Genomic DNA, 71,744 nt, shown 5'->3' with positions numbered 1-71,744 from the left:
AACCTTTTAAGGATGTTAAAAGTGAGACTAAAGTCTTAGACCTTATTCATAGTGATTTGTGTGATTTGCATGCTACTCCATCATTAGGTCATAAAAAATATCTTGTTACTTTTATTGATGATGCATCAAGGTATTGTTATGTATATTTATTAAATACAAAAGATGAAGCTCTTGATAAATTTAAAATTTATAAGAAAGAGGTAGAACTTCATCAAAATGGGCTAATCAAAACTCTTCGTACGGATAGGGGAGGTGAGTATTATGATCCGGTTTATTTTCAATCTACTGGAATAATACATCAAACTACAGCTCCCTATACACCACAACAGAATGGTGTAGCCGAAAGGAAGAATAGAACCTTGAAAGAAATGGTGAATTCCATGTTATCCTATTCGGGTTTAAGTGAAGGATTTTGGGGTGAGGCTATGTTGACAGCCTGTTACTTGTTGAACCGAATTCCTAACAAAAGGAATAAGGTTACCCCATATGAACTTTGGCACAAAAAGACACCAAATTTGAGTTATCTCAAAATTTGGGGATGTAGGGCTGTAGTCAGGCTTACAGAACCTAAAAGGAAAACCATAGGTGAAAGAGGTATAGATTGCATATTTATTGGATATGCTGAACATTCTAAAGTATATAGATTCTATGTGCTAGAATCTAATGATTCTGTTGCTGTGAACTCGGTTATAGAGTCACGAGATGCTATCTTTGATGAACAAAGGTTTACATCTATACCTAGGCCAAAGGACATGAATTCCATGTCGAAAGTCTCAGTTAATATTGAGGATATACCTTTAACTAGTACTGAAACTAGAAAGAGTACGAGAGTAAGAAAAGCTAAGTCATTTGGTGATGACTTTCAACTCTATTTGGTTGAAGGGTCAAGGAGTGATATTGAATTTCAATATCAATATTGCCTTAATGTTGAGGAAGACCCAAAGACTTTTAGTGAAGCAATGGCTTCAAGGGATGCTGTATTCTGGAAAGAAGCAATCCAAAGTGAGATGGATTCCATCATGCAAAATAATACATGGAAATTGGTTGACTTACCTCCTGGATGTAAGCCATTAGGATGTAAGATGATCTTTAGGAGAAAGATGAAAGTGGATGGTACTGTTGACAAGTACAAAGCCAGATTGGTTATCCAAGGCTTTAGGCAAAAGGAGGGTATTGATTTTTTCGATACAAATGGATGTGAAAACTGCATTCTTAAATGGTGAATTGGATGAAGAGATATACATGAAACAACCTGAAGGGTTTGTTATGCCAGGAAATGAAAATAAGGTGTGTAAACTGATGAAATCTCTTTATGGCTTGAAACAAGCGCCTAAGCAATGGCATCAAAAATTTGATGAGGTTGTGTTGTCTAGTGGTTTTGTTATAAACCAAGCAGATAAATGTCTATACAGCAAGTTTGATACTCATGGCAAAGGAGTTATCATTTGTCTGTATGTAGACGACATGTTGATCTTTGGTACCGACCAAGATCAAGTTGATGAAACTAAGGCATTTTTGTCTTCTAAGTTTGATATGAAAGATATGGGGGAGGCGGATGTGATCTTAGGAATAAAGATCAAATGTGGAAACAATGGTATTTCCATCTCTCAATCACATTATATTGAGAAGATATTGGAGAAATTTAATTTTAAAGATTGTTCTCCGGTAAGTACTCCCATTGATCCTAACCTGAAGCTATTACCTAATAAAGGTGTAGCAGTGTCTCAACTTGAATACTCAAGGGCGATAGGATCACTCATGTATGCAATGATTAGTACTAGGCCTGATATAGCTTATGCTGTTGCTAAACTCAGTAGGTTTACAAGTAATCCTAGTTCTCATCATTGGCAAGCTATGAATAGAGTATTCAAGTACTTAAAGGGAACCATTGACTATGGTTTGACATATACTGGATTTCCTTCGGTTATTGAAGGTTACTCTGATGCAAGTTGGATAACCAATATGGAGGATTATTCATCCACAAGTGGTTGGGTATTCCTCCTTGGAGGAGGTGCTATCTCTTGGGCATCCAAGAAACAGACCTGCATTACAAATTCAAAAATGGAATCTGAATTTGTAGCTTTAGCAGCAGCTAGTAAAAAAGCTGAGTGGCTAAGAAATCTAATCTATGAGATTCCATTGTGGCCCAAACCTATACCTCCCATGTCTATCAGGTGTGATAGTCAGGCAACTTTGGCTAAGGCATATAGTCAAGTGTATAATGGGAAGTCTAGACACTTGGGTGTTAGACACAACATGGTTCGGGAGTTAATCATGCATGGTGTGATATCAGTGGAGTTTGTGAGAACTCAGCATAATTTGGCCGATCATTTAACCAAAGGGTTAAGTAGAGATCTCGTAAAAAGGTCGGCTGTGGGATTAGGATTAAAGTCCATCTGAAATCTCTTATGTTAAGATACCCAATTCCCATCTAATATGACATTAGGTGCTGAATTCAATGTGGAAAGCTTAACATGTAGAGATTGGAACACATCATCGAAAGTATCCCAAAAGGAATGTGTTCGGTTCTGTAAGTTAAGGAGGTTGAAGTATAACTTCTCAATGGTTCTTTTGAAAAATTGCATTTGCAGGTGCAAGAAAGAAAAGGACTACCTATATAAGCATGAAGTTTAGCCGCTTCAAGAAGCTGGGACTTGGCTTTGATATGCTTATGAAGGATAGGGACACAGGCTAGTAAAACTAGTGTCGAGCAAGAGTAATGTTATAAACTATTGTGCAGATTATCTTCATGTATTCATTATGAATAGAAAGGGTTCAATCCTTAGTGACACCCTGATATTCGAATATTTGAAACGTGTAATTTGCTAAGATGAAATTCAATCGTCACGATATTTCATCTATGCAGTAGTTTGTGGTATGTTATGACTTTGGTGATTTGATCGGTAATTACACTAAAATGGGGGAGGTTTGTTGGACATTTTAGTGTAATTGATCTCTTTATTGTGTTAAAATAAGAGTGCACGCTTGTTTTAATGTAATAACGAGATGTTCGGTTTAGGCAAAGGTTGGAAGTTACATGGAAGTTACTAAAACTTCCATCAACGGTTGGAAGTTACATGGAAGTTACTAAAACTTTCATCAACGACAATTTTTAAAAATAAATAACTTCCATCAACCGCCAATAACCACCTGTTCTTTGATTATAAATAATCATCCTGGTTCAGAAAGCATAACATGTGAAAAACTCACAAGACCAAAACAAAACTCTTGAATTATAATCTTCTGATTTTATCCGATTGAACAATTTTGGTTGAACCCCGAAATTTGATTCAATCTGAAAGTGTTTATACACGACTTCAGATTTATCCAGGATTATCTCGATTTTCAAAATTAACCAACATATGATTAACTGATTGACTGATGCAGACACATAACCATTGACACAGAAGCAACTTCATTATTTTTAATAATATCAATGTTTGATACCAGGATAGCTTTTGGCACGTTGGAATCCCTCCTTCAATTTACGAATTTAATGATTTCACAGGGAGCATAATTTCACTAATTTTACTACAAAGCAATTAACACAGCAAAGCTCCCGAAATGAAAATTGATAGCAATTTACTACAGCTTGTTCTTACACATCTTGCACATCAACAAACTCATTAAATAGATAGCAAAAGATTCCCCTGTTGATGACATGTAAAATCCCCAAAGATTCAATAGATTAATTCACAAAACAATTATATAGAAAATTTAACTCCTTCATCATCAGTTGAAGTTCCTTTAAAGACCACAAGTTTTCCCTTCTGTTCTAATAGTTTCAGTGCACGATTCAAAATAGTTCGATCTATTCCATGAAGATCTGCAGAATATAAAATAGAACGAGAACCAAATTCAGGGGGGTGTATTGGATTGGGATTTTGAGAGAATATTTTGACAAAAACAATCTTGAAGATTTTAAAAGATTATGTGGGATTGTATTGATTTTGTGGGATTTTAAAAGATTTTTTTTAAAAGACTTTTTACAATCAGGATTCTTAACCCAAGATTTTAATGGATTTCTAACACTGATTTTTAAGATTTCAAAGTACTTTATGGATTTTTAAGATTTTGAAAGATTAATACATTTTAAACAAAAAAATAACGGAAGTTACAAAAGTGAATGAAAAAGATGATAAATAAATTATAATGTTTGAATAAAGAAAATAAAAACGATAGAAATTTTAAACCTTTTAATAACAAAGTCATTATTGCCTAAAAAAATAATAACAAAGTGATTCTCACTTCATGTTCGCCTAATTATTAGCATTTCTCCACATATCTGAACCTATATTAGTCCTCCATATATTAGCATCTTCTCGTTCCTGCTCTTGTGTTTGAACAATGGGTTCATGATCATTGTCTTCGTAATTTGGTAACACTGAAGATGAAGATGAAGACTCGTCAGTAGGTTCCACTGGAAATTCATCAGAACGACATTCTTTGCGAAGAAAATTATGAAGTGCTGCACATGCCAACACAAGCTCTGCTTGTATTTTAAATAGAAATGGAGGTGCTAACTTAAAAATTGTGAACCGCGATTTAAAAATACCAAATATCCTCTCAATCACATTCCTTAAGGATGCATGCCGAAGATTAAATAATTCCTTTTCATTTTCAGGGTCATTACCGTGACCTGCAAAATCTTGTAGATGATATCGTACACCTCGATATGGGGCTAAAAATTTGCGTCGATTAGGAAATCCACAATCCACCAGATAATACTTACCTTGGGGCACTTTAAGTCCATTCTTCCTTGCCAAAGCATCACTTAACACCTTGGAATCATGTGCTGAACCCTCCCACCCGCTAAGAACGTACATGAATTCCAAATCAAAATTACAAGCAGCTAATACATTTTGTGATATATTTCCATGACGATCACAATAACAGTTACTTTTTCTATTCCTATTAGGTTTCCTTTTTTTCTTTTATTATGTTCATGTATTCTAGAACAAATAAAAATCATATCCTATTACATTCCTATACAAAAATCATATCATTTTTTTATCAGGTTTTCTTTTTTTTTTTTTTAACTTTCTTATTACGTGTCTAACCAAACAAAAATCATATCCTATCATATCCTATTACAAAGCCATATTTCTTTAACTCATCCTAATTAATATCACTTTAGGATGAGTTAAAGAAATATGGCCAAAGAAATATCCTGTGCCAAATATCCTAATTAATAATACACTTACAATTGAAAGAATGCAAAGCATAGAAAAGAAAAAGGACTAAGGGAAAAAAAAAAGGGAATTTACGTGAAATAAGGTGGGTAATTGAAGAAAGGTGGTAGTTTGAACCCTCCCAATTTCTGCATCTTGCATGTGCTGCTTCAATGCTGTGCGCAGAAATTAACGGTCTTCTCGGAGCATTTTCAACCACAAGGATCTCGAGTTCAAGATCTGATCTTCAACCGATCTTTCGATAAAGGATGAGGCAAGATCTCCGGCATGGAGAATGGGATCTTCTACAAGGTCCCTGAAGATCTGCACATTGATTAAATAAAAATTACTCCCTCTCTCCCTAACAGCAAAACGCAGGAGGAAGAACTGTCCAAAAGAAGAAGAAAGGAAAACAACTCATCCAAAAATTGACACACCGGCGGATGGGGGTCGCGGCGGAGGGGAAGGCGGTGGGCGGAGAAGAAAGAAGAAAGAAGGTGAGGAGAGGGAGTAAAGAAAAAAAACAAGAAAAGGGAAACGTGTGAGCACTGTTATAAATTAAAAATTGTTTGAAAGGAGATTAATTTAATTAATAAGAAATTAAATTAAAATATAAAAACTGTTAAAAACTTTTGATTTAAGAAAATAAAAAAACTCTTTTCAATGTATGAAAAAAATGTTTAACTGATAATTTGCAAAAATATTGTTAATTCTGATTGACAAAATTTAATCATTAATTAATGAAAAGTATAATTAATAATATAGGATTGAAATAGTTGATTATGATATTTCATTACGTAAAAAGATAGTTTAGGTTTTTTTTAGGGAATAAAAGATAGTTTACATAAACTTACAAATATTTTTTATATAAGCCTGGATTTTTCTTATTATTCTTGCTTCTTGTATTCCTCTATTATAATTTTTAAATAACTTATCATGTTAAAAATCAAAATTTGTCAATAACTCATTATTTTTGTAGTCTGAAACATCAAATACTCTTTTTTTTTTCTTATATTACTACCGTGTTTATGTGAAGACTACTATCAAGTGCAGCAGCCAGCAAGATAAACACTTTAGACTTATCTCTGAATACTAACTTCTTTTTGTGTGTATCATATAAAAGATTAACGAATTCTTTTAGTATTAGTATTAATGAGTTAGGGGCGAGAGGTCCAAAAATTGAAAATAGTACAATGAGTTAGGTGCTCTTCCTCCAATTGCTTTGTGTTTCTGAAAACCAAGAATTTATGTGACAGTCTTCTATAGCCTAAAGAAAGAAAGAAAGAAAAAAACTGTTGCGTTATCAAAATTATCAATTTGCTGACATCTTCGCTTACTCTTACTCTGATGTGCCTACAATTTCTATAACAAGTAGTATATGTTAAACAATACCATAACCAAAACCTATTTTCTTGTCTTGCTTGTGTGCTATGGATAGCAATATCATTGGTAGAAAAAGATGCTCAATATACCACAATGTCCAATCTTATTTCTAGTAGTTGTCTATTTACTGCAATATATATAACTAACAAATATGTGTGGGAAATGTCAAGACAGGAAAAAAAATACCACCCCTACAAAGAACCCTTTATGCATAAATGTAATGAAATTCACCAATAATCTTTACATGAGCAAGTTCCATCTTTAAAATGGTGGAAGCGATTACGGTCTCTCACAGTAATTTCCCGTTCATAGATCACGGAAATGAACTTAGTGTAAGTATGACAGTCATTACACATTCTAAGATTTCTTGATATTCTTATGGGAGATCCCTCCGATGTATGTATTAGTGCAAAAGCAATTGCCAACTTCTGACTATGATGTTTCAGTCTCTGCCTCTTTTCATCTTCATCCACATCAAGCAACACCTGTGACATGTCTGGTGTATAGCCTTCAAATTTCAACTGCCATTCCATTTGTTGAATCATATCATAGATGGTTTCACATATTGGTTGAGACTTGTCCTGCGAAACAAACTTGTATACATTCCTATTTGCTTCAACCAAACTGAACCCAGGTGTTTGCACCAAGTGTTTTTCAGCCATTTCTGTTCTGATCCTGGCTACATTAGCCCATTTTTTAGCCCTTGCATACATATTTGCTAGCACCAAATAGTCCCCGGGATTGTGTTTATTCAACCTGAAAATATTCTCAGCTGCAATCTCCCCTATTTCCAAGTTATGGTGAACCTTACAAGCACTAAGAAGGCTCCTCCAAACCACATCATTAGGCTTAATTGGCATGCTTTTTATGAGGCCATAGGCTTCCTTTAGCATCCCAGCTCTCCCCATAAGATCCACCATACAACCATAGTGCTGAATTGTTGGTTTAATCATATGCTCAAATTGCATGCGGTTGAAACATTGAAGACCCTCTTTGACAAGACCAGCATGACTGCAAGCACTTAACACACCCACATAGACAACATCATCTGGTGTCAAACCTTCCTCCAGCATGTCAGAGAAAACTCTTAGAGCTTCCCTACCGCGCCCATGAATGGCAAGCCCCGCAATCATTACAGTGTAAGAATATCTATTCTTATGAGCCATATTATGGAACACACAAAGCCCTTTCTCAAGGCTCCCACACTTGGCATACATATCAATTAATGAAGTCTTCACAACAACATTGAGTTCACTGATGTTCCTCAACAAGATCCCATGTATGCACCTTCCAAGATTAGGAGACCTCAAATGAGTGCAAGCAGAAAGTGCACTAACCAGAATGCTCTCTTCAGCCCTATGGCGCCCCTCACCGCTCATGTCCCCAAGAAGCATCAAGCACTCATGCCACATCTCCACACTAGCATGAGCACCAATGATGGAACTCCACGAAGCCACACTCTTTTCATCCATTTGCTCAAACACAACACCAGCATGCTCTATTGCCCCACACTTGCCATACATGCTGATCAAGCCATTTTGCACAAAGACATCAACCTCAAGACCTGCCTTAAAAACATGAGCATGAATTTGCACTCCTTCCTTGAGAGCAACTAATAGAGAGCATGCCTTGAGCACAAACGGGTAGGTGAAGTTGTCAGGTTCAATTCCTCTTTCAAGCATCTCAACATAAAGCAACAAAACTTCTTCTAGATCCATGCTATTGACATTTCCTCTAATCATGGTATTGTACTCAAAGCTACCAGGTTCCTCAATCTGCCTGAAGATTGAGCAAGCATACTCCATGCTGCCCCATCTAGATAGAGCACAAGAGGCAACAAGATTGCTGCCACAGAAAGAATCATAGAAGAGACCCAATTTTAGAATATGGGCATGTACTTGCTTGAATTCTTCCATGCTCTTGCATCTCTTGAGCAAAGACAACCATCCCTGCTCATTGAACTTTGCATTCAATTCAGAGCTTTGGAGTGGACTATTTGGCAGTGACAAAAGATGGGATTGGCAAAGGACAGATGTCCCACTCATACTTCCCTCCACACCATGTTAAACCAACAAGCTAAGCTAAGCTAAACATAAAAATAGCATACCGCCCATTATTAAGTCCAGGAGATAATATTGATGAAACTCTCAATGTAAGTAAGAATTAACTCAAAATTAGAATATAGAAACTGAGAAGAGATAGTTATGCACCAGAAAAAAGATGAACTCTATGATCCATGATGCAAGGAAAGTTTATCAGATGGTTGCAGAGTATTTGGCAAGTGTGCATGAAGTTGGGGTGTAGTGATCCCAGTTACTGAAATGGCAACGGAAAAAACTGTGTGAAGCATTGGTGGTGTGGTTTTGGGGGTTGACAGCGAAAAAATAGCTCAAAATGAGTATTTAATTATAAGTTGCAGCCTTGCAAGAGACGACTCATTGCTCAACAATAGTCCCTCATTGGGCGTTGACACTATTAATACTGTGTCAAGAATATATCCTAGTAATTAACTAAAAAAAGTTATGGCAGTTTGTTACTTAAAAAGTTATGAAGAGCACGCTGCATTGCTAGGTGATGTACCTCTAGGTTGAGCTGTCAAGATGGGTTCCACCCCGTGGGTCAGAGGTGGACCGGGCTCAATTTTTTTAAAAAAAATCGATATCGGCAACTTTTCAGTCTGGTCCACTTAGTCTGTGGGTTAGGTGGGCTCAACCCGTGGATTTATGGGTCAACCCGTCAACCCACCAAATTTAAACAATATATTATTTTATTTTTTATTATTATAAATTTATAATGGTTAAGAAATTAAATTTTTATTTTGTAGCTAGCAACCCAATTGGCAATTCACATTCAGTAATAGAGCAAGTTCAAACAATAGCAAAGCCCAATTGAATTAGAAATTGTTAATTTGTTAATGATCCATATAATGTTAGTCTTTTCTTTTGTTTAATTATTTAATTGTTTTATGATTCAATTTATTTAATTTAATTTTTCTCTTATATTGTCATAAGAATAGATCAATCATGTGAGCCAAAATGTTAAAGTCAATGACAAATCTGAATAAGATCTCTATTTGGCTGAGCCAAAGTTTTTTCTTAAGTTGGATATTTTGAGTTATTGGAAGGACCGGCAAGAACGTTATCCATATCCAAGTCTTTGTAGGTTGGCATGTGAGGTGTTAAGCATTTCTATAGCAACTGTTGCTAGTGAATCGGCATTTAGCGCTCGTGTGCTAAACAAGTATGGTGCTAGTCTTCTTCCTTCCAATGTTCAAGCACTAATTTTAACCCAAAATTGGATAAATGGTTTTTAAGATATTGGTAATTTACATTTCTTTTTCCATAATTTTTAGTTTGTTATTGGTGTGTTGTTTCATTTATTTGACTTATTAATGATATTGTTTATTTTTTTTGTCTTTGTAGATGAAATTAATGGTGATATTGAGAAAGAAGAGGAAGTTGTTCTGGATTTCACTGTCCATAACTCTAATGTTTAATTTCAATAGTTTAAAAGTTTATTTTTGATGACATTTAATTTTCAATTATCTTAATGTTGAATGTTTATTTTGAAGACTTCAATCACTTTAATATTGAATGTTTGAATTTGATTTAGTTTGGTTTTTATATTAGATTTTATTTTAAGTTGTTTGGAATAATTTATTTTTTTACAAAAAAAAGACAGAAAAGTGGGCCAGCCCGCATAACCCACCAACCCGTGGTGGACCGGGCCGAGCTGGCATTTTATTAGCCCACACAAAAGTGGGCCGAGCTGGGCTAACCCACTTTTAGTTCAACTTGTTGCGGGCCAGCCCATGTGGGCCAGGCTGGCCCATTTTGACAACTCTACCTCTAGGTGGAGGAGGTGTGATTGTGATTTTACAGTAAACTCGTGAATTTTTTTAAGTATTAATTTACATAAAATATAATTTCTATTTAAATTTCTAATATTATATATATATATATACACACACACTAGCTAGTTTTCTATTATTTATGTGGAATGTCTTATTGTTAATTTTTTGTATTTAACTCTCTAAATTAATTCAACAAATCTGTATGAGTTGAAGATTCACCACTTCTGATGAAGATATATAAAATTCTACAAGAAATTAATTTCTGCTAAAAAATTCCCACCCACACAGAGCGACTTAAAAAGGGTCATCTCAAACACAAAAGGAAAAATCTTCGGTCTTCACTTTGCCAGAATTCGTCCGCAGTCACATGAAAATCGAAAAGGCAAAAACCATCTAAGGGATAAGTATCAATCTAACTCTCAATACTTTTCAAGTCTTCAATTCGCATTGCTGACTTAGTTTAGTCTATTCGTCCCTCCTTCTGGATAGATTTTAGGAAAATGTGAGGAAAGAAGTTGATGAAAAATAAGTCTCAAGAAAGGAAACAAATTAAAAGTCAACAAACCAAAGCGAAGCTTTAGAAGAATAAAGTATCGTGTTTGTAGCAACTAGCAAGTGGATATTTAAAAGGACACTTAGACACGACGCTTATTTAGAAAAGTTCAAGCCAGATTAACTAAAGGTTTCACTAAAAAAAATGGTGTAGATTTATTTTATACCTGTTCACTAGCTAGTTACAAAAATATATCATACATAATTTAATTAACTATACATTAAGTGGATGTAAAAACAATCTTTTTTTAAGGGAAGTAATTTACTAGCTAGAGACAACCTAAAGGGTTTTAATATCTAGTCAAGAACATTAAGTTTGCGAACTACAATTAATGGTGGTCTACTATAAAATCTTGTTTTCAAGCAGTGATTTTTCTATTATTATTATTCATGACTCATTACTAACTTGACCCGGTCCAAAATTAATTTTTATGAATTTTGGGTTTAAAAATGAGGCTTTATTTAGTTTGAGGGCGGGTTCAGGTCTTTGAGTCGTCAATAGGCCTACTTAGTCTAGTGTCATATTCTTTTAAAATGTATAATTTTTTAAATAATTATATATTAATTATAATATTTCTTGATTTGATAAGAAAAATATTTTATATAATATAATATTATAATTACATTGATGTTGTTAATTTATCTTAATATATATATATATATATAATAAACTATATCTTAATAATAATTTTATGCTTCTTCAGTTCTATAATTTTTTGGTTATATCTTTAGTTCTATAATTTTACTATATATAATTATTAAAATTGATGTATATATCAACAAATCAAATTAACCCAGCTTTATTTCAAATATTATCAGATTGAGGAATGCTAGTAAGAGATTCTAACAGTACACTTGTTTAATATTCTAGTGAGAGAGCATGCACCCACAATTAATGGAAATCTGAAATACAATAAAAAAATTTATTACTTTTTTAATTTATTGTTTTTAAAATAAATTTGCACTTTAAAAATAGAGAGCACGTACATTAGTTATTTCTTTCGTGCTATTGGTGTGATGCATTCCTTCTTACTGAATAGCAGTACTCTAGAATAAATCAGAAGCGTTGTCACTCTTTCAATCCACTTGCACAACTTGTGTTAGACGTATCACCATTCACCAATATAATGCACCACGATTGCACCAACACATGGCAACATTTTTTTTTATCTCTTTCTATTCATCTCCTTTTATCTCATCACTCTTTTATATTTCCTTTCTATCTCTCATAATCCTTAAAATTCGATTTAATTAGAAAAAAAAACATCTCATGCAGGAAGATTTTGAAATCAACCCAAAACAAGTAACTCACTATATAGTCATATATCGGTGTGTACCTCTTAATATTTGATAGGTATCTCAGTTTGACTTAGTTAGGTGGAGTCTATTATAATTTTACACTACTAGTTGGCTAGTTGTGGCAATGTATAAGAATTTTCAACTGATAAGTTCAATAATTCTCTGTATAGCAAGGTTGGACGTGCACAACTTGTGCTATGTCCTTACTTTTTTAATTAGTAAAAAAATATTCTCACTTTGGCTTTTAAAAAAGAACACTTGCGTCAACGTCTACGAAATATTCTCTATATATCTTCTTTCTTTCTTCCGTTTTCCCGATCGGGCTTCCTTCTTCTTTGCAATTCATGGAGGTGAAGAATGAAAAGAAAGCCCCGAGTGTTGAAAGGAGGCATATTGAGGCGCCCAAAAATTTGATGGAGGTAGTGTCCATATTAACGGAAGCCATAAAGTCGCTCGGTTACAAGGAGAAATGGCACATCCTCAACTTGCCCATAGCCATTGCTTCCGCTGTGTTGGACATGGTCCTTTCCAACTTCATCTATATATCCATTTACGTTTCCACTTCTTTGTAAAAATAATAATCTTATTAAAACATAGATTTAAGCCTAATTCTCTTATAAAATTGACTTATAAAATAAAGATTATTCCTCACTTTATGTGTTTTAATTTAGTTATATCACTAGTTGATATGAGATGTCTTATACTTGAGTAAGATTTACATAATATGTATCCATGATTTTAAATTGCCGTCTACAACCTAGACCGCAATTGCAGCCGCAACTTCAAAGTATTTTGACATGCATTCTGCAATCGTCACCATAGAAATTGTGGTTGTATCAACAGCATTTTTTGGCAATTATTTGTCATGTAAAAGTTTTTCTGACTCATCACACCGCAATTTAAAAACACGTGTGTAACTGCATGAAGCTTTTCCCTCTTTTTAATTAACCCGTACTGAATTTGAGAATGTAGGGTAAGAAAACAGTTGCAAGAGAATGCGGTGAAAGAAGTGATTGTGTACAGCTGAAGGCCCCCGAAGTTATAAAGGAGTTATATGAGATAAAGAAATTGTTGACACGGACCTTGCTTTTCAGCAGAAAACGGTTTCATGGGTTCTTATTTGCTGCTGGATTCGACAAGGAGGATGTCCTCCTAAGAAAGAGAACAGCTCGGGTACGTAACATTGGCTAGCTTCTTACAAAAATGAATCAATACTTATACGATTTTGATTCCCATATTAGATAGCAATTGGCTAGTAGCTCATTACTGGTTAATTAGTTGTTTTCCCATATATTGTATCTCAATAAGCTTCGTAAAAGTGTTTTAATGTAATCAACTTTTCTCATTCTATCAACAATTTTATTCTTATTAATTTTGTCTCCATCTTCTTTCATTAGCCATGTGTTAATTTCTTAACATAGTATGAATGGCATGGCACCTTCCATGATAGGAGAGCTTCTCTGATCTCTCTGATCTTTATTTCATTTTAATTTCTTCCAATTCTAACTATATTTTTTTCTCTTTTTATTTTCTCTCACTCTCTCTTCGAACTTTTTTTGGTCTGACATATATATGAAAAATTTTCTTTACTTCAACCATATGTATTTGTTGTTCGTTGGAATCCACTGGAAAAAAAGGAGTTCTTTTCCTTCAATTATCCCTATTTTCTCATCAATTTTCCCCTAGTATTTATAAAAATAACCCTTTTTATTTTCTCCTCTTCATCCAAACTTATAAGAATTTATATTTATTTTTCACTGTTTTGAGTTTGGATTTCATAGTCTTGTTCACTCATTACAATATATTTGTTCTAGGTTTGCCTGTTTGTGAACTCTCTTAATCTGAGTTTTCTTACAAGTGTATTTGTTTTAATAAATATATTTCGACACCCATATCTTATTATACACCTAGAAAGAGTAATAAAAAAGATAAAAATATAAATATATAACTAATATGATATGATAGGAACACAGAAATATAGATAAATGTTAGTTGTTAATTAATAGGTGTTTAAAAGAAGTAGGTGTGAAAATATTATTGCTCTTTTTTAAAAAAAAAAACTTGAGCAAACTAATCTTGAACAAATAGTTAAACCTTAGGATATGCAAGCCAAATATGTATTTTTTTTTCTTTCTTTCCCTTCAAAATTTAATTTATAAACAATAAAAATAAACAACAAAATGTTGTTTTTTTTACTGATAAACAACAAAAATATTTTAAAAAAAATTGAAGTATATTTTTGTATCCAAGCCAGTTTAACTGAAAATTAATTTTATGATTTTATTATGGCAGATTCTAAGGCCAGTTTTCACAGTTATACGTGATATAGAATCAAAAAGTGTGTTGGTGTTTATTCGGGGAACTCGTAGCCTAAACGACACGCTAACAGCTGCACTCTGTGCTCCCGTCTCCTTCGAGCATAGGAGGAACAACAACATTGTTTCAGGACATGCACACCGTGGTATGGTTGCTGCAGCTTATTGGATTCTAGACTACTGCACTCCTGTACTAAAAAAGGCTCTTGATCAATACCCCCACTTCAAAATCAAGGTATATATTGTTAATTCAATTAATCTATTCCTATTTTTTTATCCGTAAGAGTTGAATAGAAGTATTAAAAAATTTAAAATAATTCAATTAGATCCTTTGATTATATAATCTTCACCCGGTGTTTAATAATAGGAAAATTATTTTATTTCCTTTTTTGATCATTCCATATTAATTAAAAGTATATATTCTTTTTATTAAATTGTGTAATTCATCTCTATGTTTGATTTTTTTTTATTATTATAATTATAATAATCTTTCCAAATAGATCGTTGGGCACTCGCTTGGTGGTGGTACCGCTGCACTGCTGACATTTAAGCTAAGAGAAATACAAGAGTTCTCTTCAAGCACTTGTGTCACGTTTGGCCCAGGCATGTAGTTACACTAAATTCTTTAGTTTACATTTAAAGTTTTTAATTTGTTCAATTGAGTAACGTAATTCAATAGGTTTGTTTCATTATAATGAATCATCACATGCTCTTGATGTAGAATTGTTTCGCATTTTTAATTTTTGCAGCTGCCTGTATGACATTGGAGTTAGCCGAATTTGGGAAGCCCTTTATCATTTCCATTATCAATGGTTATGACATAGTGCCTACATTGTCAGTTTCTTCTGTTCATGATTTCATTTCTGAGGTGTTCAAACTACTCGATGGTTTAATTAGCAAATACTACATCAAGTTAATTGCTTAATTATGTTATCTGTTAGAAAATTGTTTGGTTCTTTGGTCAAGTTGGCTTTCATTAGGTAACTACGTACATAATATTGATCGAATAATTTACAGGGTCGCGATCGGAGCAATGATCAAAACATCCTAACCGCAGTTAGATCTCACATACCAATCGCAAAAGCCATTGCAGGACATGCAATAACCCGCTGCACACAGGTAGCTTTCAAGCTCCTTGATTATTTATATAAATTTGTCATTTGACATTGAAAGAACTCAGTGCATGCTCTATAGGGATATATACTCTCCTATTAGGTATTCACTTGACTCTAACAAGAATTTACTCCTTCAATTGATAAACCATACATAATATAAGGGAATTGAACTATTATATTAATGATCTTCACAAATACTGCTGTTCTGGCAGAAAATAATTATATATATCTCCTTTTTGCATAGGGTCATATACAATGTACATACATCTATCAACCAGGCCACCAAAAAAAATATAATGTACATACATCTTTTATTATTTTAGGGACATGTTAACCAGCGTCTTCAATTAAGGTATTAGTTAAAGAATCAAAATATAAAAAGTAGTTTTATTAAAAGGATTGCATTAAAAATCATGATAGAGTGTACTATCATACTTTCTAAATAATAAAAACTTTACTTTTAATTTCTTAACCATACAAGTGTTCTTAATTACTGGTTAGCATTTTCTTTATCTTATAATAGAGATCCTACTTTGTACCTACAGGTTGTGAAGAAACATAAACACGGAACTCGCTCATTGCTTCCCTGGCACATACGTGAGAATATTGACTCATCGCCAAGCTCAAAATCAGATAACATAGCTGAAGCTTATGGATCATCTGAGACAAATTTTGAATCTCTCTTGACTGAAGAGCACTTAATCATGGAGTCTATGTCAGATGATGACGAATATAATTCTTCTAGTGAAGGATCTGACGGTGATGACTCCGATGGCGACGAAGACGAATTGTCGAATAAAGTGGGGAAGCTTAAACTGGGAAAAGAAGTAGCCACAAACAAAAACATAGCTGAAGAAGAGAGTGATTGTCCAATCACAACATCAAGTAGACGTCGTCTTTATCCTCCTGGAAGGATCATGCATATTATTCCTATTGCACATTCGTCTGAAAATCCTAATTCAAACCACAATGGTTGTGATGAGAAACATGTTTCCCTATATGAAACGCCTAGAGAGCTCTATGGAAAGCTCAGACTTTCAAGAAGGATGATACTTGATCATAAGTCAAACAAGTATCTGAAGGTGTTACAACAATTAATCAATCAACTAGAGAAAGAGAGCTTCAAATATCGTGGAGGATGAGCCAAGGAATAGCGGATGAAAAAATAATTGGTACTAATTTGATCATGGAGCAAGCCCTAGAATTAAAATTGGGCCTCTTGATTCTGATTGTCGGATTTGTTGTGTGTTGTTGAAATTGCTACAAATTTTTAGAATATTCTTAAATATAATATGTATATAGTAGAATATCCTAGAACTATAGAATATGGTAGAACAATCTAGAACTATAATGTGTATGAATATGGTAGAACAATCTAGAACTATAAGTCTATGTATAAGATAGAAGAATCTAGAACTATCATGATACTAATCTATCATGAAAACTCTAGAAAGACCTAAAGTAATGTAGAAACATTCACCACCATTGAGAGGTTAGTGACTTGAGCCTATAAATAGGCAATTGGTATGTTGTAATTGATCAATCCAAGAAATCAATGACATAGCCTTCTTTCAAAAACAATTCTCTAAAACTATCAACTATCATCTAATCAACTACCAACAGTGGTATCAGAGCTACGTTCGGTCATACATTAGGCGTAGTTATCTTACCTACCTACCATTCCAAAATCCTCCCAACTACTTCAAAAATTTCCTTTGTACTACTAACCCACTCCAATAATATTTTTTCTAAGCTATGGATAACATTACTCAATCGTCAACTATATCTGTCCCTATCTTCAATGGTGAAAATTATGATTTCTGGCGTGTTAAAATGGAAACATATTTTTCATCTCAAGATTTATGGGACATAGTAGAAGAAGGCTTCACTATTCCCGCGGATACTTCAGCTCTTAATGCATCTCAAGAAAAAGAGTTGAAGAAAAATAAACAGAAAAATTCAAAGGCGTTGTTCACCTTGCAACAAGCGGTGACTGATCCAATTTTTCCAAGAATTATGGGAGCTAAGACTGCCAAAGAAGCGTGGAACACATTGCAGGAGGAGTTTCAAGGAAGTGTTAAGGTACGTGCCGTTAAACTTCAATCTCTAAGAAGAGATTTTGAACTATTGAAGATGAAGGAGTCCGAGACAGTTAAAGATTACTATTCTAAAGTTAAAGGAATAGTTAATCAAATGAGAGCTTTTGGGGAAGATATTCTTGACAAGAAAATTGTTGAGAAAATTCTAATTACTATGCCCCAAAAGTTTGACCCAATCGTGACAACGATTGAGAAAATCAAAGATCTGTCCACTCTATCAGAGACAGAACTTGTGGGCTCTCTTGAAGCATATGAGCAAAGACTGTATAGGCATAAAGAAGATACAATTGAAAATGCCTTCCAGTCAAAGTTTAAATTTCAGCCCCAAAACAAAGAAAATAGAGGAAAGAAAAATTATGGAGAAATTTCCAAAAAAAGAGAAGGCTCTAGGAATTTCCTTAAGAACAAAATAGATAAAAATCCTTCATGCAATATATGCAAAAGGCAAGGTCACGCAGAGAAAAATTGTTGATTCCGTAATATGCCACAATGCAACCATTGCAAGAAGTTCGGGCACGTAGAGAAAAATTGTCGCAACAAAAATAGGCATCAAGCCAATATCACAGAGGAGCATGATCAAGAACAATGTACGTTTTACGCCACTCAATACTCAATAAAAGAAAAGGGAGGAAACTGGTACTTGGATAGTGGATGTAGCAATCACATGGCCAAGGATGAGACTATTTTCAAAAGTATTAATAAGTCTGTCAAAGTCAAAGTTTGACTGGGAAATGGAAGTGTGGTTGAATCAAAAGGCAAAGGCACTGTCATGGTGGAGACAGATAAAGGTACGCGACTCATCCATGATTTCTTACTAGTTCCCAGCCTAAAAGAAAATCTTCTAAGCATTGGCCAAATGATGGAGAGAGGCTACACACTTCACTTTGAAGGAGGTGTATGCAAAATCTTAGACAACAAAAATAAAAGGTCTGAGATAGCCCAAGTAAAGATGAATAAGAGCAATAGAAGCTTCCCTCTAAATTTAAAATATGCAACAAACATTGCCATGAAGGTACAAGTTGATGATTCATGGCTATGGCATCGAAGATTTGGCCACTTCAACTCACATGCCTTGAAGTTGTTAAATGAGAAGAACATGATGAGAGATCTTCCAAGCATAAAGAAGAACAATGAAGTGTGTGAAGGATGTCTTCTTGGTAAGCAACACCGATTTCCTTTCTCAACAAGTGGAGCATGGAGAGCGAAAGATCTATTGGAGCTGATACATACGGACGCTTGTGGACCAATGAGGACGCCATCACATGGGAACAATAGGTACTTCATACTCTTCATTGATGACTTCTCTAGAATGACATGGGTATATTTTCTAAAAGAAAAATCAGAATTCCTTGGAGTATTCAAAAAGTTCAAGGCCCTTGCTGAAAATCAAAGTGGAAAACGGATAAAAGTACTAAGAAGTGATCGCGGCAAAGAGTACACCTCTCGCGAGTTTGAAAGATTTTGTGAGGATGAAGGCATTGAGAGAAAACTTACAGTCGCATATTCTCCTCAACAAAATGGAGTGTCCGAGAGAAAGAATCGCACAGTTATGGAGATGGCTAGATCGATGCTCAAGGAGAAGGGACTACCTAACACATTATGGGCTGAAGCAGTCTACACTGCTGTTTACATACTCAACAGATGTCCAACTAAGTCTGTAAAAGACAGGACTCCAATTGAAGCTTGGAACGGGAAGAAGCCATCAACAAAGCACCTAAGGGTCTTTGGATCTATATGCTACATTCATATTCCAGACGTGAAGAGGCACAAGCTTGAAGACAAGACTATACGAGGTATCTTCCTTGGGTATAGCAATATCTCTAAGGGCTACCGTGTCTACAACTTGCAAACTAAGAAACTTGTCATCAGTCGAGATGTTGAAGTTGATGAATATGCTTCATGGAATTGGGATGAAGAAAAAGTGGAGAAAAACGTTCTTATACCCGCTCAACTACCTCAAGAAGAAGATGAGGAAGAAGACCCAGGTGAACCACCTTCACCTCCATCACAACAACAAGATCACGAACTATCATCACCAGAGTCTACTCCAAGACGAGTAAGATCTTTGGTGGACATATATGAAACCTGTAACTTAGCCATACTTGAACCTAGAAGCTTTGAAGAAGCGTCAAAGCAGGAAGTATGGGTCAAGGCAATGGAAGAAGAGATACAGATGATCAAGAAAAACAACACATGGGAGTTAGTAAATCGTCCCCATGGAAAAGATATCATTGGGGTTAAGTGGGTCTATAAGACAAAGCTCAACCCTGATGGCACCATACAGAAACACAAGGCGAGGCTAGTAGCTAAGGGTTACTCACAGCAACCCGAATTGACTACAATGAGACATTTGCACCAGTAGCTCGTCTTGATACCATAAGAGCTCTAATAGCTCTTGCGTCACAAAAAGGATGGAGTATCCATCAACTAGATGTCAAATCCACCTTCTTAACGACGTACTTGAAGAAGAGATCTATGTGGAGCAGCCACAAGGATTCGTGTCTGAAGGCAAAGAAAACAAAGTGTTAAAACTAAGAAAAGCACTCTACGATTTGAAGCAAGCACCTCGAGCATGGTATAGCAGAATCGATCAGTATTTCATGGATCGAGGATTCAGGAGGAGCAAGAGTGAGCCTACACTTTACATCAAGTCTCAAGGTCAGTACACTCTCTTACTCTCTCTATATGTAGATGATCTTATCTACACGGGAAACAATACTAAGATGATGATGGAGTTTAAAGAAGACATGATGAAGACCTTTGAGATGAACGACCTTGGTTTGATGAGTTACTTCCTCGGCATAGAGGTAAGTCAGAGAAATGAAGGGATATTCATCTCGCAAAAGAAATACACAGAAGGCTTACTTAAGAAATTCAAGATGTATGGTTGCAAACCTGTTGCTACTCCACTCATAACAAATGAGAAACTACAGAAGAATGATGGAGCACCAGAAGCTGATGCATCCAAATATCGAAGTCTAATTGGAAGCCTCCTATATTTGACAGCTACACGGCCTGACATAATGTATGCTACAAGTCTTCTATCAAGATTCATGCAAAGCCCAAGTCAAATACACTTTGGAGCAGGAAAAAGAATTTTGAGGTATCTACAAGGAACAAAAGAGTTCGGTATATGGTATACTACCGAAACCAACTCAGAATTACTTGGCTACACCGACAGTGATTGGGTAGGTTCAGCAGATGGCATGAAGAGTACCTCTGGCTATGCTTTCTCACTAGGATCGGGAATGTTCTCTTGGGCGTCGAAGAAGCAAGCTACAGTAGCACAATCAACAATAGAAGCAGAGTACATGACAGCTGCTGAAGCAACGAGTCAAGCTATATGGCTTCGTAGGATACTTGAAGACATGAGAGAAAAACAAGATAAGCCTACTAAAATCAACTACGACAACAAATCAGCAATTGCAATGGCGAAGAATCCAGTTCATCACAACAAAACAAAACACATAGCAATCAAGTATCACTTTATCAGAGAAGCTGAAGCAACTAAAGAGATCAAACTCGACTACTGCAGAACAGAAGATCAAATTGCAGACATATTCACGAAGGCTTTGCCAAGACCAAGATTTGAAGAATTACGAGCTATGCTCGGAGTCACAGAAATTTGCATCAAGGAGGAGTGTTGAAATTGCTACAAATTTCTAAAATATTCTTAAATATAATATGTATATAGTAGAATATCCTAGAACTATAGAATATGGTAGAGCAATCTAGAACTATAATGTGTATGAATATGGTAGAACAATCTAGAACTATAAATCTATGTATAAGATAGAAGAATCTAGAACTATCATGATATTAATCTATCATGAAAACTCTAGAAAGACCTAAAGTAATGTAGAAACATTCACCATCATTGAGAGGTTAGTGACTTGAGCCTATAAATAGGCAATTGGTATGTTGTAATTGATCAATCCAAGAAATCAATGACATAGCCTTCTTTCTAAAACAATTCTCTAAAACTATCAACTATCATCTAATCAACTACCAACATGTGTATATAAGGATTGTAATTGTTGAATGGGTAACATAGGTTTTTAGGAGTTTTTTAGTTTATTATTTCTGATTAGTCTTTTGAATGTTTATTAATTTCTGTCTTTAAAATTTAGGGTGATGTTAATTGTGCTAAGAATAAGGGGTGTATAATAAAGTTTTTCATGTTCCTCTGCAAAGCATGTTCTCTTTTTTTTATGCATGCTCTCATAAAAAACAATGAAATAGTATTAGAGCTTCTATCATATGCGATTTGTGAGTTGAGAAAAAACATAACGAAAGCAAATACATCATTAATTTACAAATCTGCCACTTTTTTTAAGGTGAGGAGTACGAAACGCGATTTACAACTGGATATATAATGTTCATCTTGAAGCACAGCCTCTTTACCCCCTCGGATTCCCAACAACCACACCAATATTAACAATTTGTGAGAGTATTAAAATACTGTAAATGAAAAAAAAAAAGTTATATGCTAAGCTAGATTTAATGGGTTTATTTACGCCATATCAATAGCATTAAACATAGAGAAGTAAAATTGAAACACATGTCATTAAAATTCAATGAAACACATCTGGAGAAGTTCAAAACAAAGATTCAGTTATTACATGAAACAAAAGAAACAAGCACAGCAACTTTAATGAGTATTTAATTATAAGATTGAGGAAGAGAAGAAGTCATATATAAAAGTTGGTCTACATTGAAACTCCATAGAGCAAAACTCCATTGAAGACATCCAAAATCACACATGAAGATCACACAAAGAAAATACATAGGATTTGGTAAAATCCTTGTAAAAACTGAGACAAGCTCGTAAGAATCTTAAAATTCTCATAAAAATAGCTCAAAAAGAGTATTTAATTATAAGTTGAAGCCTTGCAGGAGGCGACTCATTGCTCAACAACAGTCCATCATTGGGCGTTGACGCTATTAATATATACTGTCAAGAATATATCCAAGGAAATTTTTCTCTCTGAAATTATTCTTCAATTAATATGAGAGCACTATGTTTGATAGATACTTCCGGACTAGTGAAGTCACAGTTTTTTTAATAAAAATTATGACAGGTTATGAATGACAGAAGCATTAGTTATTATATAAATTAGTATATTTTATACCTGTGTGAATACATAATTAAATTCATTGTCATTTTGTGGAAAGTTTGACCTACTGTACGTAATAGGTGTTGGTTCCTAGGACTAGCTAGGAAGTTTCTCATTTTTCTTTTCCACAATTGAATTTAAGAAATTTCAATCCTACTTCCCAGTTACAACTCATTAAATCGATTTCAAATAGTTGCATGCACTATTGTATGGTATATAAAAGTTGTAGGACAGGCATGGTTAGAAGCTACAACGAAGGTGAAGGACAAATACGTGACTCTTCCCATCGTATGAAGTTTAATTATTGCACATGCCGTACGTGGACGCGAGCTTCCGCAAAGTCTTTTCAGCAATATGTGTTTTTTCTATTATTAAAACAGTATCGTCGTATTTAAGATCCCAAGATTCAAGGGACTTGCTTTGAATAATATTTTATATTTTTGTGCATGGTTCATCCCTAACTAATCAAAGTAATTAATATTTTGTATTTTTGTGCATGGTCCATCCCTTTTGCTAGACCACAGGGAACGTAAGTCTTAAATGATTCAAAGTAATTAATTTTGAACAAATCAATTTCCATTTCTGTAATTGCTTGCAAAATTCAAAGCAGCCTCTCATATGGAAATACAATGGAATGTTATCGGAATGAGATCCATCATCAAATCCACGAAAGCACTGATATAAAGATCAATGATTTAGGGGGATTGAATCAATTTCAATAAAATATTTTAAGATAATATCCTAACAACACTGAAAAAAAATAACATAGCATAAATTGATAATAATAAAAAATAAATTTCACTTAATTAAAAGTGTCATAAATTATATGTTTTAAAAAAATAAACTAAAACAATAATATTTGTCCCTCCTTCGAGATAGGTACGTTTTAGGAAAATGTAAGGAAAGAAGTTGACGAAAAATAAGTCTCAAGACAAGAAACAAATTAAAACTCAACAAACCAAAGCGAAGCTCTAGAAGAAAGGCTGGACGTGCACGTACAACTTGTGCTATGTCCGTACTTTTTTAATTAGTAAAAAAAATATTCTCACTTTGGCTTTTAAAAAAGAATTGTTCCTAGTCTAGTCTGATAACATTACACCTAACTGATGTACGTGGTACTATACATGCTGCAGCGTATAAATTCAAAATTTATTCACCCTTATTATTGTCATACCTAATTGATGTACTTTTTTCTTAGTCACACTTACAGGGGAAAAACAGAAAATAAATAAAAGTGTATCAGAGGATGGATAGCATCAGGCCAAAGGAGACTATGCAATCCTACACGTTACCATTTTTATAGCAATCGTGCATCAGAGAATACTTGATATACTAAACATGCCGTGGCGTATAAATCAATTTTTATAGGAATATTCATGTAATGCATAAGTGAATTATGTTTTTAGTTTTAAAAATTGAGATAAGTTTGATTTCAGTCTCTCAAATTGAAAAAAAAAAGTTTAATTACTTGAATTTCAAAAAATATATTTTTAGTCTCTACTCCCTCAAATTATTTTCATTCTATAAACATATCTATTTTATTTTTATTCCAAATCCTAATAACTAACACTATTAAACGTATTAGTACCTTATCACCCAAAAAAATATTAGTACGTAGTTTCTGTCATATACAAAAATTGTAGAAGAAATTATATTCTTATAACAAATTTTGATTTCCTAAGGTTTGAGAAAACACTTCCCTCCATTTTTAAAATATATCTAAATTTAATGTTATGATGGTTGGTATGAAGTTGATTTAAGTGATTTTATGGGTAGAATCATTGATGGCTTGGTTGGGGTCACTTCACTTGGTTTCTGATACTCATAACTATTCATTTGACTTAAGAGTTTGCTAAAATCAGGTTGGTTCAATGTTTTTTTTTTTTTTGTTGCTCGGGATGATGTTCATTTGGTTGGTGGTATTCATTTATGACAACTTGATTGAATTTTTCTATAGTCTTTTTTTATCAAAATTGTCTTATACTTGAAGGAGGAATACAAAGATATTTTTTATAAGAAAAAAATATTTATTAATGTCATGTAATAACTTATTATTGTCAAATGTTTGACTAAACTAACTCGTGTAAAAAAAATACTTTTGACTTTAGTCACTTTAGACTTGATATTTGATGTATTAAAACCTTGGTGTTTTGTTATTTGATAAGTAGTAGTTTTGAGAATGTTTTATGTTTTATTTAGTATTGAATGTTTAATATTAATTGAATGTTTATATTTATATTTTTTAATAGGTATTAGTCTTGTGTGTGTTTGATATTTTATTGAAAGTTAAATGTTTAATATTTAATTGAATGCTTATAATTATATTTATAGGTTTTATGTATTTTTATCTCTACCTTAACTTAAAAAGATGGACGGAAAAGAAGAAAAAAAATCCCCACTATTTAACAATTGTATACTTTTTTAAAAATGAATTTGTAAAGCTTTTTTATTAGGTCATGGGCCGACATGTTTAACTGCAAACTTTATGGGCCAAATAATATATGGTCATTTTTACTTAGCTTTCTCCTTCTTCTTTTTTATTTTGATCTCCATTAAAAATCTTATTTTTTTACTTTTCACATCAGAATTTTCTAATTATATGATGTCATTGTTAACACAGATTGGAAAATAAGTCTGTTACCTAAATAATAAAGACTGAAATATAAAAAAATATAAGAAAAACTTATATTAAAAAATTATTATTGTATAAAAGCTAAAACGATATAAAACTATAAAATAATTTAAATAAAAACAAAAACAACCATATAAGAAACTGAAAATTATTTAAACCTAATTTTCTTTATCTCAATATCAATGAAAGTAGATTTATAAATCATATATATATATATATATATATATATATATATATAACAATATTTTATTAATTTGATGTTCAAATTATTTTAAATGATTTAATTTAGTCCTCAAATTTTTAAATTTCAATTTAATCCTCAAATTTTTAAAAATAAATCAATTTTATCTCCAAATTTTTTAAAGTTCAATTAAGTCCTCAAATTATTAAAGGCGAATCAATTTGGTACTCAAATTCTAAAAAATAATCAATTTGATTATCAAATTTTTAACAACTTGAAGATAAATTTAATAAAAAAATAATAATTTGGAAAGTAAATTCATTCATTTTAAATATATGATTCATTTTAAAGAAGTTGAGAATCAAATTCAATCTTTTAAAAATGTAAAAAATGAAATTAAATTATTTCAAATAATTTAAACATCAAATTGATAATTGAATTATATATTTACTCATATTTTTTATTTTTACCTATCTTATTTCTCTCTAGTCCACCCTACTCTACCAAACAAATTAAAGTTTATTTAAGTCCAAATTTATAGCCACACATGTGAATATGCACGGACCAGGAACAAGATCTGTCTAGATTACATCAATAAACGTCCTTTCACTTTTAGTTGTTGTCTGTCGTTTATGTTTGTTTACTTTAACAATTACATGTTTGAAAATTAGACATAAAAATACTTTTAAGACAAAAATAATTTATTATTTAGTTTTGTTTTTTATTTTATTTTTATTCATTAAATATATATATATATATATATATATATATATATATATAACATTTCTAATTTAAATCTTTAGATGATCCAGTTGGAATAATAAGTATAAGGGAGTTGTTTGGGGTACCCATTATTTTTGTTGGGGCACCCAATAACTTTTCAAAATGTCAAAAATACCCTTATGGTATTTTTAATTACAAATAACAACTGTATTTTTTTCATTTTTGAAGTATCATTTTTTTTCGTAACTTAGTGTAAGTCGTAAATTTTTTAGGAGTATATGATGATTTTTTGTCAGTTTTCATCGTCGGAGAAGAAAAAAAAATGGTATACACATACAGATTGTCATACGTACGTGGCCCATATGAATCTTTTTTCAAAAATATAATTTACAATTTAATTTAAAATCAATCATCAAGAAGAGAATGAACTTGTGTCACTTGTATTATTGATAAAATACTCAAACCAACTAAACTAATAGACACATTATGTTATAAACAAATAGTGTGTTATATATAACACTAAAATTTTTAATTTATATTTAATATATATGTAAATTTACGTAATAAATTTTGTGATGATTATTTTTTATATAATAATTAATTTGTTTATATATATATATATATATATATAAATGATAAATAAAAATGATAGGTTTAATAAGTATTTATAAATGTAAAAAAATATCAAATTTATTTAATTATCAATTGGTATAAAAAACATCTAAATACATCATTCAATTAAATATCATATTTATTTAATTTTTAATCATTATAATAAACATCTAAATACATCATTCAATTAAATATCAAATGTGTTTGATTATCAAATTTTGTAAATAAATTAAATGAATAAAAAATTTCTAAAAAATAATTTTTAAAAAATTAAAACATATGGATTAATAAATAAATTTTAAATCTTAAATCTTGGTTTCAATATTTTTTATAACTATCCAATTTAATATATTTTTAAATTTAATTTCAATCATTATCTTAAACTAACCATCTTATCATATTTTAAATTTTAAATTTTGGTTTTAATATTTTTTATAACTACAAAATTAAATATATTTTTAAATTTAATTTCAATCATTACTTTAAACTAACAATATGATTATATCTTAAATTTTGATTTCCATATTTCTTATCACTAACAAATTTAATATATTTTTAAATTTGATTTCAATCATTATCTTAAACTGACAATCTTATCAAATTTTAAATTTTGGTTTCAATATTTTTTATAACTATAAAATAAAATATATAACAATATTGGTGTCCATATTTTTAATATATTTTTCATAAATACTATATCATTATCTTAAACTAATCTGATTATATCTTAAATTTTGATTTCCACATTTTTTATAACAATATTGAAAATTAATTGTTTCACCAATTTAATCTTAATTTTAGAAATCTAATTTTAATTTTAGTAATAACTAATATATTTTTAAATTTGATTTCAATCATTATCTTAAACTAAAAATCTGACTATATCTTAAATTTTGATTTCCATATTTTTTATAACAATATTGAAAATTAATTGTTTCACCAATTTAATCTTAATTTTAGCAATCTAATCTTAATTTTAGTAATAACTAATATATTTTTAAATTTGATTTCAATCATTATCTTAAACTAACAATCTGATTATATCTTAAATTTTGATTTCCATATTTCTTATAACAATATTGAAAATTAATTGTTTCACCAATTTAATCTTAATTAAAAAAACATTTTTAAAATAACCATACACATCGTAAAAAATAATTTTTTTTTAAAATAACCATACAAATCAGTGATCCGTATGGGTTACAAAAAGTTTTTTTTTTAAAAAAAAAGGCCATACGGATCAGTGATCTGTATGGGTTAAAAAAACTTAAAAAAAACACATACGGATCATTGATCCGTTTGGGTTAAAAAAAACTTTTTTTAAAAAAATCCATACGGATCAGTGATCCATATGATTGAATTTTTTTTAAAAAAAAAGACCCATCCATATGGGCTATAGAAGGTTTAAAAAAAAATAAACCATATGAATCACTAATTCGTATGATTTAGAAAAACTTTTAAAAAATTTAGCCAAACAGAGTGATCCGTATGGTTTTCCTCTGCAATAAAAGAAACCCAACTTTCCAGCAAAGCTTTCACAGACATTTCAATACCAAAAACCATCCAAAAACACTTACAAACAACAAAAGTAGAACGACAAAGCAAAATGAAGAACACGAATCGGCACCACCAACAGACGATGAAGCAGAACAAAATATGTTATATGTTCAAAGTTTTAAACAAATTTATAACTATATTTTTAAATATATTAAATTTTATTAAACTTTAAATCTTAAGTGTATAAGTTTACCTATTATAAAATTATTTGGATTTTTTTTATAAACAAATTTATACCTACGTGTACAAGCTGGTTTGGATGGTAAAATTAATGCACAAAATTCTCTACTTAATTACTTGACATCTCATGTAACACCAGAAATTAATTAATGATGAATACATTGTTGGCGTTTTTTCATTCTAGTCAAGTAATCTCATGTAACTACTATTACATTGTCTGATGTTTAGGTTGTTTTCTCAAGGCCCAAGATATGATGATGGATGGGCGACGCTGAACTATGGCTACGTTGGCTACAAATGGATAATGACACTTGTGAAAACCAGTCCACACATTACATGTGACATGTTCAAACAATATATATACAGTTTGCTAAAAAGCCCTACCTCAATTATTGGATTATAACTCGTAATAAGTTTGGGAAAAAGAGACAAATAGGGAAAAAATAATAATAACTCGTAATAAAAAAAAGGCAAAAAGGAAAATAAAATAAAAGAGATAAAAATGACATATGCCTAAATATAATTTCCTTTTTAATTCTATCTTATATCTATTAAATATTAGTTATTTATTTATTTATTGTTAAAAAATAGTTTTTTATTTCTGGTATAAACATATTTTTATATCATAAATTCGAACCCTCATTTTATACTAAACGAGAATGTTTTTAAAAACTATTATCCATCAGATTCTTTTTTAAAAAAAGTTCTTAAACTAGTATTTTAACTTATTCAGTACATAAAATAATTTATTTTACATAACTATAAATACTTTTGATTATATCATTTATAGAGAAAAAAGATTATGTAAAAAAATTTATATCATCATTCAATCACAATCCACCACATATAATAATTTTATTAATTTTTTATGATAATTACTATAAAAATGATCTTAAAAAGATTTATAATTAGACGATAATATAAAAGTGTGTTATATTGTCAATGCAGGAATGTTAAATTCTAATTTATATTATAATTAAAATTTATAGTTTTGAACACATTATATTTTAGATTGATAATAAATAATGTAAATAAATATTAGTTGTATATTAAATTATACAATAATTTGTACTACTGAGAGATAGAATAAAAGAAAAAAATAGAGAAATTTGATGTTATAAATGATATTATAAAGAGAAATAGATACAAAAATAATATTATATAAATTGTTATATAAATCACATCATTGTGACACAATGATATTTTTAGTTATTGATATTTTAAAAAATTAAAATTTAATTTAGAATTAGATATTGAAAATGATATTATGTTAAGAAAAATAATTAAAAATGCTATTGTTAAAAAAAAACTCTTAAAATCACTCTAGATGAAGAATTACTCTTAAAAATACTATTCTTTGAGATAATTATTCTAATTTTTATATTTAGAGGAGGAGGATAGGAGAGCAATTTTATTATTCTCATTAAACCTTAAGTTTTCTCCTAGCTAAGAGGAGTGTCAACTATTTTCTAAAAGACTCTTAGTCAAAATTTATTGAAAATTATAAAATCATGATAAAGGTTTTAAAATAAGATGTGAATTATATAAATTCTAAGAATGACCCTTAGGAGGTGCAATTCTCATTTGATTCACCTTGTTGATCAATCTACTATACCGGAGTCAGGATGATATGCCGTCAGACTCAGGATGATAGGTTGTGCTGTACCGGAGTTTGGTGCCACTTAGTCTAAACAATTCTCGCTAGAAGGAGCTGAGAAAAATGAGGTCTTTGTCCGACACTAGGTTGCGGGGAAAACCATGCAGTTTGCAGACAATATCAATGAAGAAAGTGGCTACCTTGTGGGTGGAGTGTTTCGGCAGTAATGCACCAAGATGAGTACCTTTAGAGTAACGGTCAACGACCACCAAGATAGTGGTGAATCCATGGGATGGTGACAGTCTCGTGATGAAATCAAGAGAAAGGTCCTCTCGCAAACCCGAGGGCATGGGTAATGGTTGGAGGAGGCCGACGGGTTTCTTGCTCTCATATTTCATTTGTTGACAAACGCATCACTCCGAGACCATGCGGCGAACGTCGCGGTGCATATTATCCCAAAACAAAATGTCTCGGAGCCTGCGCAGGGTCTTAGCTTCACCCATGTGTCCTCCTAGTGGGGTGGAATGAAACTCATCCAACAACATAGGAATATAAGGATTGTCAGTCGGAAGCCAAAGCTTGCCGCGGTAGCAAATCCATCCTGTGTGGAGTGAGAAATCTGGGTAGGCCTCGGGCTGGTGCTGAATCTTATCGAGAAGATCTCGATAAGCGGATGAATGGAGCACAGAGCGCTTGATGTCGACCAAGCATTCGAGATTGGGAAGGGAAAGGATGAGACATTGACCTGGTGGAACAATCCCTGAAAGGGCGACTGCCGCTATATTGTCGATGCCGGAACGGTATTGTATGGTATAATCATACCCTAGGAGCTTGGCCAAGTATTGTTGTTGTTCAGGGGTTTGGATCACCTGGTTCATTAATTCCTTTAGGCTCTGGTGGTCCGTGAGTATAGTGAAAGGATGGCCGAGGAGATAGTGCCACCACTTGCGGATGGCAGATGTGATCGCGTGGAGTTCCCAGACGAAAGTAGAAAACCGTTGGAGCCTCGGGCAAAGGAGTTGGCTAAAGAAAGCTATCGGGTGAGCTCACTGAGAAAGTACAATGCCCATTGCGACCCCGAAAGCGTTGGTCTCCAAGCAAAACATGATAGTGAAATTCGATGAAGTTAGCACCGGTGTGGTAGTCATGACCTGCTTGAGTTTGTCGAAAGCGCACTGAGCTTCGTCACTCCAATGAAAATTGTGATGAAAACTGCAATGGTTTCCTATTGCTATATGAGATGGACCAAATTGTATAAAAAGAGTCTAAAAGTGAATAACATACGGTTGCACGCCTAAAGAATTTTGTGATATAAATGTCTAAGGTCAATATGAAGCCCAAGTGGGAGATTATTAAGAATTTTATAATTCCTAATTAATTAATATGAGCTACACATTATATTATAAAATTTATATTAATTATTTACATTTAGATGGGTTCAATATAAAGTGATCTAATTCAATGAGCCCATTAGACTGCCAACAGAAAATTGATATGGGCTTAATGAGCGGAAACCAGTTTGGCCCATTATGGGATAATGAAAATCCTAATAGGTTAAAACCTAAAGCATGATTATGGTCCTCAATACACCAAATCAAGGAACAATTTCTCCTCTCCCCATCTGAAGAGAAGAGGAAGGTCCCATAAGGAAGAAGGTGATTTGGTTGAGGAAAGTCATTAAACCAATTGTTCGTGACCACAGTAAGATTCCACTGCGTGTTGATCAAGCTCTATGGATCCAGGTATTCCTTAAAACCTCTTGATAATCTGACGTAATGTGTTTTGGTGCTCATTTGATATTTTATAAGGTTTATTGAAAATCCCAACAAGTGGTATCAGAGCCACCATTACTGTTAGATTATTGAGATTAAAATTTGTTTGATATGTATTGTATCTGGATCTTTTTTTGTTTACGAATCCTAATTTTATTTTGGGGGGAAACTATTTTGATCAATAAAATTGTAAAACCCCTAAATTTAAGTGTTATGGCCATAAAGTTTTTCTTTTCTTTAAAATTAATAAAAGGCCTATGCATTTGATTTACGGGTTTGCACATTTTTTTTGTGTCGCGTTTACTGCCATACTATTCTATTTGGGATAAAGGTTCTACGTATTCGTAGTTGACATTTAGTACGTGACACAATTTCATATATATATATATATATATATATATATATATATATATATATTATTTATATGAATCAGTAATAAGACAATAGTCTTTTGTCTTGTATGAATAATTTATTGTTTTTTGGCCAATTGTTTTTTTTTCATGAATCAATGATAAACTGATAGTTTATGATATTCATGTGGTTAGTATAAGTTTGTGATAGTATCGTGGTATGTTCGTTTCGGATGCATAATTAGTTTACCATGATGTTGTTTTCAAATATTTACTGTTATCACAATTGGGTGCAAATTTAACCATTACAGATCCTTTTCATTTATTTGCGTGTCCGATAATTTTAATTAAATTGAACCATTATGTTACCAAAGTAACTTTTATTGTGTAAATTGATTTAATTAAATTACATGGATGTTAGTATGGAATTATTTATGCGAATTGTGCTCGGCCTAAAGGAAGACACAATTTGGCCAAATAATAACATACCTGCGATGATAAATATTTGACAATTATAAAGTTTTTTTTCATGTGAATAATAGTCTGTCCCAAGAAAGGCTATTATTTGACATAACTAATTGTCAATATTTGATCATTACTTTGAGAGTACCAATTACAGATTAATTTCTCTGTCCAAAGACTAGAATTAATGTTGTGTTAGGTATCTTATGATGGATCTGTTATGAGAAATATTTGCATGTCTTGTTATATATATACTTTATATGACTTACTTGCTTATTTGTGAATATGTTATTAGTTTTTGTTCTCTCTTTAGTTAATATTGTTAGTGCTGCAAGTGTTACTGCCCAAGTGAATTCTATCCCAATGTTAAATGGGACAAATTTTAAGGTCTGGAAGAAAGTCATAGAAATTGTTCTTGGCCGTATGGATTTGGACTTGGCACTGAGGAAGGAACGACCCATTTCCACTCTGAAAACCTCTAATGAGGTAAAAATTGAGAAGTGGGATCAGTCCAACCGAATGTGCCTTATGATCATGAAGCGCTCTATTCCAGAGGCGTTTGAGATTCTATTTCTGAGGGTCAAAGTGTAAAGAAATTCCTTGAGGAAATTGAGCAATACTTTGTCAAAAATGAAAAAGTGGAGACGAGTAACCTTTTGGCTAAACTTATCTCCTTGAAGTATAAAGGCAAAGGGAACATAAGGGAGTACATTATGGAGATGTCCAATCACGCATCAAAACTCAAGTCACTTAAGTTAGAGCTTGGTGAAGACCTGCTTGTGCACTTCGTTTTGATCTCGCTTCCTGCACATTTTTGACAATTCAAAGTGAGCTATAACACTCAGAAGGACAAATGGTCCCTCAATGAGCTTATATCTCACTATGTGCAAGAGGAGGAGAGGCTGCAGAGAGATAGAACTGAAAGTGCTCACTTGATTTCGACCTCTCAAAATAAGAAAAGGAAGAAGACAAAGGGTGTTGTGGAAGGGACTTCTCAGCAAAAGAAACAAAATAAGGATGAAGAATTTACCTGTTACTTTTGCAAGAAGTCGGGACACATGAAGAAAGAGTATCCCAAGTATGCCGCATGGCGTGTGAAGAAAGGTAAATTTCTTACTCTAGTTTGTTATGAAGTTAATTTGGCTTTTGTACCTAACGATACTTGGTGGATAGATTTTGGTGTTACTACTCACATAAGTATGACTATGCAGGGTTACCTGTGGAGCCGACCGCCAAGTAATGATGAAAGATTCATCTTTGTGGGTGATGGCAAAAAGGTTGCAGTGGAAGCTATTGGAACATTTAGATTAATTACAGTTAAAAACAAGATTTTATTTGGATTTATTTGAGACTTTTGTTGTACCGTCTTCTAGACGAAATTTGATTTCTATTTCTAGTTTGGACAAATTTGGATTTTCTTGTTCATTTGGAAATAATAAAGTTAGTCTCTACCAAAATTCAAATATGGTTGGTTCTGGTTCTTTAATTGATAATCTTTGCATGCTTGATGTTGTTAGTTCCTATAATGAAATACTGCAAATAAGTTCACGTGGTACAAAACAAAAATTGAATGAGAATTCAGTCACTTTATGGCATAAGCGTTTAGGCCATATCTCTAAACAAAGAATTCAAAGACTTGTGTTGGATGAAATTCTTGACCCTTTGGATTTATGATAACTGCTAAATAATAGTGAATTAATAGTGGAAAATCGGTCTAAAATTAACTTAGAATTAATTATTTAGCAGTTATTTATGCTTTAATTTGGAAAGATTTAATTAATTTTGAATTTTTATTGCAGATGTGAAAAAGGGAGGTACAACAAGCAAAAAGGGACAGAAATAAAGAAAAGAAGAAGAAAATCAGAAGAAGCCCAAGTCCAGTAAGGCGCTAAGCGCAGGACGCGCGCTGAGCGCAACGTGGCACTAAGCACGAGGCTTCGCGCTCAGCGAGACTACGAAGGCTCAAGCCCAAGTTTGCACCTATAAATAAGAGGATCAGCCTAGGAGAAAAGACACCACCGTTGGGAATTTCGATATTATGTCTGAGCTAAGAGAAATACCCCTCGCATTGTACCATTTTCCTTTCCCGCAGAAACACAGAGCTGTCTCGGTAAAACTACGATCCCGTTTTCGTGAACTGTTGGATTTTTATGAAATTTGGATATGTTGTTCAAAATTCAATTGCGCACGCTTTCACCGTTGGGATTTACGAGATAATATTTGTGGAGGGAGAAAAATAAATCACATGGTGACAGTACAAGTGGAGGCTTCAATCCCTTCTCTGTCTCTTTGACGTTTAAGAATTCAATCGGAGCAGCTAGAGGAAAAAAATTGGAGGAATCTCAAAGAACCGCTAGAGATGCTGTTATCGCTGGCTGAAGACACGTGAGCCCGCTTAGAGGTAAGAGATGAGTTATTCACAATTGGGAATTAGTGAGAACATGTGTAGGGATCCTTAGGGATATCAATTGGAATGAGTTTTGGGGTGTTTTTGCAATTTTCATTTTATCCTTATAATTATTACAGTGAATTATATATGTTTGACAGACCAATTGTTGTGGAATTCATATGCTATTGTGTTGAGCGTGAACCCTATAAATCGAGTACTTTTTCTAATTAATATGAATTGATGAAATAAAGGAGAAATTTAGAGAGATATATTGATTTTGTATTTTCTCTTTTTCTTGATGTTTAGGTTTTTATATATAATTTAAAAAGTTAATATCATAATTGAAATTGACCAAAGTGTTCATATAATTATTTAGAATTTGTGCATTGAAAGCTTACTTTGTAATTTGTGATTCAATATGATGTATGCTAGCTTATATATATATAGAGGTTGTTATTTATATTAATAATTTATGTAAATAATATTGTAGAGTGTTATAGTATGATTCCAAAAATTATTAAGTGTTGGAGTTTGAGAATATTATGGTTAAATTTGATGAACATGTGTATGTTGTACCTTATGAATATCATTAGGAATGTTATGAGATGGTTGATGTGATGTTATGAGATGTTAAAGTGTGGACATGATATTCGATTGTAAATAAGTGAATGTGTTTAACACTTGATGTTACATTAATTATATTGTGAGCTATGAATTATACAATAATCCGACCAGTGTTTATGCGCAGTGTTAAAGAGAAAGTGTAGGTTCCTAGTTAGGAACCAGTGTTAAATTGTAGCGCAATTGTGTTAAACATGTTTTAAACATGAGTGTGAGGTCGTGGTATTGTATAATTCATGAGCAGTGCTTATAAATGAAATATGTGATGAATTGTGGAATAATATGTTGCCTTGAGATTATAATATTGTTATTGAGATTGAGTAAAAGTGTAAAGTAGAACAGGTGTTGAATCGTGAGATACGTGAAAACATGTGATGGTGGATTGTGACATTATGAGATGTGAAATTGTGAATGAGTTTTGGTTGTGAATAAATGTGTGATTAACTCTTGATGTGACATTATTTGTGTTGTAAGCTGTGAATTGTACAATAACCCGACCAGTGTTATCTTGAGAAAAGTGTAAATGCGCAGTGTTAAAGAGAAAATGTAGGTTTCCTATTTAGGAACCAGTGTTAAAGAGAAAGTGTAGGTTCCTATTTAGGAACCAGTGTTAAATTGTAGCGCAATATGTTGTACGTGTTTAAGACACGAGTGTGAGGTCGTGGGTATTGTATAATTCACTAGCAATGTCTGTGCGCTAAAATGATTTTAGGGGTTGGACCTGAATCAGGAGGGAGAGACCCTGACGGACTCTTCGGAGTGTAGGCCTTGGGGGTCATCGGGTTTGAGTGCTCCTTTAAGCCTATGTTGATCCCATATGGTTGGAGCATTCTCGCAAAACATCGTGACCCTGACTGGTCTCCCTATGATCTTACTTAGTGAGAGTGACCTGACAAACCCATTGTGTGGTGTGTCTTGTTATGTACTCCTAAGCGCCCCAGGGTGGTTTTTCACTGACATGGTACCACATTGCATATAGGCTTGAGTCTTAGCATAACTGTCTCATGCGCTTGTTAATTGTTCATTATGAAATTGATGTGTTATTATGTCTTGATCGGAGTGTGTGATTTTTGTGTATTGTGATTGATGATTGAAAGGTTTGATTGATGATTGAAAAGTGAATTTTGAATGACAAAGTGATGAAATAATGTGAGATATGTTAAGTAAATTATATTTGGCTACTATATGTTATTTTGTTTCTCTCTAGTAGTTAGGAATGTGATAACTCACTCCCGGTTTGTTGTTTGTGTTTGGATCCTGTGATGATCTTGAACCTTGTGTTCGGGGGAGCAGATGACTAGGTGAAGTGCTTAAAGGAACCTTGTGCTGAAGGACGTTGGGACACAATGCTCTGATAGGATGTGACAGTGGGGCATAAGTTTTATATTAATTGCATAATGTTAGTCTACTTTATTTTATCTCACTGATTTAAAAAAATATTTTTGTAAATTTTGACGGCCTTGTTTCGAGCCGAATATATTTTTTTTAATAAGTTTTAATTGATAATAGTGAAGTGAATGTGAACCTTTTACCTGTTTGAATTTGGTTACCGATATTTTTTATATTTTATTTACTTATATGTCGGGGTAGAGGGTGTCACATTTAGTACTATGACAAATATGATGGATCAGGAGAACAACGTCCAAGACCTTTTGCGCTTTTCCTCAAAGAGTATGGAATTGCTCCACAATACACTATGTCGGGCAAACCTAGCATGAATGGTGTAGCAGAACGAAGAAACCGAACTCTTAAGGATATGGTGAGAAGTATGATTAGTCATTCTTCTTTTCCATAGTCACTTTGGGGAGAAGCATTAAAGACCGTAGTTTATATCCTTAATAGGGTGTCAAGTAAAGCAGTTAACAAAACCCCTTATGAACTTTGGACTGGTAAAAGGCCAAGCATTAAACATTTGCACATTTGGGGTTGTCTGACTGAGGCACGACCTTATAGGCCACATGAAAGAAAGCTGGACTCAAGAACAATTAGCCGTTATTTTGTTGGCTATGCTGAATGCTCTCGGGGCTATAAATTTTACAATCCCACCTTAAGATCATTTTTCGAGACGGAAAATGCAAGATTTCTTGAGGAAGTTGAGTTTGGGAAGAAAGAGAACATAAAGAATGTTGTCTTTGAGGAAGAACCTATTATTTACAATGATCAAGTTCTCGTACCTATTACTGTTCAATACACAACTCCAATTATAGAAGACAATGTTCAAACTATTGACATTGTTCCAGAATAAGACAACAATGAGGTTCTCCCTCAAATACCTTTAGAGCAATCTCAATAACCTCAAGAAGTTTCATTAAGGAGATCCATTAGAGAAAGGAGAAGTGAAATCTCAAATGATTATATTATATTTCTCCAAGAACATGAGGATGGCGTTGGTTTAATAGAGGATGATCCAATTAACTTCTGTCAAGCTATGCGTAGTTCTAACTCTCAAAAAATGGATTGACGCCATGAAAGATGAGATGAAATCTATGAATGACAATGAAGTTTGGGATCTAGTTGAATTTCCTGAAGGTGTGAAACCTATTGGTTGTAAATGGATATTTAAAACCAAGAAGGATTCAAAGGGTAATATCGAGAGATATAAGGCTCATCTAGTTGCTAAAGGCTTTACTCAGAAGGAAGGCATTGAATATAAAGAAACCTTTTCTCCAGTATCTTCAAAGGATTCTTTTGGTTAAATTGTGTAATTTTAAGACCTCCCATTTATTATATTAAATTGTCTTGTATTTTTTTGGTTAAATTGATTGAAACAACATGTTGCCAAAGTAACCTCTGTTGCGTAAGTTAATTTGATTGAATTTACATGAATGTTGCGTGGAATTATTCATGCGAAGTGTGCTCGGCCCAAAGGAAGACACAATTTGACAGAATAATTACATGCTTGCAATGGTAAACATGTGGTGATTATAAATAGTGTGATTTTCCATGTGAATAATAAAATGTTCAAAGATAATCATTATTTGACCGAAATAATCATCATATAAATTTTCCATGTGAGCAATGGAGTGTCCAAAGACAACCTTTGTTTAATAGGACTTATCACCAATATTTGATTAATGCATTGAGAGTACCACTTGCATTTAGTCTTTTTCAATCCAAAGATTGGGGATTAATGGTGCGCTAGGTATCTTGTTTGGGTTTTGGAATTTACCATAAAGATTATTTGTACATTGTATGATTATTGTTCTCTTCTTTAATTGTTGTTGTTGTTACTACTATGGTTTAAATTACTCATATTATGTGAATCCCAAATCTGGATGTATAAAATTTAGAGTTTGAAAAGGAAGTCCTAAGGTGATATATGAATAATCTTGGTATGCAACACTAGAAAGTAGTAAAGTGCATTATGCGTTAATTGAAGAGAACGAGAAACTATATGTTTTCATATCAAAAATCTAGAAGTTTAGAGATCATTGGATATTTTGACTTCGATTTTTTTGGAATGTCTTAATAACAATCACTTCACATAAAGATTCACATTTAACCATGTTGGTGGAGTTAATATTTTGCTACAAGACATCATACTAGAATTTATGATTGCTAAATTATTGTAACTGGCTTGCCTGTTGTCGCCAACATTAAGTAGCCATCAGGTGTTTATTGAGACAATATCTTAGCAGTCTTATTAAGAATTCAATTAAGTAAAAGTTTTTTTTGTTGACATAAAGTATTTGGTTATTAAATAAAAAATTTAGAAAATACAGATTTATATAAAACATATAGGAACTCATTCCATGCTAGCTGATCCATTTACTAAAGGTATGACACTAAAGTTTTTTACGAGCACATTGCTCATATGGGTGCAATTCCTGATAGTACATTAGTTTAGTGGGAGTCTTACTCATGTTCTATATTTTACGGTTTACAAACATTTTGTTATTTAGATTTTCTGCAGAAATAAAGTTGATGTTTATCATTCTATTTTGAGTTTGTTTTGTGTGCAATATTTGTATTGCATTTTGGATTGATCTCTATAAAGAATAAAGTTTGGACTAGTTGGAAATAAACATGATTAAGATCACATTGTATGTAATTTCCATGCCGCTTATCCATATTTTATCTATGTCATCGAGTATGAGTAACAATGGTGATCATTGTGACTTAGTCATGCTAAATTGTGATGAAAATTACACTAATTTCCTGTTGCTATATGAGATGGACCAAATTGTATAAAAGGAGTTTAAAAGTGAATAACATATGGTTGCACGCCTAAAGAATTTTGTGATATAAATGTCTAAGGTCAATATGAAGTCCAAGTGGGAAATTGTTAAAAATTTTATAATTCCTAATTAATTAATATGGACTACATATTATATTATAACATTTATATTAGTTATTTACATTTAGATGTGTTCAATATAAAATGATCTAATTCAATGAGCCCATTAGACTGCCAACAGAAAATTGATATGGACTTAATGAGCGGAAACCAGTTTGACCCATTAGGAATAATGAGAACCCTAATAGGTTAAAACCTAAAGCATGGTTATGGTCCTCAATACACCAAATCAAGGAACAGTTTCTACTCTCCCATCTGAAGAGAAAACGAAGGTCTCATAAGAAAGAAGATGATTTGGTTGAGAAATGTCATTAAACTAATTGTTCGTGACCGTTGTAAGATTCCACTACGTGTTAATCAAGCTCTATGAATTCAGATATTTCTTAAAATCTCTTGATAATCTGACGTAATGTATAGTCAACAAGGAAGGGACCTCTTGGGCCTTCTCAACAGTTGTCACTAACCAATTTTGTTATCAAAATTATATTGAACATTATCCTAATGTCTAGCCAGCAAGGAACATTTGTAAATTTCAGACAAAGTCTATGTAGTGAGCTGGTTTCCTGATGAACCTCTTGGGCCTACCATTGTCCTATGCCATGTGGCTATCATTGTCATTTTCCTTTCAAAACCAAACCCAACCATCTTCCGGCCCCCACGTTCATTTTTACTGCTATTGATAACAGTTACACTATTGATTACCGGATAAAATAAAAAACCGTCATTACTCGAGTGGCATGTTATAACTTATAAGATTTCACGTATGAACAATATTTTTTGAAGAAAATGGCAGTATCCTTACTTGTTTCCCATCAAGTGATTTACGAAGAAAATAGTCACTAGCTAGTTTAAACTTGAAGATAGCAATTTTCTTTCCCCTTGCAAATCACTAATTACTGATGAACAACTTTCCTTTGCAGCAACTCTATTTTCCTTATAAATAGGACATGTGATGATTACTTGTGAATTGTAATGGTTAAATTATTGTATTGCTTTTTTTATATAAAAAATTTACTTTTAAAACTTCTTATGGGTCGGGGAATGAAAGGCACAGAAAGTTGAAAATCATGAATTAAGTTTATTTGTGTTTTGTGGGGTGAGACCTGAATGAAAAATTGAATCTATTTATATTTCTTTTTTTTTTTTGAAAGAGAAACTTACCCTATTTGTTTTTTTTACTTTGTATTTGATTGTTATGTTAATTTATTTTCCGAGTTTTTAATAATTTATGCATTTTATTTCAAAAGCTATATATTATGTAAATATCATAATTATTATTTTTAAACCTAAATAATTACTCCATCTATTGCTTTTATTTGTATTTTAAGGTTGTTATGTAGAAATTAACCCACAAATGTAATTAATTTTCTTGATTCTAATGAAATAGTTGTAAAATTTTCTATGTTACCTCCGGCTTTTTTTACTCACAATAAATATATGTATAAATTAATTAAAGATTAAGATATAAATAAGTGTATAATTAATTTAATATTAAACTTTGCAAACAACCAATAAAAAAACTCCAAAATCCAACAATTAAAAAGGAATAGAGGAATATGTAAACCACATTGATTCGGAATCAATTCTACAAACATATATCTAAATACATACTTACGTGTAGTTATTTTATGAATATCTTCATCATATAAATATAAAATTAGATTACAAACATATTCATAATCCTATTTGAGTTTAATAGAATAACTATGTACACCAAACTCTTCCTTCAAGTCAAATTTGTGGGTTTAAATGTTTGATTTTCTAGTTTGGTGTTTGACCAATTCAGATTTTAATTATAAACCCGTTTTAGGACAAGACATTATTCAAAATAATTTAAATTGTTGTTATAGTGCAATTGCTTCCGCCTCTGGTGGCTTTGCAATCCGTTTATTAAATAAGAACCCGTATTTTAGTTTTTTATTTTTAATTCAATACAAAAAAAAAAAACACAAACAATAGATGTTCATTTTAGCTTGTATAATGTACAGAATACATGTTCATTTTATTCAACTAAAATTATGATAAATAATTAATAAAACTGTTTTATGTTTTACACCATTATTGCGTAGTCTTTTTATGTTTTATGTTTTTCATCAATTGAGATATAACTAAGGTAAAAAAAAATTGAAAGGCAGTCTTTTGATGAGAGAGCATGCACCCACGATTTATATTAATGGAAATCTGAAATACAACAAAAAAAAATTATTACTTGTTTAATTAATTATTTTTAAAATAAATTTGCACTTTAAAAATAGAGAGCACGTACATTAGTTATTTCTTTCGTGCTATTGGTGTGATGCATTCCTTCTTACTGAATAGCAGTACTCTAGAATAAATCAGAAGCGTTGTCACTCTTTCAATCCACTTGCACAACTTGTGTTAGACGTATCACCATTCACCAATATAATGCACCACGATTGCACCAACACATGGCAACATTTTTTTTATATCTTTCTATTCATCTCTTTTTATCTCATCACTCTTTTTATATTTCCTTTCTATCTCTCATAATCCTTAAAATTCGATTTATAAAAAAAAACATCTCATGCAGGAAGATTTTGAAATCAACCCAAAACAAGTAACTCACTATATAGTCATATGTCGGTGTGTACCACTTAATATTTGATAGGTATCTCAGTTTGAATTAGTTAGGTGGAGTCTATTATAATTTTACACTACTAGTTGGCTAGTTGTGGCAATGTATAAGCATTTTAAGCTGATAAGTTTAATAATTCTCTGTATAGCAAGGCTGGACGTGCACAACTTGTGCTATGTCCGTACTTTTTTAATTAGTAAAAAAATATTCTCACTTTGGCTTTTAAAAAAGAACACTTGCGTCAAATGTTCCTATATAAGGTCACACTCTCCTTCGCACTTGAGACACCAACGTCAACCAAATATTATCATCTTCTTTCTTCTTACATTAATTTTTCCGATCGAGTTTCTTTCTTCTTGTTCACATTTCCTTGGAACAATGGTTTTATCAAAAGTGGTTAAGAAGGTTACCGGAAGGCTTGAACAGATGCAGCCTGAGGCGCCCAAAAACACTATGCAAGTTGTGTTCATGTTAGCAGAAGCCATGAGGTACGGTTACACCGAGACACTGGGTACATGGAACCTCTTCGACTTGCCCACAGCCATCATTCACGCTGTCACGGACAAGGTCATTTCCATTTTCCAACTTCTCTTAATATTTTTTTTTCTTCAATAAATGTGTAAGTTTTTCCATGGTTTCTAATTATTCAGTGGTCCTGAATCATGAACCATCATGTCGTTCACGATCTTCTTGATCAATCTCTACATGACACATAACAAAAGTGTTGTTATTTGTTTTTTCTTACAATTAAAAACTCAATATCACGTACAGATTGGTCGGGACGATAGACAGGTGGTGATCCATAACCATATACCTAATAATTTCTTCTAGTTTAATTTTACATGCATGCATGATGATGCTTTTGCTAGTTATGACTCTCACTTAACCTAAACTGAATTTGAAAATGTAGGATAAGAAAACAGTTGCAAGTGAATGCGATGAAAGAAGTGATTGTGTGCAGCTGAAAGCCCCAGGAGTCTTGGATGAGTTATATGAGGTGAAGAAATTGTTGACACGGGCCATGCTTTTCAGTAGCAGAAAACGGTTTGGAGCATTTTTATTTGCTGCTGGATTCGCCAAGGAGGATGTCCTCCTAAGAAAGAGAACAGCTCGGGTACACACTTTGCCTTCTTATATCAATCAATTAATCAAATAGTTCAAAATGGATTATTAGCCACTATATATATAATTGAAGATTAATTTTATGTACATATCAGATTCTAAAGCCGGCATTCACAGTGATACGTGATAAAGAATCAAAATGTTTGTTTGTGTTCATCCGTGGAACTCGTAGCATAAAAGACACTCTCACAGATGCAATTGCTGCTCCCATCCCCTTCAGTCATAGATTCATTAGCAGTGATGGTAAGCTGAGAAGGAACAACACGGTTTCTGGACATGCACACCGTGGTATGGTTACTGCAGCTCGTTGGATTAGAAGACACTGCACCTCTACACTACTTGATGCTTTTCAAGAAAATCCCGACTTCAAAATCAAGGTATACATTGTTATGGCTGAAAAATGTTAAATGATTTTGAATTCTTAATAATTATTACATTGGATGCTAATATATCAAAAATTTTATTTTGAGTCTCTATTGTCAATTAAGTGATGATAAGAAATCTTTGTGTGTAGATGATATCACATCATGATTTAACCGACGACAAAGATTTAAAACAAAAAATTTAATATATCAAAATTTAATGCAACAAAAAAATTTATTAGAAATCTAAAATAAAAATCAGTCATTTATTTATGATTAAGCTTATTGTTATTACTTATTAGAATAAATTCTGTTTGAATAACAATGTAATAGTACACAGCCCAACCGGCTGAATTGAGAGCTAGTAATGAAAAATTAGGAAACTATTGTATTTCCTTTTTTTACTTCATTTCCTTCTTCCTTACTTTCCATATATGTTTTCACTTTAGAAGCATATAAAAGTACATTTTGGGTTGAATTGATGTGGAAGGTATAGACAGATGAGAAGAAAAGAATGTTGTAAAAGTACTTATAAACATACGTTCATTTCCTTCTTTCTTGCTTTCCATATATGTTTTCACTTTAGAAACATATAAAAGTACATTTTGGGTTGAATTAAAGGTAGAGACGGATGAGAAGAAAAGAATGTTGTAAAAGAAAAAGTAACAGAGGTGATAAGTCATATAATTAAGGAAAAAGATTAATGGACTAAAGTGAACGTTTGTTTATAAGTACTCTTTTACTTTAAATGCCATATTCTTGCTTCACTATTTTGTAAATTAAATTTATGTATTCTTTTTATTCAATCATGTAACTCAACCTTTTGACCCTTTTTTATTGTTATAATAATATTTCCATAGATCATTGGGCATTCACTTGGTGGTGGTACTGCTGCACTGTTGACATTTATGCTTAGAGAAATGAAGCAGTTCTCTTCATGTACTTGTGTAACGTTTGGACCAGGCATGTGGTTATATATGTTAAACTAACTTTTTTAATTTACATCTAGAGTTTTAATTTTTGTATTGATCTGATCTATCTAATTCTATAGGTCATGTGTTCTGATATGGCCAATCCTTCTTCACAACTGTATTTTTTTGCAGCTGCGTGTATGACATTGGAGTTAGCCGAATTCGGGAAGCCCTTTATCACTTCCATTATAAATGGTTATGACATAGTGCCTACATTGTCAGCTTCTTCTGTTCACGATTTCATTTACAAGGTGCATGCTCAAACTACTTCTCCCAGCCTAATTAAGATGGTTCCTCAAATACTAACATGTTAATTGACTAATTTCTGAAGATGTTATGTGTTAAAAATGGTTCATTCTTTGCTCAAGTTGGCTTTCATTAGGTCACTGCATAATATAATATGGATTGAATAATTTACAGGGTCGGATTAAGGATAAAAACATCCTAACTGCAGTTGGATCTCGCTTATCATTTGCGAAAGCCATCACAGGACATGCAGTAACTCGTTGCACCCAGGTAGCTTCAAGTTCCCTTTATATATATTTGACCATGAAAGTACTCAGTGGGTGCTCTAAAGGGATATAGTCCTTTATTAGGTATTCACTAAACTCTAACAAGAGTTTGTTCCTTCATTTATATTATCAAACCATACATAATATGAGGGAACTCTTAATTGATTGCTGTTTAGAAATTCTACTGTTCCTGCTGGCTATAATTATATATATATCTCCTTTTTGCATAGGGTCATATAATAATATATACATCTTTTAATTATCTTATGTTAATGATCCTTCTTTGTGCCTAAAGGTTGTGAAGAAGCATCAACAAAGAACTCAATCTTTGTTACCCTGCTCCCAACGTGAGAATATTGAAACATCAGATGACTTGGTTAAGGCTTCTCAATCATGGGAGACAAGTTGTGAAACTCTTTTGACTGAAGAACACGTAATCATAGAGTCTGTGTCGGATGATGAAGAATATAATTCTTCTAGTGAAGGATCTGACGGTGATGATGATGACTCAGATGATGATAAAGACAAATTGTCTAACATTCATGCTAAGGACAAAGAAGCAACCACAACAAAAAACATCACTGAAGAAGAGAGTGTTTGTCCTGTTCCAACATCAGTCAACTTGGATAGACATCCTCTTTATCCTCCAGGAAAAATCATGCACATTGTCCCTGAAAATAATAATTCAAACCGCAAGTATCCTGATAAGAAACGCATCTACTTATATGAAACACCTACACAATTTTATGGAAAGCTCAGATTTTCAAGAGGGATTATTCTGGATCATCTCACGAAGAAGTATTTGAAGAAGCTACAGCAATTAATCAATCAACTAGAGAAAGAGCAGTCCAAATTTGGCGGATTATGAGCCAAAGAATTAATAGCAATGGAATGATATAATAGCTACTAGCTAACTGGCTTGAGGAGCCTTACCATCAACTGGACCTCTTGATTCTGGTAGTCATGTTTGTTGTGTGTATTTGAATTCTAATTATTGAAAATATGCCTGCTGCTTGAAATGGATTCTAAAGATTCAGTTTTTCGAGTGTCTTTTAGGAGTTTGTTATTTCTTGTAACAGTTGTAAGTCTTTTTTTAAGTTTTGAATGTTTGTTTCTGTTTTTTTCATTTAAGTTGAAGTTATACTAACAATGATAGATGTATATTGAGCTCTATTTATAGAGTCATCCAATAAAGTTTTTCATGTGTTTATTTCTTTTCTTAATTTGCTGCTCTCATAAATAAAAAAATAAAAAAATAAACAAATTAATGCCAAAGCTCTTAACTTAAGGAATTTGTGAGTTGATTGAGAGAAGCAAATACGTCATTTACTACAAATCCACCTCTTGTCTTTTTTTGTGGTGAGGTGTACTATAAAACACGATTTGCAAGGATGAATAATGTTCATCTTGAAACATTGGATCTTTGGGAGGAAAAAGAATAAAAAGTTTATGAACTACCTGCCAATCTTAGAATGACTAAGCTCATGAATCACAAACTTCAACTAAATGTTAACTCTGGTGTGCTTCATCCACCTTTGTAGTAAATCTAAGCTTGAAACCAAACTTCACAGTGGTATGAGTAACTGATTGACTGATGCACACATATAACCATTGACACAGAAGCAACTTCATTATTTCGCAGGGATTATACTGGATATCTCTGGTTTCAAATGATACAAACACCTCGTTGCCAATGTTTAACTCTGGTGTGCTTCATCTAAACTTGAAACCAAATGGCATTTGAAATAATTGTATTATTAATATGAGAACAACTTCGCATTTGAAATAATTGTATTATTAATATATGAGAACAACTTCGCAGTGGTATGATTAACTGATTGACTGATGCAGACATATAACCATTGACACAGAAGCAACTTCATTATTTTTAATAATATCAATGTTTGATACCAGGATAGCTTTTGGCACATTGGAATCCCTCCTTCAATTTACGAATTTAATGATTTCACAGGGAGCATAATTTCACTAATTTTACTACGAATAGCCACAAAGCAATTAACACAGCAAAGCTCCCGAAATGAAAATTGATAGCAATTTACTACAGCTTGTTCTTACACATCTTGCACATCAACTAATTAAATAGATAGCAAAAGATTCCCCTGTTGATGACATGTAAAATCCCCAAAGATTCAATAGATTAATTCACAAAACAATTATATAGAAAATTTAACTCCTTCATCATCAGTTGAAGTTCCTTTAAAGACCACAAGTTTTCCCTTCTGTTCTAATAGTTTCAGTGCACGATTCAAAATAGTTCGATCTATTCCATGAAGATCTGCAGAATATAAAATAGAATGAGAACCAAATTCAGTCAAAACAATTCCAAAGCCATATTTCTTTAACTCATCCTAATTAATCTTCCTATAACTTTTAGCTCATCCTAATCAATCTTTAAGCTACAGGTATTGTTCCAATCTCCATTCTATTAACCTGGAATTAAACTAGAGAAGGGTTGTTCAAGCACCATATTTCTTTAGCATAAATATTATGGTGGTTCACAAGTGTGCTGCTGATTTTCAAGTTCAGAAGGGAATAAGTCTACTTTATAAGTCTTTTTACCTCATTAAATAGAGGAAGCCACATCCAAGGACACTATTTTCTGATTTATCAAACATCCACATCAGTCTGAAAACACAATTCACATGAAGAAGACAATACGTCTTCTGTTCTGTTTAAAAAAAAATCTTTTAATTTCAAAAACTTCAAAAGGGGCGAGGGAGTGATTTAAAAAGGAAAACAATAAACCATTCAGATTCAACTTAAATCAAATGTTAAGACTATTTTACCGTTGTTCAACAAAATATTTCATTATAGGTCACTAATGGTGAAATATTAAGACAACAACGAATCACAAAATTGAAACTAACTAAAAACTGGTTTTAGATTTTAAAAATCAAAGCTTAAACTCTGTCAACCACCCTGTGCAGACCCTAACAATTTAGTTTTTTTTATATCTGTTCCATGCTTGCACACTTTCCAATCACCCTTAAGAAAGATAAAAATAGAGCATAAACTTCTTTAAACACTATTTCAAAAACAACATGTAAAGATAAATGGAGAATTACTGAATCCTTTTACCACAGCTCATACCCAAAAATCCTTTTTGGCATACTGATTCTCTGCCATGATGACTTTTATCTTATCCCAAATTAAATCTTAATACAGGTAAGGAAATATATCTATTCAAATTTCCATCTATCCCTCAACTACCAGAAAACACATAAGGTCTGATTCAACCAGATTGATTGGAAACAAAAAACAACAATATTATTAAATTATTAAAAATACCTACAAAAAGAACCACTATCAAGTCCTAGATATATACTCACACACCTCAAACACACAAGACAACTGTATTGAAGCAGCAAATAATCACCAAACTTGTCCTGCCTCACATTATAGCTAACTAAAAGGACCTATAAGCGTTAACAGATTACCTGTTCCTTGAGATTCGGTCCCTGTTCGTATTTCTTCTACTGTGACAACACCATCTTCCAGCCCATTATTTTTTGCCTAATCAATATTAAAGCAAATTTAATAACAAAGCAACAAATAAGTGAATAACTAATTGCAGGTAGTGGTTATCAAGCTAGTAATTTAAACTTACAAACTGTATTAAAATGTCAGCCCAATCTTGAAGCCGATACCAGAGAATAAGACATTTCCTATGTCCTTTATCCATCCATTCTGCACGTCCTGTCAAATTACACATGAGGCATTTTTCTGAGCCAAATACAAGAATTATAAATCCATTGACATGAATGAAACACACACCTTCAGACACTAATGCAGAAAGGAAAGCTTCTCTGGCTTCATGAGTAAGAGACCCTGCAGGATGAAAAATCTAAAACAATCGCACAACAAATGAGTGGAAATAAGCAAGACCTAAAATTTAAGGAGCATTTATGGGACATGTCAACTTCACATAAATGACACAAGCAGGAATTTTGACTTTTGAGCGAGCTTACTTTCAATTCCATGATTTGTAAATAGAGGAAATTCTTCTTCAAGCCCAATTACAAATATCTTCTGTGTTTTACAAAAATCTAAAATTAGATCTTTCCATAGTTGTATCTGCTTCTCTCTCGTGTCTCTTACTGGCTGCAAACTGAAAGGTAGAAGCCAAGGTCACCGGCACAATCACCACTAGTTAATGACTGCCTTACAATCAATAAGCCCTAAGCAGTGAATTTTGTAAATAAAGGAGGCAAAACAATTGAATCACACAACAATAATACAATGCCACAAGCAACCTGATAAAATATTCAATACAAGCAGTAGACAGGTCCCAGCAACCATAAAATAATTAAGTTTTCTGCAAACTTTGGCACAGGATATTTGGATCCTACAGAATGTGCACAGAATGGAAGTAATCAAAACTCAATTTTAACAGAAAATTCGCCACAGTGCTTATTCGGAATTTCATCATCATTTATTATCATCATTATTATTATTGAGGAAAATATGCCATTTTTTTGTTAGAAGAAAATTGATACCAAACCGAAGCACTTACAATTGAAAGAATGCAAAAAGAAAAAGGACTAAGGGAAAAAAAAAGGGGGAATTTACGTGAAATAAGGTGGGTAATTGAAGAAAGGTGGTAGTTTGAACCCTCCCAATTTCTGCATCTTGCATGTGCTGCTTAAATGCTATGCGCAGAAATTAACGGTCTTCTAGGAGCATTTTTAACCACAAGGATCTTGAGTTCAAGATCTGATCTTCAACCGATCTTTCGATAAAGAAAATGAGATCTTCTACAAGGTCCCTGAACATCTGCACATTGATTAAAAAAAATTACTCCCTCTCTCCCTAACAGCAAAACGCGGGAGGAAGAACTGTCCAAAAGAAGAAAGGAAAACAACTCAACCAAAAATTGACATACCGGCGGATGGGGGTCGCGGCGGAGGGGAAGGCGGTGGGCGGAGAAGAAAGAAGAAAGAAGGTGAGGAAAACGTGTGAGCACTGTTATAAATTAAAAATTGTTTGAAAGGAGATTAATTTAACTAATAAGAAATTAAATTAAAATATAAAAACTGTTAAAAACTTTTAATTTAAGAAAATAAAAAAACTCATTTCAATATATGAAAAAAATGTTTAACTGATAATTTGCAAAAATATTGTTAATTCTGATTGACAAAATTTAATCATTAATTAATGAAAAGTATAATTAATAATATAGGATTGAATTAGTTGATAATGATATTTCATTACGTAAAAAGATAGTTTACATAAACTTACAAATATTTGTATATAAGCCTGGATTTTTCTTATTATTCTTGCTTCTTGTATTCCTCTGTTATAATTTTTAAATAACTTAACACGTTAAAAATCAAAATTTGTCAATAACTCATTATTTTTGTAGTCTGAAACATCAAATACTCTTTTTTTTTTCTTATATTACTACCGTGTTTATGTGAAGACTACTATCAAGTGCAGCAGCCAGCAAGATAAACACTTTAGACTTATCTCTGAATACTAACTTCTTTTTGGGTGTATCATATAAAAGATTAACAAATTCTTTTAGTATTAGTATCAATTAGTTAGGGGCGAGAGGTCCAAAAATTGAAAATAGTACAATGAGTTAGGTGCTCTTCCTCCAATTGCTTTGTGTTTCTGAAAACCAAGAATTTATGTGACAGTCTTCTATAGCCTAAAGAAAGAAAGAAAGAAAAAAACTGTTGCGTTATCAAAATTATCAATTTGCTGACATCTTCGCTTATTCTTACTCTGATGTGCCTACAATTTCTATAACAAGTAGTATATGTTAAACAATACCATAACCAAAACCTATTTTCTTGTCTTGCTTGTGTGCTATGGATAGCAATATCATTGGTAGAAAAAGATGCTCAACATACCACAATGTCCAATCTTATTTCTAGTAGTTGTCTATTTACTGCAATATATATAACTAACAAATATGTGTGGGAAATGTCAAGACAGGAAAAAAAATACTACCCCTACAAAGAACCCTTTATGCATAAATGTAATGAAATTCACCAATAATCTTTACATGAGCAAGTTCCATCTTTGAAATGGTGGAAGCGATTACGGTCTCTCACAGTAATTTCCCGTTCATAGATCACGGAAATGAACTTAGTGTAAGTATGACAGTCATTACACATCCTAAGATTTCTTGATATTCTTATGGGAGATCCCTCCGATGTCTGTATTAGTGCAAAAGCAATTGCCAACTTCTGACTATGATGTTTCAGTCTCTGCCTCTTTTCATCTTCATCCACATCAAGCAACACCTGTGACATGTCTGGTGTATAGCCTTCAAATTTCAACTGCCATTCCATTTGTTGAATCATATCATAGATGGTTTCACATATTGGTTGAGACTTGTCCTGCGAAACAAACTTGTATACATTCCTATTTGCTTCAACCAAACTGAACCCAGGTGTTTGCACCAAGTGTTTTTCAGCCATTTCTGTTCTGATCCTGGCTACATTAGCCCATTTTTTAGCCCTTGCATACATATTTGCTAGCACCAAATAGTCCCCGGGATTGTGTTTATTCAACCTGAAAATATTCTCAGCTGCAATCTCCCCTATTTCCAAGTTATGGTGAACCTTACAAGCACTAAGAAGGCTCCTCCAAACCACATCATTAGGCTTAATTGGCATGCTTTTTATGAGGTCATAGGCTTCCTTTAGCATCCCAGCTCTCCCCATAAGATCCACCATACAACCATAGTGCTGAATTGTTGGTTTAATCATATGCTCAAATTGCATGCGGTTGAAACATTGAAGACCCTCATTGACAAGACCAGCATGACTGCAAGCACTTAACACACCCACATAGACAACATCATCTGGTGTCAAACCTTCCTCCAGCATGTCAGAGAAAACTCTTACAGCTTCCCTACCGCGCCCATGAATGGCAAGCCCCGCGATCATTACAGTGTAAGAGTATCTATTCTTATGAGCCATATTTTGGAACACACAAAGCCCTTTCTCAAGGCTCCCACACTTGACATACATATCAATTAATGAAGTCTTCACAACAACATTGAGTTCACTGATGTTCCTCAACAAGATCCCATGTATGCACCTTCCAAGATTAGGAGACCCCAAATGAGTGCAAGCAGAAAGTGCACTAACCAGAATGCTCTCTTCAGCCCTATGGCGTCCCTCGCCGCTCATGTCCCCAAGAAGCATCAAGCACTCATGCCACATCTCCACACTAGCATGAGCACCAATGATGGAACTCCACGAAGCCACACTCTTTTCATCCATTTGCTCAAACACAACACCAGCATGCTCTATTGCCCCACACTTGCCATACATGCTAATCAAGCCATTTTGCACAAAGACATCAACCTCAAGACCAGCCTTAAAAACATGAGCATGAATTTGCACTCCTTCCTTGAGAGCAACTAATAGAGAGCATGCCTTGAGCACAAACGGGTAGGTGAAGTTGTCAGGTTCAATTCCTCTTTCAAGCATCTCAACATAAAGCAACAAAGCTTCTTCTAGATCCATGCTATTGACATTTCCTCTAATCATGGTATTGTACTCAAAGCTACCAGGTTCCTCAATCTGCCTGAAGATTGAGCAAGCATACTCCATGCTGCCCCATCTAGATAGAGCACAAGAGGCAACAAGATTGCTGCCACAGAAAGAATCATAGAAGAGACCCAATTTTAGAATATGGGCATGTACTTGCTTGAATTCTTCCATGCTCTTGCATCTCTTGAGCAAAGACAACCATCCCTGCTCATTGAACTTTGCATTCAATTCAGAGCTTTGGGGTGGACTATTTGGCAGTGACAAAAGATGGGATTGGCAAAGGACAGATGTCCCACTCATACTTCCATCCACACCATGTTAAACCAACAAGCTAAGCTAAGCTAAACATAAAAATAGCATACCCCCCATTATCAAGTCCAGGAGATAATATTGATGAAACTCTCCATGTAAGTAAGAATTAACTCAAAATTAGAATATAGAAACTGAGAAGAGATAGTTATGCACCAGAAAAAAGATGAACTCTATGATCCATGATGCAAGGAAAGTTTATCAGATGGTTGCAGAGTATTTGGCAAGTGGGCATGAAGTTGGGGTGTAGTGATCCCAATTACTGAAATGGCAACGGAAAAAAACTGTGCGAAGCATTGGTGGTGTGGTTTTGGGGGTTGACAGCGAAAAAAGATCCTTTTTTTTTTCTCAAAGGGTTTTTCAGAAGAAGAAAAAGATGGTAATTTTGAGAGGATTTGAATGTCATCCACGAAATTTGAGACAGCATTTCAGGCCACAAAAAAGCAGCGTTACATTATGGAACATGGGATTTCTGGATAGGATAATGTTTGGGCAAAGGTTGGGCCCACCAGATTCTCCTCGCAGTTAGAAGGCCTCTAATATTTCGCCATGTGTATGTTTGGATGTTTCAACTATAGAAAATTACAAATTTATTTTATTTTCGTAATTAGTTGGAACCTTGTGATTTACTTGGGGTCTAATTTCGTAGGTTGAATTAGAGCATCTAAGCCAACAGGGAAGAATAATATAGTATAATATTTCGTCTAGTAATAAAAACAAATGTTAAAAATCAAAGTTCTGTCTATCATGGGCTTCAAAACCTTTATTATTTTTTATTAATAATGTCAATTTTGAATGTTACATTTTTCACAATTTATCATGTGTCATCAAATTAATTAAATTAATATAATAAACTAATGAAATATTTAATTTTCTGTATCAAAAAAGTTTTAAGAGATTACAATAAAATTTTAAATATAAAGAGATCAAACTGAAACTTAAACATAAATAAGTGACCAAAATTCTATTATATCTAAAATAATTGACACACTCATGTTTCGTGTGTGTTTATTTCTTTTTTATTAGAGCTTCTTGACACTAAAGAAGATACACTATAGACTATAGACAAACAGATGAGTCAATTTAAATAGATTAGAACCAATTTGATTTCCTTATTAAATGGATTATATTTTGTTTGACTTGCATCCAACTCATTTAACTCACAGGTTAGTGGAATTGTTTGCAGACTCAATAATAATTTTTTCGAAAAATGTTACAAAAATAATAAATTAATAAAAATATTAAAAACAGTACAAAAAAATTTGATAAACACCGAAAAATGTCTAACATAAGATTAAAAAAATTATAAAATAAAACATACGCATGCATTAATGAAATAGTAAAATTCAAAATAAAATTGCATCTACATTACTCAAATATCAAATAAAGCATTAAATACTCTATCTCTAACTTTTTACATTAATAAATTATAAATATTCAAATAGTGAGAAAGAGGTCAATATATAGTATATACCAATAAAATATTAAATAATAATAATTTAATAAATTATAAAATAATAAATAATCTTTAAATTTAAAAAAAATATCTAAAAAAGATAATTGATCTATGGGTCGGTCTGTTAACCATTGGATTGGATCCAACTTGTTTAACATATGAATTAAATAAAGTCCCATTTAAATAGACCGATATTTTAACTAATTAGTCTACGAGTTAAATAAACCATTGTGAGTCAAAGTCCATATATCTGCATCTGTCCTCTTTGTCTCTTTCGGTGGTGCTTGTTGTAAGATTGTTAAAACAAACCTTAATAATGATTCCTCTCTTAAAAAAAATTATTCAACTAGTATCTTGTTTACATTTTTTGTCTTTTGGCTTACATGAATAATGATTATAATATAATGCATGTTTTGTTTTTCAGTTCTAAATGGATGTTCGAAATAAAATGGAGTTTGCTAAAACATCAAATCCTTCCTTTTGTAAAACTGAATTTATGAATTATTAGATTTATTTTGGAATTTATGCAGCACATGTTGAACTAAAATCCAAACATGCACATAAAAGGGTACGAGCTGCAAGCCTAGCCTAAAATAAATTTTATTGTTTCCTACAAGTAAAGTCAGAGCAGTGAAAACAAGAAGAAAAAAAAAGCCTATAAATTGGTCATTTGTTTCCTACACAAGTGAAGCCTTTAGCAAAAACCCTAATTCCTCTTCAGAGACCCAATAAGTTGAAAGCAAAATAATATAAAAACAAAAACAAAAAACGCAATCTCTCTGTGTTCCCTGCATGATAACTTATTGGTAAGCTAATAAGATCACATCATATACAAGGAGCAGCGTTCAATCCTGCTATATGCAAATACTACACCTCTCTCCCTTGGAAACAAACAAGAAGAAAAAGCAGATAAAAAATAGTGATTCTGAATTTCTAATGTCCAACCAAACAATCAACTATCTACCAAACCACCACGGTAAGAAAGTAGCAGGTAGCAGTTGTTGCTCCTTTGGTTCAGTAGATGTATAGTTCCTCCTTACAAATTATAGAAGTACTTGTTAATAACTCCATTGCCATGTTTGGAACTTCACCTTGCATGCCACTTAATGAAGAAACAACCCAAGCTTAGAACATTTGCAGTCCCAAATGACAAAGGACTCACATGGTTTGCGAAACCTTTCCATACACGTGACTTGTGAGTTCATAGAAAAGATTTCCATATTATTCTTTGACTAACTTTTGCAATGACGGTCCAAGGCAACTTTCCATCTTCAAAACTGATTGACTTTTATTATATATATAGAAAAACTGAGGCAGTCATAGATATTTAACATTTTTATCTTTTAAAATACTTACATATTTTCACTCTGATTAAAATATATAACTAGTTGAGAAAATTTTAAGTTAAAAAAATTTGAGAAAAAGAGGTTGAAAGTTAAAAAGTTAAGCCCTTTGGATATGGTTCTAAGGTTTTAGATTGTCTTTTAACATGTACATTTCAAAACAAATTGTGTTCAATTAGATTTAGTTATATTAATTTTTAACTTTTGGAACAATTTTATCTTAATGTACAAAAAATAAAAATAACTTATTAACCATCTCATGTTAATATCATTATTAGCAATTTCACCCACAATTATCATTATTCATTCAACCTCCATTCTCATTATTATTATGGTTATCACAATCGGACCAGGCCAGTTAGTTCAACTAGGAATTGATGATCTATCTCATCGATTTAAATCCCAAAGTTAGAGTGCAACTGAATCAGTTATGAAACAAAAAAAAAAACTGTTTAAGAATCAGTAAAATTGCTAAAAACTAGTAGTTGGATTGGTTTTAAATATTATGATGTATTAGATTTGCTTTCATACATAACTTACTTTTGTTATATGTCATGACTTATGACACTTTTGAGTAAAATTTAATTTTTAACATTATAAATTTATACATATTGTTAGGAATATTTCTTGTGATAAAGTGTAACCAAGTTTCAAAATAGTAATAGAACTTACGTCCAAGTCGTCTCTCAAAGGACTATTGTATATTCAAATAATTAGGACTTAGAAAATAAGGTTTGGTAAAACTATTTATCAATTGATTGTATTGGAATTCATAAAAGAACAAACCGAAGAGTAAAAACAAATAAAAGAGAATTGAAGAAAGAATTGCAGTCTTGTTGTGAGAATTGATGGTTTGAACAGACAGGGTTGAACTTGGTTTTTCCATTTTTCAATACAATAATCGCAATCAATCTAGTTATTCATGCAATTTATCTCCAATTATATTTTAACTCTAATGTCTTAGGTGAAAGAGTCTAAGTTATTTAGATTAATTCTCAATGTCTTGGCAAATCAATCTAAATAACCAGCATTAACGTTTAAGAATTAAAGGAGCCTAATTAGTATTAACCTATGTCTATAATCAATCTCAATTAAGCACTCTTCTCAGTTTGGGAATCAAACAAATGTTTGTTGACTAAACTATTGATTCCTAATGTCAAGTAATAGGTGATCAATCTAAAACAAACATTAAGAAAAGAAGAAGAATAACAAATTTGAATAATTGTATTAAAAGAGAGTATTACATGAAATTAGGTTCAACCTATCCAACCTTGATAGATGAGGAGATTAGTTGCTCATAACTTGATTACAATTCTCATGATCAATCATACAAATGTGTAATGAATCAAAACTAAGAGCCCTAGGAATGGTACTCTCTATCTTAGAAAGTTGTTGTCTAAATCGCACCTAAATGCCTCTTCCATCTCATCTCAAGTCTTTTATATTTTGATATGGGTTTGGATCTAACGTGACACCCTCGCTTAAGTGTGAGTATTATCACTCTCAAGTGATGCCTTCTAATCTTTGTCAAGACAATTACTGACTCTCCTCATGTACGCGCACAAAAAATCTTAAGTGAGGTCTTCATGTTCTTCCTTTACTTTACTTGCCTCGCTCAAGCCCTTTAAGACTTGGCTTAACCGAGGTTCTCCAGTGAATCCAAATTTACTCTCTTACTTATCTCGCTTAAGCACACAACATGTCACACTTAAGCGAGAAGCTCAATTTCTTCAACTGACTTAAATTCCTGCAAAAACTCCACACAAACATCAAAAGGTCCTAAAACTTAAATTATAAAGTTCCTGTGTGATTATTTACAATTTATCATAATCTTAAGATAAACCGTAACTCAATGTATAAAAAAATGCTAGATAATCGTCTCAAATCATATGTAAACTTAATGTATAATTAGTGATTATTACATATCATGTTATTTTTTGTTTAATATTGCTTAATATATTATATAAATTTATTAAAATATAAATATTTTATTGAAACTGGTTCGACTTTGGTTCAATCTTGGTTAAACCATTGAACCAATGTCTTCATCGTTTTAGTGATTGATTTGATTCTGATAACATTTGTTATCATTGACCATTACTTTCTTTATTGTCACCATCATTGTCATTATAAGGAAGCAATGCATTATTTTTATAGTTGCATTTTAAATTAGTGTTAAATGAAAAAATACAAAATGAAAGAAAATCAATGAGATGTTATATATAAAAATGAGAAAGAAATAAAACAATGTGTAATATACATGTTCAATTTATAGAACTTATTATTAGTAACTAACCATCTACCTAATCTACCAATTAACTAACTTCGAAGTACTTCTCAATGTTATTTTTTTAAGTGTGATTAATTGAGACGATTTGAAAAACAAGTACACAAAAAAGTCATTATTAAAAACAGTTTTATTTGGTAAATAACGTCGAGGGGAATTGCTATACAAATTTGAACATGTAAACTTCATTTCTAAAGTTGTGTTATGCTATACAAATCAATTCACACAACAACCATACTACCAACATTTGACCAATCAAATGAAACATTGCTTTGAATACTTACATTTGTTGGGTTCCAAAGAAGTAAACATGCATTTTCTTCCGGTCAGAGGAATAGCCCCACTTCTCCGCCTCACTTACCTGCCACCAGTAAAGAACTCTTCAAAAGTCATGAAATAACTAGTTAACTACTACAAACAAGAAGGGAAGCAAACATAAACATGCTTAATTTTATAACCTAAGGCCCCATTTTTCTTACATTGTGATTTAGGGTGCATTTGACCACAGCCTAACAATGGGTGAAATTTAAGGGAGTAAATTTTAATGGGCAAAAAGTATGTTTAATTAGAGTGAAAAAAGACAAAAGAAGTTACGAGTTCTTTTGTTGTAAAACCAGCACTAATCCTGACAAGGGGAAACATTGTCCAGTGTCGCCCCTCTCCTCCCTCACACCCTTGCTTACATCTCTCTCAAAATAGAAATATTAGCAATATAACAAAACATTAATTGAAAACGAACCTTGAACACACATTACTCTTCTATTAGCCACAATTAATAGAACTAAATTAAACGGGAAATAGGAGGAGGCTAGGGTTGACGACATTACCAGTTCAACGAGGCTAGGGTTGATCGAAGCCCACCGTTCGAGGAACACAAGCTATGGTTCGCTTCGATGTGCCTCACTTTAACAAAACCGAACACCGTTTAGGTGTGTCAACTACTCAGCTTCGATGAGGTTGAGGTGCGTCAGCTTCGATGAGGTTCAGGTGCGTCAGGTTCGATGTGGTTGACGTGCGTGAGGTTCAATGAGGATGAGGTTGAGGTTGAGGTTGAGCTTCGATGAGGAATATCACGAGAGAATGGCTGAGAGGAGAGACAACTGAAGAGGCTAGGGTAAATTAAAGTATACAACGACGGTCATAGGGGAAAAACTGTTGTTGTCTTAATTAGTGGTAATTACAACATTGCCACTACAACCAATTCTACATCGGTTATTTGTAACCGTCTTAAAATCTACGACGTAAAAAACAAAATTTGTATTACTAATTACAAAATTGCCACCGTACCATATATTAAATCGGTTCCCTAGAACCGTCGTAGATTGCGCGATGTTAAAACCATTATTTCTAGTAGTGAGTTGACATCTCAATTTGGACAATAATGTATTTGAGCACAAAATTTACTTGGTAAAATAAAAATGAAAATATCAACTTATCATTGTTAATGCCTTTTGTATTAGAATTATCATACGAAGCATTAGGTTCAAGTATTCGTTGTATCAAGATCTTCTACACTTTAAGTACTTGTATAATATTTAGAGAAACAGAAAACAAGTGAGTCCTATATTTTTTAAAATTAAAGAATTTAAGAGGAGTCAAACTTCTTGTTTGTCATTAACATTCTTTCGGAGGGCCATTGAAATGAACATAATTGTGCATCCTTAGTTGGTGCAAATCAATAATCATGCGTTAGATATGATTATTGCTTTGGAGATTAAAGTGGCATCACTTTTACAGTGTGGGAAGCTATAGTGTGCACTGTTACGAAGCATGGGCATAGTTTGGATACTAGGTTCTACCCTTTCTTTTAGGTTCCTCAATTTTGAAGCGTGCAATATTTCTCTAATCAATCATCGTCCTTTTTGGATGGGGTTGTTAGCTTTAGTTTAATCATTTTGGGTGTTTGACTATGCTTTCTTCGTCTAACTAAAAAAAAAGAATTTCTTTCTTATGTTTATTTAATAATTAACATTGTATATAATTATATTTTTCTCTTTTTTATTATCTTTTTTTAAAAACACGCATTTAACATTTAAGTTTATTCAGTACAATACAGTTTTTATTTTAAAAATATATTCGAAAAAGCACATAGTTGTCACATAAATATTCAAAATAGAAAAAAATCAATGTAATTTACAAAATTAAATGCCCATTTTTTTATAAATTCCGCAAATGTTCCAATTAATCATTTTTTATACTATACTGATATTGAATTACAATTATGTCTGGACTCTGGAGTGTATTATATTAAGCTTGATAATTTGATTGTAAGGGATGATGCCAACCTTTTGACGGGAATTGGGAAAATATTTTCTTATGAGAAATATCATCATATCTCTAAATATTAAAACGACTATAAGAAAGAAAAGAATCTCATGTAACTACTTGAAGGATTAAAATTGGCATTTTTTTTAATTCATTTTACGATTGATTGAGATGGTATTTGAAACATTTGTATTAATAAAAAAAACATTATTTATAACATTTTTTGCTCTAAGGTTTAAAGGTTACGTGGCGAAAATGCTTTAATCTTGACATTTTGCCAACGAATTGAAAGTTTGAAACGGCAATAAATGAAGTGTAAAAAGCAATCATACTCACCATTTTATAACGCGTTCGTTACAGATATCTACTTAAGCAACCAAACTCTTTGCAATGTTTTTTTTTTAATTTAAGGTTTTATTTCTCCATATAAGGTTTTTTATTAATAAATCAATTAAACCGTATATATACCATGATTTAAAATGTTCTACATTCCAGTGAAAAACATGAAGAAAAAAATCAAGAATGATATTATCATCTGCACTCTCATAATGCTACTTTTAAAATCATAGTATGTATTCTATCTTTAAATTAAAACAGTTTTAAGTAATTATTATCCTATTATATTTTTTTATTGATAGGGATAGAAGATGTAATAAAGAATACTCTCGCATTGAGCAGTATCATAATTTATTTATTATAAACACCTCAATTAAAATCAATCCCATCTTAATTTTTCTTAACCAAATCTTAATTTAGCTTAGGTTGTGTTCTGCAACATTTCATATAACTAATAAAAATTTTATCAAAAAACAACAAGAAAGTTACTTTTTTTTTGCTTGGAGATGTGTGCTTTCTTGGTTGAACAAGTTTTCAACGGATATTTAAATATGCAGTGTTTTATTTAGCGTTAAGGAATTGATTATAAGTTTAGAATGAGTTTTGAACATTAAGGAAATGATCACATGTTAGGTTTGAAATTAGAGAAAAATTTAAAACTGATTTTGAGTTAAAATAATTTTGAGTAATTTTTGCGTTGCTCTTAACTTGATTTTATAATAAAATATTTAAACATAAATTACATTACTTCACAATCAATTTAATCAAAAATAAATTTTACAAAATAAATTTTATCAACATTTATCTAAACACACTTTTAGGATATGTTTAAATTCAGATCTATTGTGAGGGGTCTCAAAGGCCAATTGAACTAACAAATGGTTGAAAACCTCTCTTTCAACCACTTCAACCAATTTCTCAAACATATACTTATATTCACATTATATTTCTAGAAACAAACTCAACTCCAAAAAATAGATGACTTAAATATAAAATATGATCAACTAAGATTTTAGTTTCTAAATTTTTTTAAAATTTAATTTTTAATCTCTAAATTTTTGTTTGATTAATCAAGTCCTTAAACTTTTAAAAATTTTAGTTTTTAATCTTAAACAAAAGTTTAAATTCATTATTTTTATTTATTTAATGAGATTTGAAGGATTAAAATAAAAAAAATCAAAGTCTAGGAATTAAAACTTTTAATAAAAATTTAAAAAGTTTGACCAGTTAAATAAAAAATTAAGAACTAAAATTTGAACTTAAAAAAAATATTTTAGGAAATAATTTAAAATGAGTGGTCCATGCATGTCTTGAATCTTTGTATTATTAGCACAACTTTCTAACTAACAAAGATAACAAGACAGTTATGTTAAAAGATACTTATAAGATTAAATTTTTTAATATATATTTAATGCATATATAAGTTTATATAATTAATTTTGTAACAATTAATTTTGATATAATAATATATTTTTTACATATATAAATTTTTATTAAATTTATAATTTTTATTAAATATACATTACAAATTTTGTTATTATATATAATAATATTAATTATTTTTAAACATAATTGATCTATCAATTTAGTTAATTAAAATATTATTATAATAATATAAAGATCACATGTTCAAAATCTACCATTAATCACCTGATATAGATACGAGATAAGCATCCATTTATCATAAATAAACATTCAAATCTCAATGAAAGAACATTTTCTAATTTAGTCAAAAGAGTTAAAGATTAATACCTTCAAATATTAAAATTTATTTATTTAAGAGTTTTAGTGTCAATAAATATGTTTCAATAGAGTTAAAAGTTACTCCAATATTGTATTAAATAATTTTTTTAAGATTATTTTTAATCAATATTTAATGAGAATAATATTTAAAAAAAGTAAGTTATTAACTAAAGAGATAATAAATATTAAAAAATTACTTAATATTTTAATTAAAATTCAATAAATTAATTACAGTTTTTAATATTTATATCAAAACCTTAAATATCATATTATCTTATTTGAAACGAAAAGAATAAATTTTTAATTATAATTAAGAATCATAATTTATAATTATTTATCAACCTTATTACATTATTAAATAAACATTGAGTGAAGACATCACAACATTACATAAGATAGCATACCACATGATCAAAAACATAAACACGGTGAGATATCATTCCATAAAATAGAATAACACATCAAAAAACATAAACACACTGAGAGTTAGCAATGGGGGTGGTAAGTGGGACCCATTGATTTTTCACCCTCATCTTGTTCTTGTTCTTCTACTACTTCTTCTACTTGTTACTTTCTGAGCTAACCTTTCCCTTTCTCTCTTTTTTCCTTCATCAATGGTGGTGGTGGCTTTTGAGAAAGCTCTGTCTTTTGTCTCTTGGAGCTCAAAAGCAAGAGCACCTTAGATTTTAAGATCGGATTCGCTTTCATTCTGTCCCTTTTCTCAGGTACATTCTCATCGTCCCCGTTCTCTCTCTCTCTCTCAACTCTCCCCCACCTCCTTTCTCTCACTATAAAGTTGAAAGTGATGTTTTTTATTTTTTGGGTTTGTCTTATTATTTATTCTAGCTTGAAAATTCTAACATTTGAGTCTGTTTCTAAGTTGGTTTCTTCGGGTGGCATTTATTAGCAGCAAGTGGTTTGACTCTAGAGTATTTTCAACACCGGAAGAACCAACACTTGTGACCCGTTCTTCCCTCTTCTTATCTTTCTAACATCCAAGGCTGATAAAGTTGAACGGTTTACACGTTTTGTTTCTTGTTTTTGTCTATTTTTTACTGTATATAATTCACTTTTTCATGGGGTTTCTGTGTTTTTGTCTGTCGTCATGCTTAGATACCATGAGTTGAATTTGGTTTATTTTAATTTCATTTTATTTTTGTTTAGCATACTTGTATTTTTTTTTCGTTTTTCTAATGTAAAAGAAAACCATTCAACTATGAAGGCTTTCAAGTTTCAACGTTTGATTGCGGCTGCTTGATGGGCCATGGCTGTGACTGATTCTCTATGTGCAAAACCAAAACTCCTAAAACCCCTTAATATTTAACATAATTCAACCTCTTCTTCCTTTTTTTTCCTGAAGATATATGTCGATTTCTATTTAGTTACAAGTATATTGGAATTTGTTGTTTTAGAGAGAGCAACAAGTTCTTGTAGTTAAATCTGATGCTGAAGAGTGAAGATTGAGGAACTTAAAGTTTGAAGTTTAAGGGGTGCTTTTGATTACAAATAATATGGATCAAAATAGGGGAGAGAGCTGGAGGGAATTAGTGAAGAAGATGCTTCCTCCTGGTGCTTCCATACCTGCTGATGCTTCTAATCTTGATTACTCCATAGCAATGGAATATGTTGGTCCACCAGTTTCATATGATGTACCAAGAGTTGAGCCCTTTGACGCAAACTCAAGAGCAATTCCCACTGCTCAACCACTCTCTGGATCACAAAGATCAAGTACTCATGGGGGCCATATGGTGATTGAACCAATCCCTCTACCGGTGTCTCGTATTGCTGGCGTAACGAGCTCTCCTAATCAAAGTCCAAGGGTGTCAGGAAGTTCAGATTCTGTGGTTTCTGTCTTACAGAACCCAGATCTTTCTTCTGCGACACCTTCGGCTTCGCCTGCTTCAGTTCATAATCCTCCTAGCAATCCTCCTAAGCCAGGTAATGAAGCGAAGAGAGCACCGGTTGTCACTTTTAATACTGTTGATAGACCTCAGAGGAAAGAGGTGGAGGTTGTGAAGCCAGTTTATTCGGAATACGTTGGAGTTTTGAAAGAAAGGAAGAAAAAGAAAATAAGAGTTTGTTATAGGTGTGGAAAAGGGAAGTGGGAAACAAAGGAGTCTTGCATAGTTTGTAATGCCAAGTATTGCAGCAACTGTGTGCTTAGGGCAATGGGATCAATGCCTGAAGGACGTAAATGTGTAACATGCATTGGTCAGCCAATTGATGAATCGAGGAGACTGAAATTGGGTAAATATTCAAGGGTGTTGTCCCGACTGTTAAGTCCTCTAGAAGTCAAGCAAATTATGAAAGCAGAGAAAGAATGTTCTGCTAATCAGCTTCGGCCAGAGCAGTTGATTGTCAATGGATTGCCCCTGAAGCCTGAAGAGATGGCAGAATTACTTGGATGTCCCTTACCTCCACGTAAGCTGAAGCCTGGTAGATATTGGTATGACAAAGAATCTGGTCTCTGGGGAAAGGTGATGGTTTGTGCTTTGTTACTGAGAATATTTCTGCTTTAATTTTTCCTTGTACAAAATATTATTTTTCCGTTTGGTATAGGATGGAAAGTTGGAAATTTTATTTTCAAATGTACAAAGTGAACTTGTCATGAGGTTATATTCATTTTCCCAGCATATCAAAAGTTTTATTTTCAAATTCATCAGGTTAACTTATCAAAATTCTATATTTCCATTTGTAATCAGATGACAGGATTTAACTTTTGTACTTGTTCATTTAATAGGAAGGGGAAAAACCTGACAGAATCATAAGTTCAAACTTGAATTTCAATGGGAAACTTAGCCTCGATGCTAGTAATGGAAACACCGAGGTTTACATGAATGGTCGAGAGATCACAAAACTTGAATTGAGGGTACTCAAGGTAAGCTTTTATCCTTGTTTAAATATTATCCATACAACCATATATAAGACTTGGGTGTGCCACCAGATTTTTGAAGATATGAACAACAGGCTGCAGCTGTTTCCCAAAGCTCGGAGAATTTTGGAAATGATAAAATATTCTTATATAATTACTCAGAAAGTATAATAACAAAACATCTCTGGATGATCCATAAGGACAATAGTAAAACCTTTACAACCTGCCTATAATTGTGGCATGATGATCCCTTTTAATCTTTGGATGATCATTATCATTATCATAATATCATGGGATTATGGTATTACTGAAATCAATATAATAACCTTTCTTTGAATTTTCAGCTGGCAAATGTGCAGTGTCCACGTGATACACACTTTTGGGTCTATGACGATGGTCGTTATGAGGAGGAAGGTCAAAATAATATCAGAGGAAACATTTGGGAGAAGGTATTTGCTGACTGAGTATTTCTTGGTGGGAACATCTTACATCATATGAGCATGTAGAATATCATTGAAAGAGATATTTACTTTTTCCCTGACAGGCCTCAACAAGATTCGTATGTGCCTTATTCTCTCTACCCTTTCCCCATGGTCAGCCTCATGGGCAAAAGGATGAAACTAGTCACTATACCACAGTTCCTAATTATCTGGAACAGAAAAAGACTCAGAAGCTTCTTCTTCTTGGAATTCAAGGATCTGGCACTAGCACTATATTTAAGCAGGTATGGCTTTTATTTCAAATATTTAGATGTATGTTTATGGTAAATACTTCCGAGACAAGCAATTATATTGTTTCAAATCAAAAGTAGCAAAGATGTATGAAAAGTTATTTCATGTTTCATTGTTTTGTTTTACTTCTAATATTCTTTATTTCTCTCTTCTCCCTCTCTCCCCTTTTCTTTGATTATTTTATTGGGAGGTGAAAGAGTGGGAGTTGATATGAAACTGAGTAGAAGTTTTTGTAGTCTCTTCATTTACACTAATGGAATTAAAATATTTTTTGTGTCTTAGTGTTTAAGACTGATTTTCTTCTAACTTGATTCTCCTCTATGGCACTCTTGCAATTGTTGAGCAGGCCAAGTTTTTGTATGGGAACAGATTTTCTGATGAAGAGCTTCAGGATGTCAAATTGATGATCCAGAGTAACATGTATAAATATCTTAGTATTTTACTTGATGGAAGAGAGCGCTTTGAAGAGGAGGCTGTTTCTAGAATGAATGGACAAGGTTCTCCCGGTCAAACTATGGAAACAGGTAATATTTCATGCCATGGTAATTTTGTTTTCAAGTTTCCACTTCATGTGTTTACTGTTTGGCTAACAGGAGACAGTGTATGAAAAAAATACTGTAAGTTCATTCAATACCTTATCATCAACTACATCCAGTAGCACCTATACACTTCATTTGTTCTTGAATCAGTTAATTTCTCTGTATTTCTCAGACTCCCTAACCCTGAGCATGGGTGGAGGAACATACTCTTCTTCATGGCTTGGATCATTAGAAAGATAGGATACAGTATTTCTAAGTTTTAGTTTTTTCTGTTGAAACCTGGATATTTTCATCATTGATTTTGCTATATTTTTTATAACGCATTCTATTGGGGGAATTAAAGGATAGCTAGGTAAATTGAGCAGCTGAAATTCTGTATGAACCTTTTGTTTTCTTAATTTCAATTTCCAAGTACTCTTTCTTTGTTATCTAATTGTCAAGTTCTGTTTCAATGCCATATCTGATAACCCCTAGTTGGAAACTTTTTAATAATGAAAAAGAAAATTCAAAATTGATAGGATTCTACTACTATGATTTTAAGCACTTACTAAGTGCCACAGCATTTTGGGGGGATGAACGAAATTTACCCTAATACCAAGAACCTTGCTTGCTGAATGCTAGTGAAGACATTAAATTTTAAAAGTATTTTGGGTGGAATAGCTAATTGAATGGGACATGACATACCACCTTCACCCTGTGTCTAAATTTTTTAAGTATCCCATAAATTTAGGAGCTAGTTCAGAAAATGTGTTGCATGATTGATAATTTTGTGACTTGTAATATTTATTTTCCTAAATAAGCTGCAAAGTGTCGCATTTTATTAAGGTTAACACATCTGTGGTTATTTTTATTGCTGATTGTGTAACTTTCCTGGTATTAAATTATACTAAGCTGAGTTTCTGTCTCTTGGTAGGTAACAAAAAAAAAAAAAAAAAAAATATATATATATATATATATATATATATATATATATATATATGTATGTATGTATGTATAGAAACATGAGTTGATTTCTGTTTTATCTAAGAAATGACTAAGCTGCTGCAAATGTGCTGTTTCTGAATTATAGATGTGTCAATGTTAAATCCCACGGCCAACTTTTATGTTAATCCTGTAATGGCATCATAATGCTTCAAGTATATAACCTGATTTCGATATTTATTCAGGTAGCAATGGTGAAGCAAGTAATACTAGTGAATGCATCTATTCCCTCAACCCAAGACTAAAACATTTCTCTGACTGGCTCCTGGACATTATAGCCACTGGGGATTTAGATGCCTTCTTCCCTGCAGCCACACGGGAATATGCACCATTAGTTGAAGAAGTATGGAGGGACCCTGCAATACAAGAAACCTTCAAAAGAAAAGATGAGCTTCACTTTCTTCCAGATGTTGCCGAGTACTTCTTAAGCCGGGTAATTGTTTAACTTTTGTCCTTGAAGATGTGTATTTTTGTTCAGTTAAAGTTGTCAGGCATCTGATATTTACTAAATCTTCCCTTAGCCATCAATTTTTTTCCTACCATCTTTTACTAATTTTATGTTATAAGCAGAGGTGTTAATATTCCCAACATGTTATCTGCATATCAAATTATGCTATCACTTTGCTAATTGTGCCTTCACCTATATATCATTATATCTCAGTGCAATATTCATCTTGTTTTTTATTAGGATTTGTTGGAAAGGAATATTGTAGCACACATGGAGGTTTTAAGTCGTGTACTTGGGTTTGCTTGGTAGGAGCAAAAATGGAAAGGTTATAATGGAGGGAAAATAATGGACATATTCTGACTTGTTTCCAACCCTTACCAAGCAACTTTTTTCCTACTCATCACTGGAGTCTTCTTAAAATGATGGTCTTTTTTATGTGCTTTTCTTTGAGTCATTATTCTTTCTGATTATTCACATTTATAGACGCTGTTATAAATTAAGTATATTGTATGTGAAAAATGGTTATTATTTTGCTAGGATGCTTTGCCATTTCTGCTTCCGGAAATTTTATGGTATTGTCATGTATAGCTAGATAATGTACTCTTGTTTCCTTCAGGCTGTTGAGATATCTAGCAATGAATACGAACCTTCTGAAAGGGACATAGTATATGCAGAAGGGGTTACTCAGGGAAATGGTTTGGCTTTCATGGAGTTTTCTCTTGATGACCGTGTCCCAAAGTCTGATACTTATTTGGAGAACTTGGATGCTCAACTGCCACCACTGACCAAGTAAGCTATAATCATTCTTTCTGAATATAACAGCAACAACAAAGCCTTATCTCATTGGGCAAGATTGGCTACATGAATTACATGATGTCACTAAACTCAGTTAAAGACCAAAAGTTAGTAATGTTATTTATCATGAGATCCTGAGGGATATATAGAATGATGTCAGAAAATTTGTTTACTTTTGACATTGTTTGATCTATGTAGCTGACTCCACTGAATAGGAAAAGGCTTTATTGTTGTTATCGTCAGTATCCTCACCTTCTCCCCACCTCACACTGAGAAACAGAAATGAGAAACACAGACTAAACCCTTCTTTGATGTCTCAGGTATCAACTCATTAGGGTGAATGCCAAGGGCCTAAATGAGGGCTGTAAGTGGGTTGAAATGTTCGAAGATGTTCGAGCCGTGGTCTTTTGCGTTTCCCTAAGCGACTACGATCAGTTGTCGCTTTCCCCAGACAGTAGTGGCAGTGGAACACTTGTTCAAAACAAGATGGTACAAAGCAAGGAGCTTTTCGAGACGATGGTGAGGCACCCTTGCTTCAAAGACACCCCTTTGGTGCTAGTCCTTAACAAGTATGATATCTTTGAGGAAAAGATTAGCAGGGTGTCCCTAAATACATGTGAATGGTTCAGCGATTTTTGTCCAGTTCGTGCACACCATAATAACCAATCACTGGCCCATCAAGCCTACTTCTATGTTGCCATGAAATTCAAGGACCTTTATGCATCCCTCACAGGGAAAAAACTCTTTGTGGCACAAGCCAGGGCAAGGGACCGAGTAACTGTTGATGAGGCATTCAAGTACATAAAAGAGATCCTGAAATGGGATGAAGAGAAGGAGGAAAATTTCTATGGTCCACCTGAGGATTCATTTTACAGCACAGACATAAGCTCCTCTCCCTTTATCAGACAAGAGTGAATGAGTGTCCATAAAAAAATATATTATTATTTGGCTGTTGAAAAGGGTTAAAAATGTAACGTGCTGGCCAGCTTGTGTTCTATGATCCTATATGTATTTGAAATGTTAAGTGAAAGTTATTGATGGTTTTGGTAGAGTTCTTTAAAGCTGAACCTTTGTAGTGTATAGCTGCATGCTTGCTTTTTCTTTGCATGTGGAGGAGCTGTTAATTGGTCTCGTGCCTTCAGACTTTATGGAACATTTACTCTAGCAGCAATAGTAGGGAACGGAGAGTGAAAAAAAAAATAATTGATGCAGTAATCGAAAGATTTTGCCTAAGTAGAATTATTGAATTGTCTGAGACTGAATTTGTATAAAATAATATTAAGTATCATAGAATATAGCAGGAAAAGCCGAATAAAAAACAAGTGAAAAAATTTAGTGTTTTTTTTCCTGATGTAAGATTTAATCATTATATGAGAGGTAACAGAAGGATTCTAAAAAAATGTAGTATTATTGGGAGTTTCTTAATCTGATAAGATGCACGACTTGCTTGCCAAAATCAAATAAATCAAGAACCTATAATCAACGATATATATATATATATATATATATATATATATATATATATATATATATTTTCATTTTGTTTTGTTTCGTGACAGTTACATTAAAGTGTGTTATCATATGGTCCACACTTCTGTGCCACATGCCCACAAATGGAAGAAATTCGAAAAAGAAAAGTGTACGTAAAACTATAAGCAATTATTGTTGTTTGTGTGAATGAAGGAGATATTATTTCCCCAGTCAGATTATTTGTCCTGAAAATTACGTCAGTGAGATGACATGATCAACCCTACACACGAGTACAACGTTCTCCAAGGTCTGTAAGCACTTTCTCGAGAGCTAATTTACCTTATCACTGCTACATGATTCTCAAACCTTAAATTTCTTATACCAATTCCCTATTTACAACAGATATATATTAAACAAAACAAGTTTACCAAACTTTTACAGTTTTCACAATGGCAAAATGAATTTTAAATCTAAAATCTCTTGCAAATTCCTCAACTCTTTCACCACTAAACCGATCTTTATGAGTAATAATTTCATGAGTTTTAATTTAACTAATAAAATTTTTAAATATTCCTAATAAATAAGAAAATTATATCATTATAGAAACTTATATTCTAATTTCTTAACTAAGTTGTTTGGTGAGCAATTCTCATTAAAAAGATCCTTTAGTGCTTAAGAACTAATTGAGTTGTTACAATTAAATGAATGAAGTTGTTTGCATATTCAGCTTGAGTAACAGTTGTCTAGATAGGCATGCTGACAACCCCAACATGCCACTAACATCATATCCCGTACTA

The 71,744-nt window shown here is 32.5% G+C and overlaps 7 protein-coding genes and 1 long non-coding RNA gene across 11 annotated transcripts; 3 read left to right on the top strand and 5 right to left on the bottom strand.

Annotated features, from left to right (window-relative positions):
- Nucleotides 1-3,542: 3,542 nt before the first annotated feature.
- Nucleotides 3,543-5,689, bottom strand: LOC114408188. The gene is made up of 3 exons (XR_003665846.1): nt 5,609-5,689; nt 5,268-5,495; nt 3,543-3,826 (listed from the first exon to the last, which is right to left on the bottom strand). It is a non-coding gene; the product is annotated as an uncharacterized LOC114408188 (long non-coding RNA).
- On the bottom strand, nt 4,143-4,855 carry LOC114408177. Its single transcript, XM_028371268.1, has one exon. It carries the CDS (start codon nt 4,824-4,826, stop codon nt 4,260-4,262), a length of 567 nt encoding a protein of 188 aa, XP_028227069.1. The 5' UTR covers nt 4,827-4,855; the 3' UTR covers nt 4,143-4,259.
- Nucleotides 5,690-6,550: 861 nt separating the features above from the next.
- Nucleotides 6,551-8,916, bottom strand: LOC114408133 (pentatricopeptide repeat-containing protein At1g31920-like). Its single transcript, XM_028371240.1, has one exon. The coding sequence runs from the start codon at nt 8,597-8,599 to the stop codon at nt 6,782-6,784; it is 1,818 nt and encodes a 605-aa protein (XP_028227041.1). The 5' UTR covers nt 8,600-8,916; the 3' UTR covers nt 6,551-6,781.
- A 3,637-nt stretch (nt 8,917-12,553) lies between these two features.
- On the top strand, nt 12,554-16,976 carry LOC114408165. The gene is made up of 7 exons (XM_028371260.1): nt 12,554-12,779; nt 13,231-13,431; nt 14,551-14,808; nt 15,074-15,176; nt 15,323-15,441; nt 15,591-15,692; nt 16,234-16,976. The coding sequence occupies exons 1-7, from the start codon at nt 12,603-12,605 to the stop codon at nt 16,828-16,830; spliced, it is 1,557 nt and encodes a 518-aa protein (XP_028227061.1). The 5' UTR covers nt 12,554-12,602; the 3' UTR covers nt 16,831-16,976.
- Nucleotides 16,977-43,025: 26,049 nt separating this feature from the next.
- LOC114408097 lies at nt 43,026-47,050 on the top strand. The gene is made up of 7 exons (XM_028371216.1): nt 43,026-43,440; nt 43,784-43,987; nt 44,091-44,372; nt 45,218-45,320; nt 45,461-45,579; nt 45,749-45,844; nt 46,136-47,050. Exons 1-7 carry the CDS (start codon nt 43,252-43,254, stop codon nt 46,706-46,708), a joined length of 1,566 nt encoding a protein of 521 aa, XP_028227017.1. The 5' UTR covers nt 43,026-43,251; the 3' UTR covers nt 46,709-47,050.
- Nucleotides 46,401-50,826, bottom strand: LOC114408110 (vacuolar protein sorting-associated protein 25-like). Of its 3 annotated transcripts, none has more exons than XM_028371232.1 (7): nt 50,744-50,826; nt 50,431-50,634; nt 49,830-49,969; nt 49,636-49,689; nt 49,469-49,557; nt 49,299-49,374; nt 46,401-46,511 (listed from the first exon to the last, which is right to left on the bottom strand). In XM_028371232.1, exons 2-7 carry the CDS (start codon nt 50,487-50,489, stop codon nt 46,480-46,482), a joined length of 450 nt encoding a protein of 149 aa, XP_028227033.1. In that variant the 5' UTR covers nt 50,490-50,634; nt 50,744-50,826; the 3' UTR covers nt 46,401-46,479. The 3 variants fall into 3 exon arrangements, with proteins under 3 accessions (XP_028227033.1, XP_028227024.1, XP_028227029.1); XM_028371223.1 differs by lacking the exon at nt 46,401-46,511 and adding an exon at nt 47,857-48,136; XM_028371228.1 differs by lacking the exon at nt 46,401-46,511 and adding an exon at nt 47,857-48,136 and having other exon boundaries at nt 49,469-49,548.
- Nucleotides 50,827-51,623: 797 nt separating this feature from the next.
- On the bottom strand, nt 51,624-54,114 carry LOC114408085 (pentatricopeptide repeat-containing protein At1g31920-like). The gene has a single exon (XM_028371209.1). It carries the CDS (start codon nt 53,670-53,672, stop codon nt 51,855-51,857), a length of 1,818 nt encoding a protein of 605 aa, XP_028227010.1. The 5' UTR covers nt 53,673-54,114; the 3' UTR covers nt 51,624-51,854.
- Nucleotides 54,115-63,580: 9,466 nt separating this feature from the next.
- LOC114408067 (extra-large guanine nucleotide-binding protein 3-like) lies at nt 63,581-70,623 on the top strand. 2 transcript variants are annotated; one of them, XM_028371196.1, is made up of 9 exons: nt 63,581-63,836; nt 64,524-65,588; nt 65,852-65,989; nt 66,328-66,432; nt 66,528-66,707; nt 67,061-67,238; nt 68,420-68,667; nt 69,299-69,471; nt 69,798-70,623. In XM_028371196.1, the coding sequence occupies exons 2-9, from the start codon at nt 64,623-64,625 to the stop codon at nt 70,390-70,392; spliced, it is 2,583 nt and encodes an 860-aa protein (XP_028226997.1). In that variant the 5' UTR covers nt 63,581-63,836; nt 64,524-64,622; the 3' UTR covers nt 70,393-70,623. The 2 variants fall into 2 exon arrangements, with proteins under 2 accessions (XP_028226997.1, XP_028227001.1); XM_028371200.1 differs by having other exon boundaries at nt 64,334-65,588; nt 69,798-70,392.
- Nucleotides 70,624-71,744: the final 1,121 nt, after the last annotated feature.

The sequence above is a fragment of the Glycine soja genome, chromosome 1 (assembly GCF_004193775.1).
Source record: "Glycine soja cultivar W05 chromosome 1, ASM419377v2, whole genome shotgun sequence".
NCBI classification, from domain to species: Eukaryota; Viridiplantae; Streptophyta; class Magnoliopsida; order Fabales; family Fabaceae; genus Glycine; species Glycine soja.
Note: the sequence above shows the minus strand (reverse complement) of the source record. Positions and strands in the feature narration are given on the sequence as shown.

What these genes read in the sequence shown, in the direction of transcription:
- LOC114408177 (XM_028371268.1), bottom strand. Translation starts at nt 4,826, where the DNA reads ATGTACGTTCTTAGCGGGTGGGAGGGTTCAGCACATGATTCCAAGGTG.
- LOC114408133 (XM_028371240.1), bottom strand. Translation starts at nt 8,599, where the DNA reads ATGAGTGGGACATCTGTCCTTTGCCAATCCCATCTTTTGTCACTGCCA.
- LOC114408165 (XM_028371260.1), top strand. Translation starts at nt 12,603, where the DNA reads ATGGAGGTGAAGAATGAAAAGAAAGCCCCGAGTGTTGAAAGGAGGCAT. An exon ending in TAAGAAAGAGAACAGCTCGG is followed by an intron (nt 13,432 to 14,550) that starts GTACGTAACATT and finishes TTATTATGGCAG; the next exon opens with ATTCTAAGGCCAGTTTTCAC. An exon ending in TTGTGTCACGTTTGGCCCAG is followed by an intron (nt 15,177 to 15,322) that starts GCATGTAGTTAC and finishes TAATTTTTGCAG; the next exon opens with CTGCCTGTATGACATTGGAG.
- LOC114408097 (XM_028371216.1), top strand. Translation starts at nt 43,252, where the DNA reads ATGGTTTTATCAAAAGTGGTTAAGAAGGTTACCGGAAGGCTTGAACAG. An exon ending in TAAGAAAGAGAACAGCTCGG is followed by an intron (nt 43,988 to 44,090) that starts GTACACACTTTG and finishes TGTACATATCAG; the next exon opens with ATTCTAAAGCCGGCATTCAC. An exon ending in CAGTAACTCGTTGCACCCAG is followed by an intron (nt 45,845 to 46,135) that starts GTAGCTTCAAGT and finishes TTGTGCCTAAAG; the next exon opens with GTTGTGAAGAAGCATCAACA.
- LOC114408110 (XM_028371223.1), bottom strand. Translation starts at nt 50,489, where the DNA reads ATGCAGAAATTGGGAGGGTTCAAACTACCACCTTTCTTCAATTACCCA. An exon ending in CTGACATTTTAATACAGTTT is followed by an intron (nt 49,375 to 49,468) that starts GTAAGTTTAAAT and finishes AATATTGATTAG; the next exon opens with GCAAAAAATAATGGGCTGGA. An exon ending in GACCGAATCTCAAGGAACAG is followed by an intron (nt 48,137 to 49,298) that starts GTAATCTGTTAA and finishes TATATTCTGCAG; the next exon opens with ATCTTCATGGAATAGATCGA.
- LOC114408085 (XM_028371209.1), bottom strand. Translation starts at nt 53,672, where the DNA reads ATGAGTGGGACATCTGTCCTTTGCCAATCCCATCTTTTGTCACTGCCA.
- LOC114408067 (XM_028371196.1), top strand. Translation starts at nt 64,623, where the DNA reads ATGGATCAAAATAGGGGAGAGAGCTGGAGGGAATTAGTGAAGAAGATG. An exon ending in TTGAATTGAGGGTACTCAAG is followed by an intron (nt 65,990 to 66,327) that starts GTAAGCTTTTAT and finishes TTGAATTTTCAG; the next exon opens with CTGGCAAATGTGCAGTGTCC. An exon ending in CTAGCACTATATTTAAGCAG is followed by an intron (nt 66,708 to 67,060) that starts GTATGGCTTTTA and finishes ATTGTTGAGCAG; the next exon opens with GCCAAGTTTTTGTATGGGAA.